Source organism: Parasteatoda tepidariorum, chromosome 2, assembly GCF_982258835.1.
Source record: "Parasteatoda tepidariorum strain Cologne lab strain chromosome 2, Ptep-v5.0, whole genome shotgun sequence".
Taxonomy (NCBI): domain Eukaryota; kingdom Metazoa; phylum Arthropoda; class Arachnida; order Araneae; family Theridiidae; genus Parasteatoda; species Parasteatoda tepidariorum.
In genome coordinates this window covers 36705661-36766151 of record NC_141756.1, presented here as the reverse complement: position 1 = coordinate 36766151, position 60491 = coordinate 36705661, and the positions used below count along the sequence as shown (strand labels likewise).

General features: G+C 27.8%; 2 protein-coding genes across 3 annotated transcripts; one reads left to right on the top strand and one right to left on the bottom strand.

Annotated features, from left to right (window-relative positions):
* The first annotated feature begins 6080 nt into the window (after positions 1–6080).
* Positions 6081–42959, top strand: LOC107436929 (uncharacterized). Its single transcript, XM_071177431.2, has 15 exons — positions 6081–6523; positions 13514–15660; positions 16667–16753; positions 19246–19353; positions 21596–21787; positions 23532–23666; positions 27227–27488; positions 29457–29603; positions 32530–32643; positions 35252–35325; positions 35414–35527; positions 35790–35905; positions 40003–40141; positions 41071–41191; positions 42729–42959. The coding sequence occupies exons 1-15, from the start codon at positions 6424–6426 to the stop codon at positions 42815–42817; spliced, it is 3945 nt and encodes a 1314-aa protein (XP_071033532.2). The 5' UTR covers positions 6081–6423; the 3' UTR covers positions 42818–42959.
* A 7713-nt stretch (positions 42960–50672) lies between these two features.
* LOC107436936 (uncharacterized) lies at positions 50673–60265 on the bottom strand. Of its 2 annotated transcripts, XM_087155844.1 has the most exons (4): positions 60016–60265; positions 58552–58690; positions 52328–52396; positions 50682–51202 (listed from the first exon to the last, which is right to left on the bottom strand). In XM_087155844.1, exons 1-4 carry the CDS (start codon positions 60055–60057, stop codon positions 51057–51059), a joined length of 396 nt encoding a protein of 131 aa, XP_087011970.1. In that variant the 5' UTR covers positions 60058–60265; the 3' UTR covers positions 50682–51056. The 2 variants fall into 2 exon arrangements, with proteins under 2 accessions (XP_087011973.1, XP_087011970.1); XM_087155847.1 differs by lacking the exon at positions 52328–52396 and having other exon boundaries at positions 50673–51202.
* Between the last annotated feature and the right edge of the window lie 226 nt (positions 60266–60491).

Below are 60491 nucleotides of genomic sequence, written 5' to 3'. Positions count from 1 at the left end.
AAACACGAAAAGAGAAGAGGAGCACATCATAAAAAAACATAACAAGTGTTTAGAAAACTAAAATAAGCACCACTGTTTTGCATCCTGAAAAATGCATTCTACACTGAGACTAATAGATATATTTGAAAGCATCTTTTGACTGTGGGTGGTATGAAGGTGTTTAAACCTTCATACCCCCCGCAGAGTTGACCCACAGTTATCTGACTCCTCAAAAAATAGCCATCTCCTTTTACACCATGGGAAAATGACCTTTTCCGTCTTAAAATTGCCTTAATCATTTTTATGACCCTGGGCTCTTTTGTGCTTTTATAAAATGTCATATATTTACAGTACCATCTATATGTCCCTTAAGTTGTCTTAAACTAGAAATTATCTAGATGTTCTAGGAAAACGGATGTAAGCTTTTAAGGGATCCAAGGGGATGACTCTTGTTAACATTTACTTAGGTCATTTTGTCAAGAGATTTTTTCTGAGACAAACGTAAAACGTTGCAGTTAAATTCCAGTTTTTAACTCATTTAATTGCGTCATTTAAATTAACCATTTTTAATTGAGATATAAATTTTCTGTTACCTTTTGTTTTGTTCAATTTTTGAAATTAAAATTTAACTTTAATTAAGAGTTTTTAAAATTATTTGCAACTTCATTTTTTCAAACATAAATCGTGATATCAATAATTCCCATTCTTAATAAAAAATTTCTTTGGAAAACAAGAAAACCAAATGTAAATTTATTTATAAGGAGGTAAGTAGTAAATGTTTGCATTAACTCATTTAATACATTTAAATTTTATATTTATATACTGTTAGAATTCTTTTATAAGAATGGTAACATAAAAATTGCTTTTTTTTATGTTCGTATATAAAATTTAATTTGTATAGTACTTTAATTGATAATTTTAATGTTTATTGTGTGCATGGATTTTGTTCTGATTTTATATTTTTTGAATTATTAAGACCTTTAAATTTTTTAAATTGGAACTTCGAATTTTTAGGGTGTTTAACAACTTTGTTTTCATTAAAAAATGAAATGCAATCTTTATTTTACATAAAAAAAAAATCATATTTAATTTAATAAAAAAGCTATGAACATCAGCTTAGAAATCCGTAGCAATTAAAATTCATTGCCATGACAAACCATTAAAAAGAATTTTTTTTTTAATTAGCAAATATGCTTTGATTTTTTATCATTTTTCTTTCATTAAAAAAAAAAAAAAAACTATTACTCTTTGTCATAATTTTGCCACATATCGTTGGTTCAAAACTAAAACGACACTTCTGCACGTCTGCACGATCTTCTCATGTTATTTGAATGAGAAGTGAGTGCAGAAATGTCCTTTTAGTTTTGAACCATCGATATGATTACAAGGCGTCATGAATACATAGGCCAAATATTCAAGAACGAATACTTTTCAAAATATAGCTATATTTTCTAGGGACCTGTCCATATTGGAGTAAAGCAACTTTGTTTTTTGTTAATCGATGAATATAGAGAAAAAATGTCTGTTTATTTTTTCAATTAGGACTTTTTAAAATGTGGATATATGTGCCGTTAGAAAAAAAAAGTCTATAATTTCCTTCAGTTTCCATAACGCGATCAAAAACTTTTAGATTTGAAATTAAATAATTTTAATTATTATAATGATTTTGTCTTGAAAAGACCTTCCTAACGGTATAGTAACCGGATTCATCTGGTTTATAAAATTGGTATTTTATGATTAGCATTATATTTATAGGAAAAGGAGGCTACTGTGGGCATGGGGGACAAGAGGAGACAACATGAATATTCTTTTTTCCCCCTAGTCATTTCCTCAGTGAGATGCCGTAAATTGGTAACATTTACGTGCAGTGAACCAAAAACGTACCATCCTGAATAACTTTTAATTTAATGATCGGATCTTCACGTTCTAGGACTCCATCTCCATCTTAATAATTCGAGGGTGTGACTTCAAATATGCAAATTAATTAGTGCATGATATTTTATTTTAAGTTACGCAATCAGACACAAATAACATACTTTCCCTGAATAAACATTACTTTTGCTCAACAGATTCGATTTTCTAACCCCCGTAATATAGGTAGCTGTAATCTGGGAAATATGGTCCCGATAGTTGGGTCGGGTGAGCTATCCAAAGTTTGGACCCCCAAATGTTAAGGGAATTGAAAAATTTTTGCTCACTATTAGAAAATTCTTTTATCTAAAGATAATTCCATGCAAAAAATAACTTTTAGTAAATATTTAGTATTTTTTATTTAATAATAGTCTGATGTTGTTGATCATTTACGTTGCACTAGTGCTACACAATAGGCTATTGGCGACGGTCTGGGGAACATCCCTTGAGGTTTGATCCTCTACAGAGGGGTTTGGCACCCCCGCTTCGGTAGCCTGGTGACCTGCACGCGAAGTCGAGCATTATTATGGTAGAACAGTTTAACGAGGACCAATACCGCACACCCTCGGTCCCTACGCAGACTGATCCAAGTGGTCACACACCCGCACACTGACCGCAGCCAGTGAGGCTTGACTTCGGTGATCTACTGGGAACCGTGTCTTAACGATCAGTCCACTACGGGACAATAATAGTCTGAAAACTTTTGAATCGCAAAGCATATATTTTTTTTTTAAATCATTTTAAAGTATCTAATTCCACATGGAAAATACAAAATTAGAGCGAAATTGGTTGATTAGTTCTTGAGAAATTGAGTTTTATAAGTATGACATTTTTAAAATTTAATTTCCCAGGATTAATAGATTTCGCTGAAATTTTGTATTTTGCCATGTGGAAAACTTAAAATGTTTTGTTATCCAATTTATATGCGAACAAATAACTTGTTTTCATAAACATATTCGTTAACATAATACATAAATAGCTAAAATGACGATTAGAGATGGAGTAGTGAAAGTTTTTGAAAGGGCCTCCGCCAAAAATTTTTGCCCCAGTGCCCCGAGAGGTGAAGTTACGGCACTGGCTAGGGCCCAAGGATATGAAGACAAAGTTGCAGGACAAGACCACTTTAATTGTCCACTAATCTTCAGATTTCCTGCTATGTTTTAAAAAACTGTATTTGTGAAAACCTTTAGAGTGTCGGACAGCTGGCCGCCTTAGGCGGCTAGTTTTAAATAAAGCAAGAAAAATGGCATTGATGACACAGAGTGATGTTGCCATTTAAGCTTGCATGACCTTAGATTTCACCATTTCAAAATTCTTTTGTACCAATTTTCCAAACATGAAACACACAACAGGAAAAAATATTTAAATTAATTTTTTTTAAAAAAAGAGTGTGTTTTTAAAAAATATTAAAATTAAATATTTTACTTATTATTACAGTTAAATTTCTTTATTATTAAAATTAAATTTCTTAAAAAGATTTCCAATTATTCATGAAGGCATACCCCACCGAGCTCTCTCTCGCCAATGATCTTAAGAGTTATAGCTTATTGTGTTGATAAGTAACCAGATGTAATCTTCGATACATCTGACATACATCAACATAGCTATCCTATTTGGTACTAGTTAAAAATATCAATAAATAATTTTTTTAGGTCACTCTCTATTCTCTATGAGTGGTTGGTAATGGTTTTCCAAGAAGTTATATTCTCGTGAGATGTCTCTAAATATGAACAGCACGCAAATATCAATAGTATTGCCAAAGCAGACACATTAATTAATTCGTTCATTTGAAACAAAATTTAAATGGTATTTATGTGAGAAATATAAGGAAAAAAAAAAGCTTTTACATCGAGCAGGTCGTCGAGTTACCGAAGCGGGGGTGACATCCCTTCTGCAAAAGATCAAAATTGTGATGGCATTCCTTCGGATCATCCTTAGGAATGCTTCCCAGACCGTCGCCAACCCCCTTTTGTGTAGATAGTGTAACGTAAATAAATTACAACCACAACAACATCAAATAAATTAATTTGTTTATCTTTAATCATTTAATGTAGTCCCCGAAATATAAAAGAATACATTTTTGCTGAAAACATTGAATAGTTTGACAAATTTTATCACAAATTATGTGCTTTGGTTTATTTGTTAGTATTCTCATTTAGCACACCGTTCAAATACGAATTCGAAGACGTAGAATTTCTAATACATTAAGTGCCTACCATGTTTTTATATAGTCAACAATCTTTCTCCTGATCAGTAAAAAATGATTTACTTTATTGTAAAATTGTTTTAATACCCACTTTGACAAAACATTGTGAATTGTTTTACGGCCCACTTTGTGCTTCATGGAGCATAGTCTCTGGCAAACACGTACTTTTAATTTAAATTTTTCATTAACTCAAATTTTTTTCTTTTTGAAATTCATTTATTAAAAAAATAATTACATCATTTAATTGGTCTATTCGTTTGGATTTTATCATGGGGATTGTGGATTGGTTATGACTTTTATATTTCAGATAACTTATTTTTTCAATGAAAAATAAGTAGAAAAAAAACTTTCGCCCTCAAGCGAAGAGGATATTTTCAGACTTTTATTTATTAAGTTTTCATTTAGTTTTATCAGAATCATTGGTAGTTTTTTTCTAGTAGCAGCAAATAAGCAAAATTTCTCTAAGAAAAAGACAGAAGAACTTGAAAAAAACGACCCAGAACATTGATAAAACATTCGGAAATAAAACAACTGTTACCATTTGAAAAACAATTTCTCAATTTTTTTCTTTCCATTATCAACAATCTTGCAACCGATAACTTCCGCTTTCGTGATCGCATACTACTGCTGTGTGTATTAAAGTAAAATACATTTGTTTTGTCTTCAGTTCGTTATAAATTAAAGCGAAGTAATTTAGGTCCATATTACTTACTTCATTCCAATTAATAAATGTGATTTCAGAACGTACAGGTAATAGTTACGGAATAGTATACATCTCTGTATCCATAAATTACGAAAAACAGCAATAAACAGTTATCCGAATTATTTAAAATATTATCGTTTGTGGTGATTATTAATAAATTTTATCATTTTCTTGCTAAGTATTTTTTAATTTTGAATGCTTAATTTCAACCAGAATTACATAAAGTATAACTAGAATTACTAGAAGTAACATGCGCTTATTGATTTTACGTTATTGTAATTCATATACAGATCTTACAATTATAAAATTTTATTGTGATGTCATCTTAAAGTAATGTAAGGATAATCTATGCTTGCATTATTTGAGAATAAAATTTTCAAACGAAGAACATTTCATTTTGGTATTCCCCTGATTTATAAAGCAGGTAAATGTTATGATTTTTATAACAATAATTTACCTGCAAATAGATTTTTCTTCTAATTTGATAATAGTTCTCATCAGAATGATCTTCTATGTCTGATTAAGAACTTTAAGACTAAAAAAAGAAGCAATATGATTTTTCTTTTTTTGATCAATATGAGGATTTTTTGAATACATTTTTTTATTGAAACATCCTTTATTTCATATTTTTGGTTTATAAATAATGATTTTTTTAAATAAAACTTTAAATTCTTTAATAAAAATTTAAAAATTGTCACATTTTTTTTTTTTGCAAAATTAAATGATATGACATTGTGAGTCTGTGTATACTTTTTGCATATTTTAATGTTTGAACTACTATGATTCAGAAAAGTAGGGGATGTAAAGTTTAAATAGACCTTTTAGTAGATCGTTAAATTTAGTAGAGCTATTTCACATATTTAATAAGAAGACAAGATACATTTCTTTCTGTTTATTTATCAATATTTATGGGATGTTCCTTCTTTTAAAAGAAAATGAGATTAAATTTTGTTTTCACATATATAAGAAGGAGACGGAATGTAAATCGTTTATCTTTTTTGAATTTAATAAGCCACAATAAAGAAGGAACATTACCAAGCTACACTGAAGAAATCTCCAGCGCAACTGATGATCCTGTTATGATAGCAGTCATTCGGTCTCAAATAGCAAATGTAGCTAGAATAGCAACGCCTCCTATAGGTTGTTGCGTTCGCGAATAATTTGTTCATTTAGGGAAAAACTTGCCAATAGGTGTTTGGTCGCATTTCCAATTACCTACACGCAAATTCTACGTGTAGCAAAAACAACCCTTCTAGGCGTGAAAAGAAATTTTGAATATCTGATTGGCAACATATTAATACTCTTTGTTTTTATTAATTTTCAAAACAATAATGTTTATATTCAATTGCGTGTCATTTTCCAAAAATTTGGAAATTTTCGTGATATAAATTGAGACATATTGAAAACTACTATTTATTTTAAAGATGTGCTATTCACAAAATTCCAAAAATATAGTGTTTTATGGAAAAGAACAGTGTATATTTGTGTAACAATCATTAACCTCTACGTTTTACAAAATGCTGTTTTTCAAATAATGCATTTGTTCGACCCTTCCATTCATTTATATTTATTCTTGTATTTAATTTATATAACATATGATTAGTATTAAATAAAATTTTCAAAAATGCTTCCACGAAATGGGTTCTTCCAAAATATACAATGTCCTTATAACAAAGCAAATTTATGTCATCGACCTTATTGCCATTATAGACACTCTCCATCAGGTATATTGTTGTTTTATTTGAATGAATATTAAATAAAAGTTATTCAATTAATTATTTATGTTAATCTCCGAACTATACATACTCCAGAATTTTAGTTTTTACATCATATTCGAAATACCAATATTATGACGTGAATACTTGTTATTCTAATATATATGTACCTATTAATATGTTAGTAATCTATTTCAGTGCTCTTCAATATATTTATAATGTCGTATATCTTGGCAAAAAAATGCTCCATTTTAATTTACACATATTTGATTCATAACTACTGTAACTGGAAAAGAATTGCACAGTTAAATACGTTTCATGGATGGGGAACTGATCGACTTTGATCTACATCTTCAAATCAAGAATTAAAAGGATTCCTCTCCAATTTCCTGTAAACTGTTTTCTTACTTCCATTTTGTTTCTGCATCAAAATTTCTAGATTGTTGTAGTACCTAATACATAACTTATATTTATTTAAGTTAGTTGTACATTAGGCTATTTTTGATGGTCTGAGAAACATCTCTGAGGATGATCTAAAGTCATACCATCATAATTTTTATCCTCTTCATAGGGTATGGCTCCCCCACTTAAGTGACCTGACAATCAGCAAGTCTAGCAATTTAAGGTAGTAGAGTTTAACAAAGACCAATACTGTGCATACTCCTGTCCCTTCAAAGACTGATCACAATTGTCATCCACTCACTCATTGACCTTAGCTAGTGATACTTGACTATGGTGATCTATTGGTTGCAAAAAACCCACCTGCCCAATAAAACCCGCCCGTATTTTACTGGGTAAAACCCACTCTGAAAAACCCAGTAAAACCCACCCTAAAGTAGGTTTTACTGGGTTTTTCTAAGATTGATTTCTTTTTTATCCTCTGTTATATTAAAGAGCTATTCTATTGAAATATTTATGTAGTCTAGTCTAAAAAAAATTAACCTATAGTGAAAAAACTAATTACGTTGGAGACTGGAAAGTCACCTTGCTGACTAGATTTGACTGTATGGTCATTGATTATTCAGTGCCATTTATTCGCTTTCTATGCAAATAAAGAAGGTTCCTCAAATATTTTTTAAGATTGAAATACAGTAGGGAACCGATTATCCGGAACAATCGGGACCATCGCTATTCCGGATAACTGATTTTTACAGTTTTTTTAACTCTCTTCAAAAAGCCGTTCTTTTAATTGTTAAACCCAACTAAAAAAAATAAAATATTTGGAAATTATCTTAAAAAGAAGAAAAAATGATGAAGTAATACACTAATGATTATTTCCAAAATGATGGTAAGGTAAACCTCTTTAAAAAAAGAACGAAAAATCCTGAAATCTTATGAGGAAAAAAAAATTTTTTCAAAAAAAATGGCGGGAAAATTTATTGAATTTCGTTCTGGTTTTTTGGTTTTCTGATTTCCGGATAACGGGTTCTGTACTGTATAAATAAAAAGTAATCCAGTGTTAAAATAAGTTTCAAATGTGTGATGTATGTGAGTACATATAACATTTTGTATCGTGATGTCAGAAGAAACTTTTTTCAGACTTTCACATCAATTTATTTCAGGGTTGGCAAGGTTTAGGACAGAATGGATTAATCCACGGTTTAAACCGTCCTGTCCAAAACTGTCTTAAACTGTCCAAAACCCTTTTACTCAAATTATGTCACAATTTTATCTGAACAATATTTAAGAGGCAAAATAAACATAGAACTAATAACATATTGATAATTAAATATACCAGAGAATATTTGTTTTTAAAAGTATAATGTTTTATTAATATTGTTTGACTCTTCAATTTAAACAAAGGGAGATTAATCAGTAATCAAGTTCAATTAGTCCTCTCATTCAATTGTACATAACTACAGTTTGGCCTTGCCATACAGGTTAAAATATTAGGGACTAAGTGCTTGGTTCGTAATAAACAGGTTTATTTATCTATAGTACTATTCAAGAATACTTTTATTTCATTCATGTTCAATTCTTTTAGCATAGTGGTGATACATCACCAGTGTCAGTAACTGAAACTGATGTTATGCTCTTCAAAACTGTTAATACATTTTTCAGTTATTTTGTATTTTCAATTTAAGCTAATATATTTATGTTTAAAAAAAATTATTTTTTAAATAGATGTCTTTTTTTATCATCCTGTGATGCAGAAATTGTAAAAATTTTTTAAAAAAATATTGTGAAAAATAAAAGGTTAATTTTTGAACAAATTTAGTATTTTTTTTAAGAAAAATTATTATTTTTTAATATTGCCATATTTATCCTTATGCAAAAATATTATTTATCAGTATTAAAAGCATATTTATATTTAAAGGATTAGTTATTCACTTTTGTTGTTCAATAAATTGTGGAGCTTCAAAAATTATAAACCTTTTCCTATTATATTATATTATTTTCTTTTAATAAGTTATAGTAAATTGTTTAAAAAATATCAAATATTTATTGATACATGTAATTATCATGTGTACAATGGTTACACCTATAGAATTTTTACTTTTTACCAAAGTTCAAGGTTTTGGACACTTTATGAAAGTTTAACCCAGTTTAGGACAGTTTTACCCAGTTTAAGACAGTAAACCCACGTGTCATGTCCAAAACCAGTTTAGGACGTCCAAAACCCCAACCCTGATTTATTTGTATTAATTATCTATATGAAGTCAATTTATAAAATTAAACTTAATTATTAATATTAAAATAAGGTACTTATCCCTGCCTTCTCTTTTGAAAAGGCCCCATGAAAACATGAAACACCCAGAAAAGCCCAATAAAACCCAGAAAAACCCACCCGGGTTGGGTTTTTCTACAAAACCCCGGGTTTTTTGCAATCCTTATTGGGAACTATGTCTTATGATCAGTCTACTGTGGGACGTAAAATTTTTAGGGCTATCCTTGTTTGCAATTGGTAGTGTTAGCTAAATTGGTAGGGATTTTTGAATGGTATCACCATCTTTAATCAATTCTGGGGCTGAAATAAAGAAAATTATAATTTCTTATATTCCTGTAACAGATTTGTAAATTTTATTTTCTAACATTTGTATTATTTTATTCATTTTTTATGTTATCTTATGGTGTTTTGGTGAGTAGAATGAATGAGTTTAAAATCCGTTTCAGTTGCAACTTCTTCTTTTTCTTCCTTCAAAAAATTAGAGTTAACGTGATGTGCAATAAAAGAGAAATCATACTTGATAGCTCCATCATTCTTAATATAATTGACAATATTTAAGATTTCATCTAAATAATGTATTCAACAACCAAGTAACATTAATGAATGCTATTAGTTTATTGGTTATTATTTTATTCATTTTTATGTTGTCTTTGGTGTTTTGGTGAGTAGAATGAATGAGTTTAAAATCCATTTCGGTTGCAACTTCTTCTTTTTCCTCCTTCAAAGAATTAGAGTTAACGTGATGTGCAATAAAAATGAAATCATACATGATAGCTTCATCATTCTTAATATAATTGACAATATTTAAGATTTCATCTAAATAAAGTATTCAACAACCAAGTAACATTAATGAATGCTCTTAGTTTATTGGTTAATAATCATTCTTAAAAAAATTATGATAGTTTGCTCTTACTGTATGGAAAATGGAGTCAAACATAGCAAGTTGCTACCTTTAATAGCTTAGAGCCTGAACAAGTTTAAATCTGATGCTGTCAAAGCCATGATTGACTGTATTTTGTATCAAAAGTCTAGTAATGAGTTTTATTTTCACCTTTTACATTAAAAAAAAACAACTTAAATTTCATCTTCGAAGAAAGTTCTTATACATGATAACATGATTTCTCCATATCCACTATCCACTTCAAGCATTTTTTTTTCATTGCAATAAAGATCTTCAGTGGCAGAATTTCACTGTAATAATCTTCATTTTTGTATTTGCATTTCATTTTTGCTCGTTATGTAATGTTTCTATGAGTTTTAAAAACATTCATTTTGTTAACTTTATGCTTAACAACTCACTATTTTCATTTTATTATTAATAAACAAGTTCTAGTTGTTTTAATTGTTACCATTTCATTTTCATTGTGTAATTTTTTTGCTAATCTGTGATCATGGAAGAGATTTGCGAATCACCATTGCTATTCAAAATTAATTAAATTAAGGGCTCATTACACTCATTTTTTTAATTGTATTTTCTACTCATATTTTCCTGATTTACAAATTACCCATCTCAATTTTATTCTGCTTTGCAATTTTGAAAGTAAATATCATGATTCATGCGCACAATGTTAAAAATCATGTATTGTGATTCATATTTATGTGATTAAAAATGAAACAATATTCGTGTTTAAGGGATTTTAAAATCACACATCATGATTCGTATTCCCACTAGTCGTATTTACATGATTTAAAGGAAATTGTGATTTGTGTTCATGCTACGTAAAAATTATATCAAGATTCGTATTCACACCATTTAAAAATCAAATGTCACATTCTTATTCACATGATTTAAAAATCAAGCATGTGATTCATATTTATGCAAATTAAATAAAATGAAACATCATGATTCATATTCACTCATTTTAAAAATCACACATCACAATTTGTATTTATGTGATTTGAAATTAAAACAATGTGATTCTTAATGACATAATTTAAAAATCACACACAGTGATTCTTATTATTATGATCTTATAATATCAAACATTGCGACTTATGTTCAATAAATTTAAAGGCTGCTATTATGACTCATGTCCTCTTAACTTTAAATTTCTACATATTGATTTGTATTCATGTGACTTTAAAATCAAACATAGTGAATAATATTTCACGCGTCATGACTCATATATGATTTAAAAATTACTTATCACAATTCATATTTACTCCATTTTAAAATCAAACATCGCAATTTATATTCATGTGATTTAAAAGCCACACATCATGATTCATCATTACGCAATTTAAAAATCAGATATCACACTTATTATTCATGGAATTTATTCTTAAGAGTTGATAATACTATTTCATTAATAAAAAACGAAAGAAGTAAATTTTGTATCTAGCCTACTTACAATTCAAAACATATTTTTAACTTTTATTTTAATGTTCACACAGATAATTCAAATATTTTTTTTTAATTTTTTTATTATTTCCAATGGCAGGCCAATTTAAAAGAACAAAAAGGATAAAATGACAAGAAAAACAAGGCAAAAAGAGATAAATAGAACTAATTCAAATATAATAATTTAAAAATAATAATTTTTAAAAAAAATTATAATTTTTTGATATTATATTTTCCACAATTATCCCTTTATATATTGATGATTATTTTCATAATACCAATTTGCTATTTTTTATAATATTTTGTGATTAAATCATTAAATATTAGTCGAAATGATATTCATTTATTAAAACAATGTAAAGATATTTTTGTTTCGTTTGTAGATCAATCCTTTTTTCCTGGCATTGCTTATTTTAGCAGTGTAATCTCAAACTTTGATTCTAAGCTTATGTATTTTGAACTTTTAAAATGTACATTCTTTCTTGTATATGCAACTAAAAATTAATTAATTGCTATTATTAAATGTCAGGTAGTATAATTTATTTACCAAATATAATCAGATACGTGTAATCAATGTAATAATTTATACCCATTTGTAATCAATTATACCCGTAACTAGAAATGTTTGTTGAGAAGAAGCTATATTTTTACTGAGACAAATAAACTATTTTACTGTAGACGAAGACAAAATGCTATTTCTGCTATGACATCTATTTTTGTCATATCATTCTTGTTATTAATGTTACAAATTTGAACGGTTTAGCTAACTAAAATAATTCTTATTAATTAGAGAGAAGATTTGATATCTTCTGATTTTGAAAAATTTTCTTTCAGCAAATGAAATAATATAATGTAGGGCTGCTCCTCCGGTGAACCTAAGGTCACGTGCGACCTGTCAACTGTTGGTTAATGCATTTTTTTTTTTTGCACTTTCACTCTGTATGCTCTGCAGTTTTTTTTCTTTGATTAGAATTTATATCTCCCCTCTTTCTATATACACTCATGGACAAAAAAAATAACGCACCAAGAAGGAGTCGTCAAAAGGAAACAAAATTTTACTTATGTAGTGACTACTTTGATATAAGTAAATGATTAGAAAATCAAAGAAAAAGGATAATTTATTTCAGAGAAAAAGGCAAGAGAACGGAGGAGTTAATACCCCGTTGGACCTTGGCTGTAACCTTGCCTCTAGTTCGTTCAAACTTATGGGATGCCCAACTCACCGACCCAAATGATCCCAGATATACTTGATTGGAGACAAATCTGGGGATCGGGCAGGCCAAGGAAGGGTAGTAACAGTACGGAGACAGTCTTGTGACACCTTTGCCGTATGAGGCCAAGCATTGTCTTGTTGAAAAATGGCTCCTGGGAGTAAATAAATAAATAAAACTTGTGATTCTTCTTCATTCCTCTCTTTTTTCTTTTTGTCTTTTTTGTAAAAACGTAGTACTTAGAACACTAATGTTTATATAAAAATTATCATATTATATAAAAAATATTATTTGCCCCTAACATGACTAAATACGCATGCGGTCCTTTTTTAATCTGCTTACTGTGCAAGTGCCATATATTGCGCACCCCTTATATAATGGGCAACTAATTACCATTCTATTTTGTGACATAGCAAAGTTAAGTGTTAAGCAAGCTTACAATCAAAATGTAAATATTTGCCTCGACTTCATCAAAATTTAAACAAATACCAATTTTGAATCATGCTTGTTCTTCTCCAAAGCATCTTATGTAACAGAACAGGTTGAACTTCTTTCTTTGATTAGCAGCAAAACTTGAGGCGAATATTTACATATAGTCAAGAGACTCTACACCATTCTAATCTTGTATTACAAGTTAACTTTTCCTTCTCTTTAAGGTTTTAAAAATTACACTCCAAGGCTCATTTGAATTTTACTTTATGTTTAAACTTGTATGATGTAAAGTGTTAAAACATGTGTACTCAAATTTTTTAATTATAGTATTTAATTTTCTTTTTCAGGGCTTGCTGAAGAAAAACAAAGCAGTGTTAGTTCATCCTATTTATATAACAAGGATTTAACTTCTAATTCCAGAAATCAGGAACAAATAGGCAATTGTTCAACGCCTGGTGAAACAGATAATGGTTATGTACCTACACCTGTCATCAAGCCTGCAGGTATTTTGAAAGCCATTACTTATTCTGATAGAGCTTCTTATTCAGTTCCTGAGTATAAGCCTACACCTATATCTAAATTAAGGGAGCTTAATATTCCAACTGGACCAGATTATGACGATTATCCACCAGAGTATCCTTCTGGATCAGTCCGGAAAAAGAAAAACATTGAAGAATATGATCCAACAGAAATTAAATGCATTTCAAAAAAGAGTGTTTCATTTGCAGATGAAACTGAAGGAGGATTACTTACATGTGAATCTGCCTTTAGTTCTGATGATGATTTTGATGATACAGCAAGTGCGCCTAAATTTAGTGATGATGAATGTGAAGAAAATGGTAATTCCGAGCGTTCTCTTCCGCTGCCTTCTCAGCCAAAGCTTGCTTCTACTCCATTACAGAAAGTGGAGTCAGAAGAAAGTGATATAGATGATAAAAAAGTTGATGAGTTTTCTCTGGTTGATAAAATTTTAACTGAAACAAAGAGAAATGAAAAGTTATTGAAATTTCATAAAAAAGACACAACTACTTCTAAGCCTCTACCCCAACCTACTAAACCATCACTTATTCTGAAAGGAAATGACCCGAAAAGGAATGCTGCACAAAAAGAAAAAATTCTAAACAACAATGATATTTATAATATGGATGATAACTCCCAAAGTTCTGTTCCAGATTATTCAGCATTTGATTCTTTAGTACCTCCTATTGAAATCGATTCACTTATTAAAAGCAAATACGATAAAAAAACTTTTGATAGTGAAATTGCTTCATATAATTCTCCAACACAAGGGGAAAGGGAAAAAGATCTCTTAGAAAATTCCAATTCAAAAGACAATTTAGATAAAGATTCAGTATCTGAATCATCTAAACAAAGTTTGAAACCAAAAAGATCTGATTTAAAAATTAAAGGTGAAAGTGTAAAATCTGATAATAAAATTAAAGATAAAAAGAAAGAATTATTAAAGACGCAATCGTCAAATTCTGAAAAGAAACATTCTAAAGGTATTGATGATAAGAAAGAAAAAAGTGCAAAAAAAGATGGTTCTAAGAAAATTCCGGAGAAAACAAAAGATTCTCTGAAAGACTCTAAAAGTTCTAAAAAATCAGATAGTAAAATAAGTGATTCGTCAAAAAGGACTAGTGAATCAAAAAATTCTTCTAATAAAGATAGTCATAAAAATAAAGATTCATTAAAAAAGAGCAAGGAAACTACATTAGACTCTATGAAAAAAGAAAAACATAAGGCAAAAGAATCTGTCAAGAAAAATGAGGAAAGAATTAAACTGAAAATAAGTTTAAATAGTAATAATGGTGAAAAATCATTGTCTAGGGAAAAAACCAAAAATAAAATTAAACAAACAGATTTTGATAAAGACATTTATAACTGTTCTATTTCTAGTTCTAGTGAGGTTGAATTGCAAGATGGAAAAGTTAGTAGTAGTTCTGTTGAGAAAAAGAATAAATCTAGTGCTAGTTTAAAAAATTCAAAGTCATTAAGTGCACCTAATGAATCTAAATCTAAACACAATGAGGATTCAAAATTATCTAAAAAGCCTTTTAAAAGGAAAGATTTTTCAGATAGTGAGTCTGAAAGAACTCTTTCTAAAAATAAACATGCTTCAAAAAAATCAAAATCTAGTTTTACCAATACTGATAGTTCTAATGAAGATACAAGCTGTGATGAGCATGTTATCCATAAAAAGAAACCAAAATTGAATATGAAAAACTCGCAAGGGGAAAGGATTGAAGTTATTACTTTTAGTTCTTCTGAGAATGATTCTGATAGTGCTGTCAATAAATCCCTTAAAAAAAAGACATCAAAACACAGAAACAGTCCGCCACCTAAAAAACAAGTCAGCTCTAAAACCAACAGTGTTGATGATGACATTATTATTTCTTCAGATTCAGATTGTGATCCTAATGAAGAGTGCTGGAAAATTTATAATGAAACATTTAATGAAAATTCTAATGACGCTGCAAATTTTCCAAAAGAGGTAATTTTTATTTGTATTGTTTAAAAATCCTTTTATTGTGATTTTATCTGTTAAAAATAGTTCAAACACAAATTAAAAGCAGCAGTTTCCAAATGGGGTTCCATGGCACCTTAGGGTTCAGTGGTAATTATATTTATTTCTAAACAATAAACCATAATTTTTTTGATATATTAGCTATTTTTATAAAATTATTTAAGTAAAATGCCAGCAAAAATGAAATAGCAAAACTTATTAAAAACTTCATCAGTTCTTGTAGAACTTTTAAATTCAAGAAAAATGAATTATGCTTCTCTAATAACTATTCTCAACATCTATAAGATTTCTTTTTCAAGCACTTTAATTCAGCTTATTTTGTTCATTTGCAGCTAATGTATGCACCAAAAAAAATTCATCATTAGTCTAGATTCTACTCTAGGCCTGCGAATTAAACTATTTGACATTATTATTTTAAGAGTTTTGTTGAAAAAAAGTTCTTTAATCACATTAAATATTATCAAAATAATTAGTAATCTTTCTTTGGTTAGTATGTCAACGGCTACTAATAAATTTTATTTATATATTTAGGGTTGCACCAAAAAGATGCTCAATAATTTAGGTAGCTGTAGAAAATAGGGAACTGTTGCTCTTGAACTCAATTACATCACTTGATTCTAAGTATAGTAAGCTTCTAAAAAGTGATGGCTATAAGCGATGGGATAATTTTAATTAAATCAAAATCTTTTTCCAATAATATTCTTGTGATTTGGTTTAAGAATCGGTTGATATATTTTTACTAGCCAATTAACTGAACATGATTATAATTGTGATTAATTAAATCAATTGCAATAACACAATAACTTAAAAGAATGATTTTCTAATTCATCAATGTTCTCATTCAAAGAACCACTAACCATGACAAATTTATTGATCATAACTCTTAATCAATATTAATTAAGTTTAACTCTGTATAGTAATAATTCCTCCATTCCTTTTCTACTATTTAATGTTGCAACATAAATTTTTTTAGGAATCTGCTAAAGTGACAACTGTTAGAGATGCAATGGACTTAAAGAAGAAACGATTTGCACATGCAGCAGCTACTACAATAAAAAAGGTAATTTCGTTTGAAGTTTTAATTAAAGTTTATGGTGAACTGTCATTGTCATCATAGTTGGCCAGCCTGACCAATCTGGGCCTTACTCCATCATTCCAATTTTAGAGACTTATACATATTTATTTTTTGAGTGTTATACTATTCTAGATTATTATTTTTTTATGACTATCTAGTTATGTAATATATATATTAAAAGAAAGTGTAATACTTAATTTCTGAAGAAATAATTTGATCTTAAAGCATACAATAAAAGAAGGTTAGTTATTATAGTCAAAAGATCTAATTTATGGGGATTAGAAAAACCAAGTAAACTTTTAACAAGAAATTGATTATAATATGGACCCTTTTCCTCCTTAGGTACTCCTGCTGGTACTTACATTAAATGATTTAATCATTCAGTAAGCAGTATTATTTTGTATTTGTACTTCATTTCAATATTTTTTTATTTTATTTCTTTAGATTGTTAAATGTGATTACTTGCAAAGTAATCAGTAGCACATTTTTTCTTTTGGTTCGTAAAAATAATTTCATAATTTGTGAAATTCTCCCTTTTCATTTTTAATGGAATTAATGATTAAAAATCAAAAGAGGGAATTCACTGAAAAATTGACATCAATCAATCCCTGTATTTAGATTTTTAAGTGTGAAAAAAAAAAACAGTTAGGAAAAAAAATTAAATCATCTCTGGATATTGCTGTGATTCTTTAAGCAAGAAGTTTTTTCTATCTGTGACCAAGTTTAATGTGTTAAAATTTATATTTATCTATTATATATAATTCTCTTGCGTGGCTCCCAAATTTTGGCTGTATTTCTTTTCCGCCAGTGGCAACGTTTACTTTGTTTTGAAAACACCAAAGCATTCTGCCTTTTAATGATGTGTTTCTGATCTAATATATATAATTTTCTTACGTGGATCCCAAATTTTGGCTGAAGTACTTTGTACAACTAAATAAGATTCTTTTCACAACAGTTAAATATTTACTTTATTTTCTTCATTCATAGAGAAAACAGAATTCTGTTAGGTTAAAAATCATTTCGCTAAAAAAATAACGAATTCTAAAAGAAATAAAAATAAACTTAAAAAATAAAAATGCTGTTGCCAGCCATAGAAATTTTTGAAAGTTAACTTGGCAACATAAATCAAAATGACATAGAAGCGCAACTAGATCAAAATTATGATACCTGAGCGCTTGACGTAACAAATCTTTCAATTCTAAAAGTGTTGTATCGCCAAATGCCCAAATTAACAATTGTGTTCTTAAAGAAATTCTACAAAAAGTTTTAAATAAACAACCTACTTCTACAACTGCTTCTTGAAGAACTTGGCTCATTGATTAAAAAATTTTTTTAATTTTACAGTACTAACTTTACTTTTACTTTCATTATTGCTATGACCCTCTTTCATTACATTTTACAACATCATGCTAAATTTGAGGACTTTAAGTTGTTTTGTGGTTGAATACTGACATTTAGAAATGTGTACATAAAGAAAATAATATTTAGAGGTTAAGAGTTGCCTCAGAAAAATTTGAATTGTTGACATTGAATTTAACAATGGAAACAATCGTTTTTGTGAAAAATTGAATTGTATTGTTGACATCAAAACTAAAAATATTGTGTTTCAACTTAACAATACTACCTTAATTTATACTTTAGAGTTGCTTCCGAGAAATTTGAATTGTTAGCAATGACTTAAACAAAAAGTTTTACTTTAACTGACAAATACTATATTATAATTTTAACTTTTTCTATGACTATACTCATTTTCTTACTCTTTTCTTTGTTTTCTATACATTTTATTTTTTTGTGATAAAATAAAAAACTTATAGTTGTTCTGCTTCTGAACACTGATGAAAGCACAAAATTATGGGCTTCATCAACAATCAAAAATATATCCATTTATTTTACAAATTCCATATTATTAAGGTGGCGCCCTTCAGAGAATTAAAAATACAAAATTATCTTCATCAAAGCCGATGCTTTACATCCGGCGTTCAGTGGCAGACTACTATTTCATATTGTTTTACAACGCATGGCTTTAGCCCTCTGGTGGGAAAGACTTTAAAACAAAACTTACAGCAGTTACTTTTCTCAACAACTGAAATTTAGAATAGTGTGATTAAGAAAAATATGTGAACTGTTTGCAATTTCAAATTAATATTGAAGTGTACAGGTTTAGAATTTTCTACAGTGAAAAGTTTTCGGAACTTCAGTATTCAAAAAAGTATACAAAAACTAGACGTTAAGAACGTATCCAATGAGCGAGCAAAGCGAGCATTGGATTGCGAAGCAATCCGAAATGAACTGTGAAAGCAGTTCCGGGGGTTGGTGAGCGCCAACGAGCAGGGGGCTAAGCCTCCTTGAATTTATTGCATTATTAAGAAGTTAAGCGCACTGATATTATTTTATTTTTATTTTAATTAAATATAACACTTATAAATATTAAACTTTAGTACATACTTTTTTATAAATATTTTTATTTATTATTGTAGCCAAAATTTTCATCTAACAAAATTAGACCAATCGTTAATCCTGGACAAGCCATGCACAATCGATATGCTCAAATAATGAAAATGCGAGAAGAAAATAATGAATTGAAGGTGAGTCATTTCGTTCTGCTGTTCACTTGCTTTTGCACTTCTTTAATATTAATATGTTACCTATATTAAGAATTCAAATTATTCTATAAGTCATGGTTTTACTATGATTGTTCATTAAAGACTCTGTGCCTTGTTTAATAGGAGTAAAATGAGCACACTTCATAGTAATGTTTTGTGACTTTGTTAAATGAATCCAGTTCAATGAAATAATGATTGAACAAAATTTAAATTATTAACTATGATATTGTTTAAGGGTTTCTAGATGGAATTTTATTTTATTATCATTTTAATTCTATTTGTGAGATTTAAGTATGTAGAAGCCTGCAAGTATTCATTAGATTTCTGGTTTCATTTCACAATGTATCTGGTATCAATTTCTTTATTCTGTGCCAATTTTACTTTAATTTGTAATCAATTTATTTTAAAGATTCAAATTGATTATCATTTTGATAAATTTTATTTTAGATGTATATTTTATAAAACTTATTTTATTGAATATTTATATTTGATAGAACTTATTTTATTGAATATTTATATTGGATAGAACTTATTTTATTGATATTAGTTTTCGATAGAACTTAAATTTATATTTGATATATTGTATTTCGAATTACTCTTGATAAAACATTCAATAAAACTTAATACTTATATTCAATATTTTGTTATATTTGATAAAACATTTAAAAAAAACATGTTTTAAATTTCTTTTTTTTTTTGTCACCACAGAAAAACGGTTAAATGATTTTAGAAACATGAATACAAAATTTTAGATTAACTACTAACTATTTTTCATAAAGTGTGTGAATCTAGTAAAAATGTATGCAAATTTTCCAGTTAAAATTGTTTTTTTTTTTTTCAATTGTAAAATAAAAGATTTCTCCAGCTATTCTTAGGTTTTTTTTCCTCTCATAAGTTGTAAAATTATGGGAGGAATTGGAAAAAATTGGAAAATTAAAAAAGTTACTAAAATCAAGAAATGAACACATTTATCATCCATTAATTTTTCAAATTTATACTCCAAAATGTCTCTTTCTACTCTTTTAATATTTTCTGCAAAATTTTGTAATTTTTATTCGTGTATATATTTTTTATCTCACCAGAGAGAAGAAAAAATCTGAAATTACAGTGTGAAAACTTACATAATTTGATTTTGCACTTTTTTTTGTAATAGTTGGGTCGAAAACAGTTCTTATCTTCTGCCCTACTCTGTTTTGCGTATCGACATTTTTGACCATGTTTACATTCTTGGATTTTGTTGTAAAAGCTTTTATTCTGTAAACAATATTTTCATTAGTCACTGTTTGTGCTTTATTAGTATAATAATTTCTTGGCTTTATACAAAAGCTGTTTGAGCTATTTCAACTCCCCAACTTTTTTAGAATAACTGTTTGAATTAGCTGCATTGTTGGTTTCTGTGAACTGAGCATACTGATATAATATTTTAAGCTGAAAAAATAAGTTTGTTGCCTTTTGGAAAGGTATCTAAAAATTCATTTTATTAAATTAATTCTAAAAAAATGAATATTAATAATGATGAAGTATTATAGATTTATCCTTGATATGTTTTTTAACCTTTTAAAAAATTTTAAAGTTTTAAAAAGTATGATTGACCTGTAACTGCAAATTTAAATCCTTAATAAATGAATACATTTAATGAAATTAAATACTTAACTTTTTGGTTATGGCTGGTACAACAATTGAATAAAAATAAGAGTGTTTAGCATGCTAACACCACATTTAAAGGATTAATAAACAATAAGAAGGATAAATTTATGATTAAGAGAATGTGTTTAAGGAAATGGAGAAGATAATTACTTTGAAATTCAGCTTAAAACTATGCATTAAAAAGCAAAAAAATTAGAAAATAATAATAAATAAATAAAAAAAAATAAAATGACTAAAAAATTTTTTAAATCTGTAACATGGTGGGTTGCCTAAAAATTATTTTTCCTTTTTATTCAGAAGCTTAAAAATCTTCATTTCATGTATTTCAAAAGGAAAAAAGTATTGTTCTAGTAAATATGAATTTGAATGATGCATATTAAAATGCCAGATATGTTTTTAAAGAGGCAAAATTAAAAAATAAAAGAACAAACTTTTACCTAGTTAAAGTAAAAATTCTTTATGAGAAATTTTGTATGCATGAAATTTCATAAATTTTGATAAGGCTACAAAACTGGATTGATTAAAAATGATTGCGTAAATAAAAATATAACTCACTAATGGTAATTCATATTTTCAGATTCAAGCTCAGCCTTTAATTTCTGGTGGTAAAACTGGCATAAGAATAGCAGTAGCTCCCAATAGTAGCCTTCTTGCAGCAATAAATGAAAAGAAAAAACATAGTCAAGGTTTAACTGATTTTTCACCTCTTCCTTCAACTGTATCCAAAACTTTGAAGCCCTCGAAACGAATTGCTCATGTTCCTGATATGGTGAGATTTCAACTCTCTTTTTTAATTTTCAAGTAAAATTAATATTTTTAGTAAATTATCTTTTTCATATCTTTTTTTTTTTCTTTTAAAATAATTGAAATTATAGATATTGAATCTGTTGAAAATATTGATATCATATCCGAAACTTAATATACGAAGTACAATTTTGCCACAATCAATGAATTAATGCTTTTTTTTGATTAGAGAAATAATTTTCCCTGGAGTATTCTACATGAGAAGTTTGTTTGGTAAAGAAATGTTTCTACAAGTGTGATTTACTAGCATGACTGTTAAAAGTTGTTATAGATATAAATTTGAAAAAATATTCACTCCAGTTGCTTTTTTGCTTTTTTAATAATTCAAATTTTTCTTAATTAAATAAAAAAAAATATTACTACTTATAATTTTTACACTCTAAATTATTAAAAAAAAGAAATGTACAGTAATTTTTTATTCTTCTAAAATTTTCAGTTTATATTTTATTTGAACTCCCTTCTAAAATCAACTGAATTTTTAATGAATTAAGTTAGAGAATATATTAATCTATCTTTAAAGAAGTAAATTTTTATTACTATTCAAAATTATGAGTTAACATAAAAAAAAACATTTTAAATTCAAGTTAATTTAATATAAATCATACGTGAAAAGAAAAACTACAAACCATTTATGGTTTAATAGTGTAATAAAATGATTGTATTTTGTTGATTTTAAAATCCGCTAAGTTTCCTGTGTGTAGAATATATGGTATATTATGCAACAGTTATCATTAAATTTATATTATTTTGTAAAATCTACTGGATTTTCTCCTATCCATGTTGGCAGCTATGGTTATATTAATTAAACAGTTTTATACACTTTTAAATTAATGGAATAACTGAAAATTAAAAAATGTATAAGTCTTAAACAGTCTATAAGCAAACAAGTATTTTCAGAGATTAAGATTTTATTTTAGAATTATTCTTTATTTTTCAAAAGTCAAATTAAAAAACATTATTTGGAATTTTCAAAAATCATCACTTCTCTTTTGCTTATATATCCCCAGATTGGCAAACGAGTATTAATGACTTGAAACTTGTAAATTGAATAAGTTTAGTTATTAAAAATGCCTTTTCTTTTTCTCCTCTCAATAATATTTTAAACTTGTTTTTTAAATCTGAGATGAAAAATAATCTGCAAATGTTTTAATCTGCAGTGCCCGCTGCCCTCCTGGCGAACTTCTACTCTTCTCTTATTGTTGCAATTTAATAAGATGGATAGAAAGCATATTTGTAGATTCATTGTTGAAATGAGAATAGTAGTCTACAAAATCAAATTCAAGTCTTAATATAATTTTAAAAAGTTAAGGATAGGTCCATGCTAGTAATATGAATAGAATTGGTGAAGTATATTTGAGGATGAAAATACTTTCAAACTTAAGTAATAAAATTCTTTCAAGCTTAAGAAGTCTCATTAAAGATTAATACAATGTAGTGCAAGCAGAAAATATTTCAAAGAGTTTAAAATTGAAAAATAAACTTTTTTTGTTGTTGTTATTCCATGAATTGGATTTATCGATTATTATATTTTAATACTATTTTACGAATGTTAAAGTAAAATGTAGTATTTATATTGTTAATTAAAATATTTCAGTAAAGTAATATTTATTAGCTCGCAAAAATTGATGAGTAATTTGCATAATATATCTCCTTATTTGATTGAATCTTTGTGTAAAATATTTTGCACTGAGTAAATATTCTTTTCCTAGGTTGCTAAGCCTAGACCAATTATTCCAGCAGATTATGGCAGTAAAGTTCCTACAAATATTAGGCAAAAGTTTTTAAATACTTTCATTGATGAATTTTTGAAGTTTACTTCTAATGAAGAAGATGCTTATGAAGAAGTTTGTATATTTTATCTATTTTCATTCCATAAAGTTATTTATTTATACTCTTGGGAAAAAATGCTCTTTTTTTTCTGTCGTATAAAAACCAAAACAGGATATTGAGTCAAATATAATTGGTGAGATGATTTTAAAATGTTTTGTTTTGGATGTACTCAGAAGATCATTTATGGGCGTATTAAGTTAATAACTGAAGTAATTTTAAATAGCATTTTCAAGCTTATTTTTCTATCATTTTGTTCCATTTATCTTACTATATACGAGATAGAGTCAAAAAGTTTCCAGAATAGATCAATTACAAATTATTAAAAAATAGAACTGTAATTTTACTTTATTAATCTTCAAAGTACTTTCCTCTTGGAATTAATTTTTTGAGAGTCCTTCATTTGCTTTGTTGCATTTTTGATCACCTCATAGGAATCCATATAACTGTGTCCTTTCAATTCCATTTTCAGTTGTGGAAATAGGTAAAATCCACAGGGACTAGGTCTGGAGAATAAGGAGGGTCGTCCAGAGTGGTAACTCTGTGTCTGGCAAGGTACTTTTTCACAATCAGAGCCCAATGTGGTAGAGCATTGTTTTATAAAACAAATTGTTTGCTGCCCGCTCTGCAGGTTTTTTTTCTTCTAATTGCATCTCATTGTCATTTAAGAATCTCCAAGTAAGACACTTTATTGACACTTAGGTCTTCAGAATAAATTCATAGTGAATGACGCCCTCGTATTCGAAAAGAAACCTCCAACGTCACTTTCCCTCGGATTTTGTCCTAGCTAGCTAAATTCATCCTTCTTGGGGATGTTTTTGCTTTACATCCACTTGATTGAACGCTTTGTCTGAAGGCGGTAAAGAAAGCATCATGTTCCATCACCTTTTGTGATTTTCTTCAGAAAGCTGTCTTCAAATCCTTGCACATTCACTTCTTTTTGTTCAGGTGATAACATTTTTGGAAACATGTTGCAAGTTCAAATCATCATAAAGAATGCTGTGAACACTGGCATGAAATTCCTAGTTCAGAAGTTTTATTATCAATAGATATTCGTCTATCTGTAGCACAATTTCTCGAACGTGCGCAATATTTTCATTTGCCGTAGAAGACGAATGGCGCACAAGCATCGAATGGATCTTCGATCTTTGTGCGACCTTCATAGAGATGCTTGTGCCACTCATACACTTCCTAGACCGATTATTCCAGCAGATTATGGCAGTAAAGTTCCTACAAATATTAGGCAAAAGTTTCTAAGTATTTTCATTGATGAATTTTTGAAGTTTACCTCTAATGAAGAAGTTTGTATATTTTATCTATTATACGAGCCTTTTTTTGATGGCATCGTTTCCGTATACTTTTTTTAGCAACTTGAGAATCTCAGAGGGAGATTTCTTGAACAAAATGCAGAATTAGATGTTTGCACGCTGCTCTAAAGATGACATTTCAAAGTTTGGCAAATGGAAAATTCTGTTTGTCGGAAATTATCTGCAGCTAATGTTGGCTGTACCAGAGAAAAATTCCAAATGGCTGTAGGTTTTTTATGTGCTGCCTACCTCTGAAAAAAGTATTTCTCCTCCAGCAAACACCTGCATGAATGTAGGCGACCATTCTGAGAATTTAGACTCTATCTCGTATTTTAAATATCTTTTTTTATTGTATACTTTATGAAAACTTTGTGCCAATATATTCATGGAATAAAACTGTTTTCATCTTATCATTGGAATAGTAAGATATATATACAGTGAAACCTCCGATAAGCGGACATTCATGGGACCAAAAATTTTGTCCGTTTATGAGAGTTGTCCGTTTATGGGAAGGGTACCCTAATAACGAAATTTAACACCGTAAATTGTTTTTAGAATATTCTCAAAGATGTAGAAATAATTAAATAATGTCTACAAGGATACTGTAAATATCTACTAGAATATTTATTTAAGCAATAAGAAGGATAAAAAAGAATATATAAAGAGGTTTGATATAAATACATAATTCTGGATGTAGCTACAGATAAATAAATATAATTTTCCTATTAGCATAGATACTCAAGTTAGACATATGATACCAAATAGGAGCGTACTGTCCTCAGTCCGTTTCAATTATTAGGGTCACATCCCATTGCACCTACTTATCATTTGATAGGGAACATGGTTAATACCTTCTTGGAAAATAAACCTCCCATGATTCACAGAAAAAAAAGTAATGCATACCTGTAAGTCATGAGGACCTATGGAGATGATTATTCACAATTGATCAGCTATCAAGTGTCTGAATAAATGTTTCATTTATATAAACACCTCAAAGATTATACTTCTGTTCTCTTTTTTTTACCCCAGTTGTGTTAAATACAGTCTTCAAATTGATAAGAAAATTAAAGAAATTTTCAATGGGGAAGAAGCATTGAGAGAAGTCATTTCAACTTGAGGGGTCTCATTACCTGTGTGGTCCAGATGAAAAGATCAAAAGATGCCGATGTCAGAATTATTTCAGGAGTGCAGTACCATTTTCTCTCCTTTCTTTACAAAGATAAGGCAAGGTGACAGGAGAAAGATTGATTTTTCGGTGGTGAAATAGCTTAACAATATTTTTAGTTATGGATAAGGCAAAAAGTTTTATTTACATGCTTTCGAAATGGTGAAAAGTTGCATTTTTTTTTAGCTTGCAATTTATTTAGAAAAAGTAGTGTCCGGTTTGTAGAGATAAAAAACAATGTTTCAGGATCAAAATGACTGTCCGCGTCCGGTTACGGGAGTGTCCGCTTTGCGGAGAATGTACGTAATGGTTTATTCATAGAAGATTCCCGGGGAATTAAAAATATGTCCGTATTGAGAGGCGTCCGTTTTGCAGGAGTGTCCATAACAGGAGGTTTCACTGTATATTATTTTAATTATTGTATTACAATAATATATAATATACATTATTTTTTATTATTGTAATTACCGTAATTTTTTAAAATTTAAATTTGTTTTGGATTAGAAAAACTAAGTATCACAGAAGATTCAACAGACATAAGAAAAAAACTGAAAGTTTAAAAACTAAGAAGTTTTAAGATTTAATTGTTGATTTATTATTAATTCCTATTTTGTAAAATTTATGTTAATGCGTGAAATGATTGTTAAAAACATTTTCTAACTGAATAAAAAGTTTTAAGTGAAAAGTCAAGAGTTTTTCTTTAATTTGAATAAGCTCCAAATTCTTTTAACTGATTCATTAGCAAAGGAGCTTCCTTATTAAGAAAGCAGCTTCCTCGCATTCTAAATTAGTGCCGACTTTTTTAAGCATACTATTATATATTTTTTGTTTCTTTCAGTAATTAGGTTTAGAATGAGAAAAGCACACAATATTAATTCTAAAAAGTTTGTTTTAATAATTTAAGTCTGTTATTATCTAGCATTTATTAAACATTGCTTAAATAGTAAAGGTAGTGATTAAGTGTAATTAAAAAGTGTAAAAATGTTATTTTTATAGTAGTCTATTGACTATTTGTTTAAAAATTTTAATATGTATTTTTAAATAAAAAATTGTTTTTATACCACAGCTGGCTTCATAAATATTTACTTTTAATTATTGATTTCAGGCATTGGAAGAAGAAAAAAAAGCTTTTCAGCGAAGTTCAAGCAAAGCTATTTATATGAATGTAGCTTCTAATACTTTAGCTAGGTTACGCCATAGAACTGCTGAATCTTCAGAAACAAAAAAGAGTGATAACGTGTCCTCAACTACAACCAAAAGTAATAAAAAATCTGTGTCCCATCAAACAGTTCTTAATGGTCCCATGGCACAAAGGACTAGTTTCAGCATTGAAAAGAAAAAACCACCACCTGTTCCTGATCTTAAAGGTTCTTTCCCATTTTTATTTATTTCATTTTAATAAAACTCATGATTTTGGTTTACATTAGATTATGTCAATGCAACTGTCAATTCTTTTGCAGTGTTTATATATATATATATATTTAGGTTGTGATCTATTCATACTTTGTATTCATAATGTATAGCTATATAGAAAAGTATTATGAAAATTAGTATTTTTGTATTTATAATATAGTAGGTCCTAGTTATACCAATCGCCCATTTACAAAGATTATGGTTTTAATGAGGAAAATTAGTCTTTTGTTTAATACAATATTATAAATGTATTAACATTTATATTTTTGGAAGCAATTTCTTTCTGATTTAAAAAAAAAAAAAAGAAATAATTTTGAAAGCACGGTTTAGACAACTTTAGTTGCAAGTAAAATGGGTGAATTTCAAAAGAGGATAGTGTTTTGAAAAAAATAAAATGACTCTGATTGCAACAAAAGAACATTTATCAATTTAAAATGCCAATAACTTCACCAATGTTGCTGAGGATGTTGAGTATACTCTGTAGAGGGAAAATGGTGAAAGCATGTGAAAAAGCAAGTGGACTCGTTATGGTTTTGAAAGATAACTACGAAACCATGAAGTTTTTTGAAGCTGTAGAAAATTCAGTACATGAATTTTCTTCATGATGAAAAAAAAATTTTTTGATAAAAATGATAAAAAATTTTTTTGAAATGAACAATCAGTTTTAGGAGGATTTTCACTTCTCAATAAATAATATCAATTCAATTTGCATAAACTTAATTATTTTTTTTTTTAAAATTCTAACTTTGAATTTGGATTTTGTGAGTGAACGCCAACCAGATTTTACAAGCACTTTTCTGTTTCGTGAGTACTCCATTAAATACAGGTGTCATTGTATGTACCAATAGTAATTTAATCTCTTTTGATAGTTACATTGGGTAACTAACCCTTTGGTTGTACAGCAACTTAGTTATCCTTCTGGAGGATCCTTACCCAGTAGGATGCTTATAACCTATTAAATCTATGATGATGATTATTATGATTATCTATAATCGTATAATCATATATAGATAATCTATTATTATGATTATCTATAATTGGAAGCTATAGCAATCAATAAAATTTCATAAATTGTGATATCTAATTTGTAAATAACCTCACCAGAAATTATATCGTAAATTATATGAATTCAATATTTAATTCATGAATTGTGCGAATTCAAATTAGTATGTGTAATTTGTAAGTTTCCTGAATGAGTAAGAATCATGATGTGATATTTGTAAACCATGGAAATATAAATTGTAGTGAATGGCAACCATTTTATCTCGCAGTTTATAAGAATCCACTTCGCATTAAAGTTACAGAAAAGTAAAATTTTCAAGTTCTGTATCCTTCGTTATATATGTTGACCTCTGATATATTGTAGTTTTTTTTTTATTCCTAAGAAATATAAAATAGTATGTGTCCACCATTAGAGAGGATTAAAGGCCAAATTATGATAAAATTCCATTAGTTGAAATAGGGATTTTTTTAGATGCTTTTTCTATAGAGGAAGATGTGGTAGATGAGGGGAAAAAGCTTCACTCTAATGGCTTTTTCAACACAATGACATCAGCATGTCAAAATAGTCTCTTCATAGGTCAATCTTCCTTTTTATGGAATATGAATTGTATTGAGAGGTTTCTGTTCCATCTTGCCTTATGGTAGTTTTTCCATTTTTAATAAATTTTCTATATTTAATAACTTCTATTTTTTTTCACTGTTCTTTATTTTTAATTATTTTTTATACTTTTCAAAAATATATAAGTTAAGTTTGTTTTTCTGATATACTTTTAGTCTCAGCTGTGTTTATCTATGAAGATCTTATTGTATTTGTTATTTATAAACATAATTAGGTGATTCACTTAATTTTATTTGTATATTAATACATAGTTATTCTTCTTCATTTGGATCGATATGTTAGTTACATGACTGTTTTACAGGCACAGCATTGTATGAATATCTTTTATCGTTTGCCCTGACAGAAGATCAATTAAGAGAAAATGGGTTCCCTATGGCACATCCTACAGAAACTGGAAGAGCTGTAATTGATGGCATTTATGCAAATAAATCTCGATATTGCAATGACCGTAAGTATAAGTTGCTGTTATTGTTGTATTTCATTTTTAAAATAATTTTATGCTTATTATTTTTTTCGAACTTTTCCTCTCTTCCTTCAATGTTGGCTTAAACTATTTTTAATGGATATTGTTATTCTCATTTTTATTATTTTACCCGTGCAAATCAGGGTTCGTGATTTTTTTGATTTTTTAAAAAAAAATCAAAAGAATCAGATTTTTTTGACTTAAATCGGATTTTTTTGATTTAAATCAGATTTTTTTTGATTTAAATCAGATTTTTTTGATTTTTATTCAAATACACTGTAAGAACTTTAATTTATGATTAAAAAAATTATAAATGCTTAATCAAATTAACTTAATATTAAAACTATATTGTAACAATGTTTTAGAAGCTCTAACTAAAATAATTTTTCATTATAATTCATGGCTTTGAATGCATAGCAACCATTTTGAAACAAATGCATGATTAAAATTTAAAGACTAGATGAAATAGAGAATTTAAAGAATACTTCAGGGGTCTGTCTGGGTTTTTCTGAGAGGTACCTATTTTGTGATAATAAAAAATTATATTAAAAAATCAACACAAATATAGTAAAAATATGGATTTATCGTTTCTTACGAGACACAAAAATAAAATTTTAAGAGAAAGTATTTTGTGTGATTATTCTATCATTTTTCCTAAAGTTGAATTTGTAAAGGTACCGTTAAACGGTAGTAAATTTGGCTTGGACAGACCTCTGTATTTTAACTATTAAAACAAAGTTTCAGTTAGCAAACCATAACTTTAATTTAAAATTGTGATTTCTTTTTTTTTTTCTCTTGATTTTTAAAATGACAAAATAAATGTAGCAGACTGTGTTTATAAATGTAGTCATTCATCAAAAATTAAATAAATATTTAATCTACATATTTTTATATTAAAATATTCATTTTTAATTCTATATCAAAATAGATAAGTTAAGCTAAAAAAAAATTAGAAAATCCATGTACTCATTGGAATTTTTTTTCACAAAATTTCGTTGTAGAAAATCAGATAATGTCAAAGATACTGTAAACATATTATGAGAAAAAAATACCAGTTAATAACCCTACTGCATCAAATAGACTTTGAAAGTGTTTGAAAGGGAAGAATGACACTATATTAGGAAAAAAAACATCTGAAATTATCTGCCCTTTTTTTTTCTTTTTCTGTTTTTGGCATATTAGGGTAATTTCTTTTTAATATAACCTCAAGCTTCAGAAATATACATTTTCCACCAATAAAATATGATGTAGATTTTAATTCACGCTTTTTCATTCAAAAGGTAAAATTTTAATTAACATTATTTGCATTATTTTTTGAAAAAAATTCATGTTTATTAATTACTTTCTACAGCTATGCAAGTCTATATTAAGACAGCATTAAATGTTTACTTTAATCTGTACTTTCAATCTCAAGAATCAAAAAATTTTTAGAAATGTAATTTCAAATGTGTTGGAATTTAACACACACCAAGAAAGTAATTTCGTTAACTAAAATTAATTAATGCAGCAATTTATTTAAATTAAATTTTAATACTAAGAAGAAAAAATAATAAAAGTATCAAAAATTTAAAACACTGTTTTTTGACTTTTAAAATCAATATATATAGATAAAAAAAATTAATTGATTTGAATCAATGATTTTTTTAAAAAAATCATTTGATTTAAATCATGATTTAAATCAAGCTGATTTAAATCAACGAACCCTGGTGCAAATGCATGAATATATCAACAAAAATACTGAAATATTTTAATACTAAATCAAAATAAAGTAGAATTTTCTGTGTTTGATTAAAATTATTTAATAATTTATTTAATGCCAGTAAAAGTTGATCATCATATAATTTTATCAGGTTAATTGTCCTAAGTGGAGCTTTAATTTTCTCTTGTTATTCAGTAATCTAGTGTCATCTAGACATTTTAATTTTCCTTAACTTTTCTTCCTAAATAATTTATAAATGTTAATTATTAAATATAAATAAATAATGCATGTCATGTCAGAATGTTGATGAGCAATTATGTAACAAATAAAACAAAAGCCTTTAATTCCTAGCATTTGAGTGTTACATATATTTTTACTTGATTTGAGACAAACCCTTGCCAATTTTTACAATATTTTTTTGGTACAAATATTACAAACAAGACTAAATATTACACATTTATTTGTAACAACTAGTAAAAAGCAACATATATTTTAAAGAATTAGAATTTTTGGAAATCAATTTATTAAACCCTAATATTCATGGAAAACATGTGATTTTTAAGTTGAACAATCTCGTGTATTTTATGTTTCAATAAAAGAAAAAAACTTATAATATCCAATAAAATTTTATTTATAAAAGTTAATTATGATTTGCAACAACAGAAATTAGATTTTTAGCATAAAAAGTATGATTGAATTACAGTTCACTATGTTTATAAGATTTATGTACCTTTTTTGCTTTAGCAGGAGAGAAGTCATTAAGGTTTTTCAAAAATTTTAGATGATATATATAATGTCATATAAGTATAAAACTTTTAATTGTTTATTTGGCTCAAAATAGTAATATAAAACTGAGTATAAAAAATCACTTTCTGTGCTCTTTTTTTATGTACTGTTTCAAAACACTAAAAAATCTTAAAATTTTTTTGAATAAATTTTTACAATTAAATAATGTTATAAATTTTAGTTTACTTAGAAAAACCTTGCCATAAAAAAACAAAACAAGAAAAAACATTAAAGCAACTAATATCGTTGCCCTCTATGCGATGCCATTTGTCATCTGAACAGTGTTTTGAATATGAGTAATTAAAGCAATTAATTATAAAAATGTTTAATTAATCAATATAATTGCAATTTTTAGATAGTAAATTCATAATTTTTTTATTTTGAATATTTTTTCTTATCTTTATTTTTTTTTTAATCTCTTCTTAGAGTTTAAAAGAACTTGCATTAGATGCCAAAAAGTTTACTATGTTAATGTTGATGGTGATTATGTACGAGATGAAGAATGTGATTTTCATTGGGGTCGTCTGTGGAAGAGAAGAAGTATGAATTTACATACAAATTTTATAATAACTTATTAGATATTTATGGTGACTGATTTAACTTTTTTTTTTAATATATTGGTAATATCTTTTTTACTAACATATATATATATATATATATATATATATATATATATATATATATATATATATATATATATATATATATATATATATATATATATATATATATATATATATATATATATATATTATGTGTGTGTGTAAAAATTGATTGTACAATGAAAATTCATGTTATGAATTCTTTTCTATTTTTAATAAAAAATAATAATTGTAAAAAATATTTCAATAATAGTGAGACGTTTATTGCATTATTTATATTGTGAAATATTATTTAATTTTTGCTGCAGGAAACAATTATTATTGTTTGTAGTTAAATTAATATACCAGTCAAAAAGTTTGCCAATAGCAGAAAAAAATTAACTGTTACATCTATTACAACTTTTTACATCTATTCAAATATCTGTTATATATGGCAAATTTAAGTTAGTTTCAGACCAAAATCCTTCAAGGTAAATTGCTCTGATTTTTACGTTTAACAAAATTTATTTTAATTTCATGCTTAAAATGAATTTTGTTATTTTTCCTATTTCTATTCATATTTTTCTTTTGTTATGCAAGTTTGAATAAGTTTAAATAAGAAAACTTTTATTAATGCAGTTTTGCTCTAATTTTTGAAATTGTTACAATATTCTCAGGTTAAATTTTTTAAAAATATCTATGTCTATTCAAATTTATCACATATAATACAGATTTGCTTTACTTTCTGAAAATTATTTTTTATGAACTAATGGCAAAGTAGTAATGAACAAAGTAGTTTTGCTCCATTACCTGACTTGAGAGTGTTCAAAAGTGCAAAAATTTTATTTCTTAGGAAATTAAAATTAGATTGTGTATATGTTGCATAATTTTGATTACTAACAGAGATAATTAATATCAAACTTCATTAAAAATAATTCATTTAATTTTATTGCAATACACATATCTAAAAAAAGGTTCTTATAAGAATTATATTTAATTGAATGCAATGCTTCATTCCAAAAGAACTGTGTGCAGTTATACTGTGCCGAATTTAGGGTAAAAAATATTTCAATTATGCACATTTCAAAGTAATAAAACCAATTATACCGACCGAGATGCCCAGGCATGTAAAAGCTTCAATCAGACAAGCATTTTTTACACTTTCAAGTCTGACCAGGCATATGGGTCACTAATTTTAAGTACCAGTTTTGTTTCTAAAACTTTGTTAAAAATCGACAAGATGATTAAATAAGCAGGCCCAAAGGAAGAATAAAAATGAAAATGATTATGTTTGATAAGACATAAATTTATTAAATTTAATTATATAAATAAGAATATATTAAGCAAAGTTGACCTATGCTTCTTTTTTCTCTAATCATATTTCATTTTATTAAAAGAAAAAAAGTTTACTCCAAGTGCTGTATATGAAAACATTATTAATATAAAAGTTAATAATATAATTAGAAGTAACATGAGGAAGGACATGCACTTTGCTAATAATATTTAATAATTTTGATAATAATGCATCTTAGTTAAAAAAATAATGGTATGGAGAGTCTCTCTACCCATAAACTTGACCAAAGCTGCTTCTTTGGATAGAGAACACTATTAGTTCATCTTATAAAAGAAGGTGCCATGCTGAATTGGTTATTCAAATAAGTTTGTCTTGAATATAAACTTTTGATAAATAATGAAAATTAATGCAATTTTAACTATGTATGTAACTATCAGCAGCATATTTTAGCAAGGCATAATGAAGCTATACAAAAAGTTTTAAGGATTACTGCCCGCTGGAGCAGTTTATTATATTTCATACTTTCATCAAGTAATCTCTCATAACAAGTAAAATATGTTTGCATTCTTTTTGTTACATATAGTAAAACCTCCCAACATATGATGCAAGGATGTTCATAGATGTTAAGAGACCAAATACTGAACTGATATTTAATCATACAAAAATGTCAAAACCCATTTATGCAGTAATATAATTTATTTTACATCTGGATTTGTTATCTGTCATACCTGGAGGAATGTGACTATTGTAAGTTTCAAGTATACTTAAGTTGCGGGAGTCATTTCTGATAATGAGGGTGATGTAAGTAACCTCTCTTTGTTGAGAAGTTTTACTGGAAACTGGATAATAGCCCATGTTCAGAAAGGAGTTCAGTGATTAATAAACTTTTTCTAAGTAATTATTTTTGTCGGTGGAAAATAAAAAATGGTAGGAGATGACAAAATAAGGAAACATTCTTTTTCTTTCGGGCATTTGAATGCAGAAATATAATGTAAAATGTTAAAATAAGATTTAGATTTTTTAAAAACCTTGTCTCACAAGGTTTATTTCTGTACAGATTGTTATTGTTATACTGATGCGAGATTAACATCAAACTATATACTCACCCAATTATTCCACAAAATTTTATTTATGTGGCAAAGAGTAATTTTAAGCAGGTTATTAACTGTACTTCAATTTCTTCGGTTTATAAAATTGCAAAGTAATAATTACAAAGTTACAAATAACCTTAATGCCTTGCATATTTTTATTTTAACGAGAAATTCTTTTCTAGTTGCTGGTGCTTTTGAGAGTCGTTATAATTGTTGTCAAGGAGATGCTGAATCTGATGGTTGCTGTGTTAACCTTGTAAGTGTTTCATATCATTCAAACTTTTATTTTGAGAGAGGTAATTATGGAAAAAATTAAATTAAATGTAAATGGTGTATCTTTTTAGGGCCATGTATTTGAAGGCTCAGAAAATCATGTGCTGAGTGGTTATGTAAAAACCTTGCCTAAAACTCCTCCTCCAGATAAATATTATGGAATCTACGCATTGGATTGTGAAATGGTTTGTATTTACTTTTGAAATTTTTAATTTTAGCATTTTTAATTATTAATAAAAAAGGGAGCTCAAATGTTTCAGTGCTATGTAGACTTTTAGTCTTTTATTAAAACTAATACTTTTTACTTGTTTGACAAATTAAATTATTTAAAATATTAAAATAATATAATTTTCTTTGTGTTTATTTAATTTATTTTTCTTTTGTTTCTTACATTAATACTTTGCTTTACAAACTATGAGACTGCAGCTCAAAACATTTCTTTTTTAGTGTTACACAACAGCTGGGATGGAATTGACTAGAGTAACTGTTGTGGGACCTGATATGAAACCAGTTTATGAGACTTTTGTCAAACCTCTGAATCAAGTTCTTGATTACAATACAAGGTATGAACTTTAAAAACTCAGCTAATGATTATTATTTCAAAATATTTGTAGAGTTATTTACTTAATCACTACAATATGCATTTAAAAGGCTATGCAACTTGTGATCTTTGAAATATGCGTAAGATTTAAAACCAAATTATTATCTTATTTATTCCTTTTTTTGAAATCAATTAAAATCATTAATCTGCAATCTTTTTATACCACAATCTTAAATTGAGTGCAGAAAAAAATCTATTTTTAGAGATTCCCTCTACATCTGCCTAAGACATTAGCAAAGAATTCAAAAACCGTTATATGGCTGCTGATGTTTTGGATTCATTAAAATTCGTTATTATTTCTCACCCTTCCGTTTCCTCCAACACATTTGAATACCTAAGGCTAAGAAAAAGAGCCTAGTCATTAAATTTAATCAATTAATAGCCATTGCATGGATTTCTTAACTTTCCTTGGTGAAAACTATGATAACCTACACATGTCACTCGCATTTCTGATTTCTTGGTGGACGGAGGTGTTCTGCATGACTTAACCTTGCAGCCGGACCATTTTCTAAATTTATTAATTTATATGTACATAAAATTGAATAATATTTTTAATTTGGAGCTCCATATGATTCCATATTTTCTGAAGTAAAATGATTTTTATCATTTATCATAATTTGATTCTTCACTTTATTTGTTTATCTTCACACTATGTACAATAGAATTATTAGACGAATGGATAACAATAATTTCCTACGATGATTCATCAACTAGTGTTAATCATCTTCAAGAAATCAAATTATTTCTGTATAGCAGTGTTTCCCAAAGTGTGGTACGCGTACCCCCAGGGGTACGGGAACAGTTTAGCGGGGGTACGCGTTCCTATGCGAAATATCTTGCAACAAACAAAAATTTCAAAAAAGTTTATTTAAAAACAAAGCTAGCCATGAAAATTTGCGATTACCTATTTTCCTATTGGTTATTTTTTGCAGAGTTAACAGTTAATAATTAGTGGTGTGATTTTTAGTTGTGATTTTTAACTTATGTGCAATTTTTTTATAGTAAAAAATAGATTCATTTTTTATTAGTGGTACACAGCGTTGCGAAAAATTTAGAAAGGGTACACAAAAGTCATAAGTTTGGGAAACACTGCTGTATAGCAACATTTTCTTAAGACAATTGCAAAAATTTCATTTTTGCAAGGAATACTATTATTTTCTTCTCAGTAATTCTGAACTTTTTTTCTTTCTGGGAGTGTATTACTTGTTAAAATTTACTCATAAAATGTCACTCATAACACTAGTTTTTTTTAAAAAAATATATTTCATTTTGTTTTTATGATTAACTGGGTAAATTTCAATGTTTCTTATATTTTGTTTTAAATATTAAAATTTTTTTTCTCCATTTATTTGTTTGTTTCATTCAGTTTTGCTATAAAAAATATGTAAGTACTTATAGGTTTTCTCTTATGCAATACTAATATGAGCAGTCATATATTAGCATCATTTCTTTTAACCCCCTAAGCCTTGGTTCTGACTTTCTCTGAATTTTCATATGTAGGTTTTCTATATCAAAAAACTAGTTTTCCTATGTTATTCAATAGAAAAATAGTGCTTATGAGGAATATTTTAGTACAATTTTACTCAGGTGCTTCACTTGGGAGGATTAAATCTATTAAAAAAAACTGACTATGTACTGAGTATTTCTTTCATTTGCTTTCCAATGTTGTCTTATAAGTGGTATAAGCTAAATGATGAAACTTTTTTGACCATCTATTTTGTTATATATTATTCTGTAACAAAGTTAAAATTATTTTTTTTTTTTTTGTCTTTAAATATCTTTTATATCCATTTGCTTTATGGATTACTGGAAGTTAAGAAGAATCTAGATTGTAATTGTCTATTAAGTTTAAATTCTCTATGTGGTATTTAAATGGTCGATTACTAGAATTTATTGTATGATACAAAATTAAGTTGACCTATCTGCATATTTTAACTGTTGAATTAATTTTGTTAGTGATTTATATTATTATTTTTTTAATGCTTATAGGTTTTTATGCTAATGTATAACAGTTTCTAGTAAATATATTTTGATAGACTGCAGGAATTTCAAATGTCTGTATCATTTGTAGGTTGTTTGGTATCTTTGTTAGAGTCCCCACTTAAACTCTAAAAAGAAATCTAAAATGTGGGGAAAGTAGAATTCAACAATGTCAACCTTCATCTAAGAAAAGGTACCCCATCATAGAATCAAGTTAACATGTCTTATATACTAGTGAATTATGATTTTGTAGTGGTATATACGCTACAGTACTCCCCTACCAGAATTATATCTGCGATAGAATTCGGTAATCGGATACCACTAGTTGATTCGTTGCTGTTTTTGTGAGGACCGGAGAGCTGTATTAAGACCACCGTACTTTTTGAGTGCTGAATGTGAGAGGTTCATTAACTTCACTGTCGTAGTCGCTCCTGTGTTGCTATTAGCAGTCGAGTGCATACAAGCCGACGTTGTGCGTGATCGAGACGAGACTTGGTAGCAACAGTGCGAGGAGGTGGATAATGTCGCAGTCACAAGTAGCAAGTCAACTGTTCAATGTGGACCATCCATCGAAGTAGGCGTTTTCAGATAGAAGTGGGCGTTACTGCCAAGGTAGGCGTGTTCATATCGCGTCCGAAGGTCACCAATGTGGGGAACCTATAAAAATGGCACAATGCACAGCTCTGAAAAAGAGAAACATTAACCAGGAAGTAACTACTCACTGCGGTACCAGGTAGGTCAGCCACGTTCAATAAAAATAGTAATCCTTAATTCCACATATTCTTTGATTCAGAAGGGTGTCACTATTACTACGTCTGGGTCACCACTTGTGGGTTGTTTGGTATCTTTGTTAGAGTCCCCACTTACACTCTAAAAAGAAATCTAACTCTAGAAAAGCCTTCCACATGAAAATGTTCCCGAGAACAGATTATAGGTTTCTTCATAAATAACACTAAGTTTAAATAAATAACTATCTTTATTAACATTTAGGAAACTTGTAAATTTAACTAAAACATTCTAACATACATAAGACTTAACCATTTTAACATTGAATCAGCATAGAAAAAAACTGTGAAAAGGTAACCGGCGAGAACATGCCGGACTGCTAGAACCGACGGGGAGAGAGAGCAAGCTGTGGGGAGGCGGCCAAGTTATATCCAAAACATACTGTGCGCGTTTTGCTGATTTCTCCCTTCACGCATATCTCCATTCAGGTATGAGGTTTACGTCAATTATCGGCTGCAAGTGACGTAGTCCAACGTCAGAGATTCGTAGTTCGGACTTTGCATTTCAGACCGCAACGCCACACATTATTTTATGAAAATAATGCTACAGACTTACTCTTCTCAGACTTATATCTACTTAACTACATATTTAAATTTTATTGAATTATTGGAGTAGATATGAATTGTTACAGAAATCTGTTGGTTATTTCGGTAAGAAAAATAAATTTGACCTTTCAGCATATTTTAGTATTGAATTGATATTGGCTGGGACATATGCAAAGTTATTAAAAAAATTTTAATAGGCTTTTGGAAATAGGAAGAGCTCAAGTAATTGTATTTTGAAAAACTACTGGAATTTCTTTATTTTATCCTCAATGTATTTAAAAATTTGTATATGTGTTGTAAAATGTATAGGTAAGAGAAATGTATGGGAGATATTGTATAAAAATTAAATTTTCACTTATCTCCTTAATTTAGAATTGAGTTAATGGAATGAATGGTCTATAAAGAAGCACAGTCTCAATTAAGGAACTCTTTAGGGTTTTTTTAAAACTTATTTATTATTATTTCTTTTTTAACTCGGAAGGTTTTATTTATGCTAATGATATTTGCTAGAAGAATACTGTTTGAAAGATAGCATTCATTTTTTTATAGCTTAAAGATATATGAGGAAAATAAAAATAGTGTGTAAAAAAATTTATCAAAATATTTTTATCAATAAAAAATAATCTACCAGGACAATTTCTTTATATATCATTACAATTTTGGATCTTGCATCTTAAAAATATTTTATTTTCTTCATATTTTTGTAGTTTTCACAAGTGCGAAGTTAATCATCTGTTTTTCATTATAGGTTCAGTGGTATTACCGAAGACAATTTGAAAAATGTTCGAACAACTCTAAGAGATGTACAAGCAGTTTTATTATGTATTTTTAACAGTAGGACTATTTTAATTGGTCACAGTCTTGAAAGTGATTTTAAAGCACTAAAGGTGGGTGTCTGTTTCTGTTAACTTTAATAATAATAAATACTGTACGGCTTTGAAGAGAACTCCACTAGACTAAAAGTCTGGAGCTGTGAGCTGCTATGGTAACCAGAGAGATCACATTTCTAATGGGAGAGCATTAGGGCAATGAAGGAGTTGATTGGTCATAAAGCAAAAATTCTTACATTGATCTTTGCCAAGATTAAGAAAAAATTATTCACCTCATACGCCTATCTGAAGTGACTTACCATCAAAACTGTAGTATCAGCCACCACGCGAGACTGGATGTCTAGAGAAGTTCTTCCGAAAGAAGCACAATAACTTGACTTATTTATGTTTTATTACTTTAATTAGCTTTTAAATTTCTGTATTTCAAATAAATTTTTGGAACGTTTAAAATAAAAACAAATTAATGACATAGTGTTATTTATGTGAAAGAATCAATTACCAAATACTATGTGTTGATTTTTAGCATCTCTCTCTCTCTCTCTCTCTCTATATATATATATATATATATATATAGATACCACCCCCTTTTTTTCATATGTCTATAATTTTTCTTTGTTTTATTCTTCATTTTGAACTTATATATATATATATATATATATATATATATATATATATATATATATATATATATATATATATATATATATATATATATATATATATATATATATATATATATATATATATATATATATATATATCATTTACCTGTTTTATTTCTAAAGGTATATAAAAGAAAAGTGGTGCTATCATTACTTATCAATTCAAAATGAACTTACTATTTGTTCTAAATTACAAGAACTCTAAAATTTTTGTTTAACTTATAAATGTTTACTTTCTTTATGAATTACTATTTTATATTTTTAAGGGTTGACTATTGAAATCAAACATGTTAAATAATTTTTGTAATATTCTCTCTTTTGAAGTTGATTCATCCTACTGTTGTTGATACATCAGTTGTATTTCCTCATAAAATGGGATTGCCATATAAAAGAGCTTTGAAAACCTTGATGGGAGAAAAATTGAATAAAATTATTCAAAATGATGGTAAGTAAAAGTTCAGATCCTTTAGTAGAAATATATCTTCGTACTGCTCAGAATGTTATAATTATTTTTAACCCACTGACGATTCTGCACGTAAAAAGTTGCATTTTAACCTGCTGTCTTCTCCACATAGCAAAACTGGTTTTTCCATTTTTATAGATAGGAAAATAGTGTATAAGGGAGAAACATTCTGATTTTGCCCATTTGCTAAACCGCCAGTGGGTTAAAGCTTTTGTTGATAATTTATTTTTGTAAATGAATATGTTAGATATTTTATACATTCAGTGTTGAAATGCTGAATAATTTCAAGGAAATCATGACATAAGCTAGTGCTGCCAAAATATGAAATTAAGTATTCAAGCCCTGTTTACATTTATTGTTTTTATCTGTATAATTTTCAATATATATTATCATTCATGGATTTTTCATGTTATAGTGATATATATTTTATTGCTGTTATATTTTCAAGCTCTTTTCTTCCAATTCTTATTCTTAACAAAAATCAACCATTCCATATTAAAATTATTTTAATTTTAGTTGAACCATTTCCATAATTAAATTCTAAGACCTCTTGTTTTATCTTCTAAGACCTCCACAATTAATGTTCTCATTTTTACATCTACTTTTCTACTATCTTTAAAATGTTTCAATCACATTTCTTGATTTGATTATTATTTCAACTTTCGTTTTCCATGTTTGAAAAATGCCAAGTATTCTGTTTAAAAATTTCTATGTTAATACTGCCAAAAAATTTCTATCCAAGATTACATAACGATTTTATTACACGCATTTTAACATTCATTATTTATACTTATAGTAATATCGCAATAATGTTTCTGTTATGTTTTCTGTAATAGGGATTTTTTAAAAATTTTTTTTATAGCTAATGTGATGTTCATCATACATTTTCCCCCTCTACCTCTTTTATTTTACCAATTACTCAATTAATCACGTTTACTTTGTGAACTTCCATTTTAATCCCTTAATTTGATCTCTCTATGTAAGCTATTTGATATCTTCCAGTTTTATGCTTTGAATGCTTCCAGAATTTTTAAGATGTCAAGAAACGAAAATGTCCGTCATGAAAGTTTCCAAATATATTCTATCTGAAATGTCCTTAAGTTCCCCTATAAATAGAAGAGTGATTTTTCTTTGAAATAGAAAAAGAGATATAATTATGAAAATAGATTACTATTTAGATGTACCACTTGTTAACTTCTAATTATTTATGAAACTATAACAAGATGTTACTTGATGATGCTTTTTTTTTCAAGGTGCGACTCCTATTCAATATCATTTTTACGCTCATGTGGAAAAAAATGAAGAATATTAAATGAATATACATTTTTCTATGTTTTGTGATCTCTACACCTAATTAATATTAAAAAAAATCTAGATAATTTTTTTTTATTTAACCTCTAATAGCTACCTACCTAATTGTATCTCCAATCCTATTATATACTCGGATTATTTTGTCCTGTGCATTCTATTAAGGATAATTTATCCTTTTTATTAATTATTTTTTTAATTACATTAATAGTTGGTGGTCATGACAGTCAAGAAGATGCTGTAGCTTGCATGGAGCTTATGCTATTTAAAGTAAAAGAAGATTTGAAAAACAATAGGTGATAAATAATGTACGATAGGTTATATTTTCTATTCATATGTTTTTCTCAGGAAAAAATTATTCTTTATTCATTACAAAAAAAATTGAACTCATTTTGTATAATATGGACATTTTTAAATTATGTTACATTTTAGAATTAGTAATTGTCAAATTATGAGTATTATTATTTGTTAAATGATAAGCGTTTTGACAACAATAAATTGAAAAGAAATAATTCAGCATAAGCACTTTCGAGATCTTCAATTGTTGTGTTTATGCTTAATGTTTTGCTCAGTTTTAATTTTATTTTTCTGTATTTGTTCTACTTTCATTGTATGTTTCCTTTGTGTTTCTATTATTATTACTTATTAAAAAGTGCAAACAACTTATTCATTAAACAAAATTTCACAGTCTAATTTCAACAGATTGTCTTTAGATTAATTTAGTAAATAATTATTACTGTAATTTAAAATTTTGATTTTATGTGATTATTTTTATTTTCTAAAGTTTTTTTTTTTTTGTTAACTTATTCTTTAGCAAAATATAAACAGTAAGATGTTCTGGTGTTATTAAATTCTGCAAAATTTGTTTGAAACCTCTCCTTCTCTGAATACTATTCAAAATTATAAAAACTTATTTTAAATAAATTTCAGAGATGTATAAATGATCGATTTTTGATTACATTGGAATGGTCAATTATGTAATGCCGTTACATGTACTTGCCAAAAAACGCACACTTTAATAAAACCAATTTAAATTACCACTCTCCTTTTTTTCACACTGGTTTCACTGTGATTCTAATTCTTAATTTTTATTTCTACATGTTCAGTCATCTGATATTGTTTGAATTCAAAGATTTTTTTTTTCTTCTGAAATTTGTATGGGCTTATTTAAACATATCTTAATTTGCATGAACTTAAATTATCATTTGTTAAATCGGTATTGATGCTTGTTGAGTTTAGTTTTATTTAATATAATTGTACAATTTGTATTGTTAAAAAATTAATTTTCTTTGTTTTGATACCTTTATGTTTCAGAATGGTATATAATTTTAATATTAGCTTTTATTATAATAAAATAACATCGCTTCTAAATATTTAATTTTTATTTGTTAATTACTTTTTTATTGCCTGCGATAAATAGTAGAATTGGCGAATTTGATGTTGATCAGCAAAACATCAGAAATAGCTCTGAAGTTTATTTGTTAAGCATATTCTTAATGTGAACTTTCTATTTAACCATGTAAAAAAATAAATAAAAAAAATTAAAGTAGTTTTGCTAATTAGCACATTTAAGTTGCTTATTATCTATCAACTAAACTATACAACTAATCTATCACGTACTTCAAAACATAATAATGTTGTTTAATTTTTATGTTGAGTAAGTTCTGAGCTTTCATTTGTATGAAACTGAAAGATTAATATTTTGTCCCAGCTAAGCTAAAAATGTCTTATTTAAAATTATTCAATTAAAATAACGGCTAATCTATCTCTTACCTACCAAAGCTGAAAGTATTCAATGCTGAAAAGTTCCTTATAGAATTATTTGCGTCTAAGTCACACTGAAACTTTTATATGCTGCTATTTTTGTTCTATTATTTAGGGATTTATACATGATTTAATGTTTAACTAACTTTTTTTGTTTGTTTTGATTTTAATAAAATTATTCATAATTTTTTAAAAAAAATCCTTATAATTTAATTAGTGAGAGTTGCTTATCTAGACGAAACCAGCAGAACATTTGCTAAACATTAGAATAACTCTGATTTTGTATTTAAATAATGTTGCGGATGTGTAATTTTCAAGTCGACATGTCCTTAATATAAAATGTAAAAATTAATTGCAGTTTTAATGTTTAAATTTCATCAATTGATGGATGTAATTTTTTATTTATTTTATTTCTGTTTTCAACTTATTTTTGAAAATAAAATATTTTCAATCTCTGTATGTTACTGTAGAAAGTTTCAGTAGGATTATCTCTAATGTTATGTGTGTTAGAGAATTATTTCATTTATCAAATTTTTCTAGATAAATGTTTCCATTATCTGTGATAATTCTTCCACATCATATAATTTCTACAAATTAATTCGGCTCACTTCCAATACTTTGCTCAAAAGAACTCATCTAATCTCTTATGGGTTTTTATATATGGCTAATTGTTATTGAAAATGAACTGCTAATCAATTTGACTCAATCTTACTGCATCAATAATCGACACAAAAATACTTTTATCAATAATATATCCTCTTGCTTCTATATAAAATAGATTCTTTGTGACCTTCAATTGTTTTTTAGTTTTGACAATGCATACATTTGTCATTAGTAACCTTCTTAAATACAAAGTTATTAATTCCCCGATATTTTGTATGGTTATTTTAATATTGCTTTAGATGTGTTAGTGGTTTTGTATGTAATTAAAAAAAAAGATTTGTAAAATATTGCTCTATTTATATTAAATTTGGAAAAACTATAGGTTTTAAAATTAATGCATACTTAGCAAAATTCTTGTATTATAATTGACCGATTTAACTTTCGCTATCCCCTTACTTAAAAAAGACATCTTTACTTGAAGTCGCTGAATTGTGAGTGCACAAAAGTGATGGAAATATTTAGTTATCACAAATAAATACTTTGACTAATTATCTATCTATACTTTAAGAATTAAGAGGGTGACAGAATAAGTTATGCAACATTTATAGTAATGTGTATAAAAGTACCATGTAAAAAAGCATTAACAAATAATATGCTGGTTAGATGTAGAGTATTGCTTGATAAGTCCAAGTAAGACTCAAAAATCTCCGCTACTCTCTAAAAAAAGAATGAAGGATTTCAACCAGAAAAGTATGATTTTATAAATTTATTATCCCCTTTGAAAATAAACATACTATAATTCTATAATTGGAAATCTATTCTTGTAAACATAATAAATGATACAGTATATTTGGCAATTTTCTTACTTTTTTTTTTCTGCTTTTTTTTCTTCTTTTGATTATCAATAATGTAAAGTGTTCATCAATCTTCAGTTCGTTCATCAATCAATCAAGCCCACAATCGCCTGGAAGTCCTTAAACCCTTTAAGAGAATTCAAGATGTTTCATGTTTTGTGCACAAAGAATTAAGAGTTTTTAAATAAATTTTGAAACTCTTTATACTTATATAACATTCTTGTTTTTCAAACACAAAAATGACTAACACTGTACCAATAATAATTCTTAATCATGTTATAACAATAATTCTTAATTACAATTTAATAAGTATTTGATTTTTAAATGATCACCAAAAGTTTTTTTTTAAATAATAAATTTAATATAGAATATCAACTCAAGATTTTAATATTGACTCAAGATTAAAAATAAATTGAGTGTGAGATCAATAATCAAGTGATCACTTTCAAATATAATATTGTAAACGATAGTTCCAATATCACAATGACAATTATTTTAAGTGTTTTTCTCCAATGGCATTTATTTGGTATAGTTTTTTTAACATTACAGGATTTTCTTTATGTTGCTTTTGTCTAACAAATATAAGTTTGAAATTAAAGATATTCGTTAAATTTATTAAGTTTTTGAAATGTTTGAATTTGGCCTTTCATGTGTTGTCTTCCTGCTGAAGAACCAGTTTTCTTACTTGCTATTCAAGTACAGAGTTGGACAGAGAAAATTCTAAATAAACTTGCCTTAATGCAAAAATGTCAATCAGTTAACTTTAAGTTGCTGAAAATTCATCTAATGGAGTTCTGACTTGCCAGTTTATGGAAGTCCAAAGGAGACCGTAGAACTTAAACATCTTTGAAAGATTGCAAAAGTTAAATTTTAATAATGATTGAAATTTTCCTTAAGACATGCTGATTTGTTTGTCATAAGTAAAGAAAATATAATTACTTTTTTATTAGTAGTATTTGAGTCAAATGACTAATTACAAAGTAACAGTAATTAATTAAGTTTAATTGTCTGGAGTTAACTGTAATTGAATAATACAAACATTTTTAAGTGTGATCTGTTTTTGATCAGCTCTTCCTTTGAAAATTGAAAATATTCTGCTTTATACTTATTGATTGTGATATTTATTCAACATTAAGTGTTTTGATGGTGTAATATTTTTGCCTTGTATATATTAACAAAAAGAGATTGAAATTTGTTACATTGAAATACTGTTTGGTTATTCATACTATTGTGATCAGTATAGATATGTTATCTATAAATGCATCTGTTCAGAACAGTTAGTTATTATTTTTAATTTATAAATTTTGTTATATGTATTAACTAAAGTCTTAGGTTGTACTTGTTTATATCAAAGAAAGATGTTTGATGGAAAAAATTGCATTTCATAACTGTTGCGTAACAGTTTTTTTTTTTTTTTAATTGTACATCAGAATACTTAGAAAGTTTCATCAAGGTTTTCATTAAAGTGTTTCAATGTACCATTTTTCAATTTCAACAAGTCCAGCAATAGTGATTGTTACCTTTGTATATTTGAATTAATAATGTGTGTTAGTGTTTTTAAATAAAATGTGAAACGCATAACTCTGACCTGTAAAATTATTTTTCCCAGCATACTTTGTATGTAGTCTGAGAGAGTTGTATATTGATCAAATAAAAATTTGAAATGTCTGACTTTTTTCGCATTATTTAATTTGTTCATTATTCTGAAATATTATTTCATCCTAATGCATAGTTGCCAACTGCTCTGATTAAATCGTATTTGTTCCGATTTTTAGCCTTGTTCCGAAAATAGGATTTTAGGTCAAAGTGTTCTGATTTTTTCTCTCCTTATACTGATTCTCTTGAAACTAGAGGTGGGGCATGTGATTTTTTCTGTGAATATCATAGAATTCCGCGTATATGAAGACCGTTGGTCCGCCGACTTCTGCGAATCAAAAGCTTATAATCCAACGAAATTTTTAAACTTTTACTAAATCCCGTTAAGGCGAGACGTTTGCATTTGCCAGTTTGATTCAAGTTCCGCAGATTTTCTCCATTTTAAATATTTGGAACTGCTCCAGAATCTGCTAATATCGCGATTCTAATTCATGCGATTTTAATATCAGTTATTTTAATATAAATTCGCATTTATCTGATTTGAAAGTTCTGCATTGCTATTCGTATTCATGCACTATAAAGATCGTACACCACGTTTCCTATTCGCTCAATTTAAAAATCTAATATTACGATTTGTATTTACACGTTTTTAAAACCCAAAATCACGATTCGTTTTTACTCGAGTTAAAAATCCAATATCGCGATTCGTATTCACGCGGTTGTAATATCAAACATCGATTTTCGTATTTATACGTGATTTAAAAACTGCGCATTGCGATTCGTATTCACGCGATCTAAAATTTCTGACTCGTGATTCATATTTACGCGAATTTAAACTTCAAAATCACAGTTTTTAATTTCCACGTTTTTAAAATCCAATATCCCTATTCATGTGCACGTGATTTTAAAATCAAATACCGCGATTCATATTTACGTGATTTTAAAATCCAATAACCGTGATTCATAGTCACGTGATTTTTAAATCCAATATCGCGATTCTTGTAAGAAGTAAGTTTTTTTCATGAACTGGTTACTATAAATGTGTGATTCTTCATTAGTAGGTTATTTAATTAAAAATGTTAGTTCAAAAAATTATGTTTCATATGAAACATGCATGGTTTATAAATTGATATCACGTTTTTGAATTTAAAATATTTTGGAATTTTTACTTAGTGTCACTATTACCCCGTATTGGCTTATCATGCTTTGTGTTCCTATTTTTAACAAGTTGGTAGCAACGCTAACGAACACTGATCTCTATTCTGTGCTCTTAACAAAATATGAATGTTTCTAGCAAAAAAAAAATATTTTTTTTTTAATGATTGCTAAATGGTTACTAAATAAAATACAAGGAAGAAAAATGGAGTTTAATATTGAAAGAATGGGTGAGTTCTTTAACACAGTGCCAGTGGAACATGCTTCAGGTCTCTTTAACTTTCAAGTTTGTTAGACTGCAGACTTTTTGAATGATATAAAAAAAGTTTGGAAAAAAAATTGTTTTTTAGCATTTAAAATAATTCCGTAAGAAAAACAAGTTACTATAGTACATATTAAAACGGTTAATAAATAATATTCGTTCCCTTTTATGAAACTCTTAAGTTTATCCTTTCTGCACTGATCAAACTGGTCTATCTGAATTTTAACAACTATTTTCAATGCACATTCCGTATGAATTGTTATTACAATGAAAAAGTTACTATAAAAAATATAGTAGCAGTGTTATTAAATATTTTCCAGTACAAATGAAAAATATCTATTTTTTTTTTTTAATTGAAATATACTTTAACTAAAAAGCATTTGCTCCCATAATAAAGAAGTAGAAATATTTCCACTTTCTGTTTAAATAAATTTGCGGACGACAACAGTTTTGACAATTCGATGTTCGACTCGATGGCTTCGTCACCTAATTCATCATATATCTTTTTTAACATTAATTGTAGCTTCAAGGATTTTTTGGCATTAGATATATTTAGCAATATCAAGTAGCATGCCTCTTTTTTTTTTTTTTTTTTTTCCTTTTCTCTTTTTTTACGAACGAAAGTTCTGCGCAAGCTTTGCAGATATAATGTCCAGCGATTAGGGGAAAAAAATAAAACTAATTTCTGAAGAAAAAGAAACTCATTAAACTGTTTAGTTTTTAAGTCGAAGAAATTTTAAATTCCTGAAAAAAAAATGGAATTTTTCCATGGTGCAATCGAAATAAGATAAAACATATCTATCATACGTTAATAAATGTTCAGTAATTCGAATAAATGTTCACTCTTTAATACAATTATTTCTGCCCTCTTTAATCCATTTTTGTAACAATGAAAATTTTCTTTCTCTGGAACAAAAAATACATTTAGTCAAATATATCATTTTTATTTTTACACGTTCATTAAAAAAGAGAATTTTTGTATTATGCGTTAGTGAATGTGTACAGTAAAAATAATCGAAAAAACTAAATAGTCTTCAACTTCACTGTAGTAGTCATTACATAGTTAATAGTCTTAATTTATTTTATGATAGAAATGTTCCTTAATACAATTTTTTTAAATGTTGATCTTAAGTTATATGTTTTCTTCGCTTAAGTTTATGTGATTGATTGGTTGTTTGATTGTTTATATTTTTCATTATTTTGCTAACTAGTAAATTTAAGAAGATATTTTGAATAAAGTAATTCTGGAAATTATATAGTATAAAATTTCAGGGAGATTTCCGTCAGAATTTTGCCAGAAACACTATGTAAATTTAGAAAGATATTTTGAATAGAGTAAATCTGGAAATTTTAGCATAAAAGTCAGGGAGATTTCCGTCAAAATTTTGCCAGAAGCCGTATGTGAAAATCCAAGATTGTACTTATAGTAACTACGTTGTGCAGAACATGAGAACATATATGTGGTATATTGCATAAAAATGTCAAAGCTAAAAAAGTATCCAATTTTTTTTTTACATAGATAAAATGTTTTTTAGCATTTCATTATAATAGTATTGAATTTTATAACTGTATCAATTGAAGAGTTAATTTTCAAATATTATCTTTGTAATTAGAGTAATTTCTTTTATTTTTTGAGTGCTTATAATACATTTTATTTTGTTCAAACTAAGTACACTTAATAATCCCAAAAAACTGAAATGGTAAGATATTACTTAATTAAAAACTTTATTCGCTTCTAAAACATACAAAAAGCAAATAACAATCGCAAAAAATTGGCACCCATTTTTTAAACTTGCCATTTCACGTCTAGCAAGTCTTGAAAATGGGCGCCTATTTTTGATGCTCTTGAAACATGTTGGCTGTTATTTGCTATCTATATATTTTGAAGCGAATAAAGTTTTTAAACAGGTAAATACATTTATATTAAGGTTGTGGCGAATTTGACTGACATGGTTGTTCAATGTATCAAGTTTTTTGATAAACGTTGCCATTTTTAAAATTTAGTTTTCCCCCTCATTTGCATTTAATAAGTATGTCAAAAATAACATATTTTTAAAATGTAGTGCTCTTTCACAGAAATATTTATTATATAAAAAATTTTACAACTTTTCTATATATGAAAGTAAATACAATGCAGAATTCATATATAAAAGAATAATATGCACTTATCCAAAAATGAATTTACAAGTAAGACACATTCAAAAAATATTTGCCTTGCAAACATTCCGTTTTCAGGAATAGAAAAAAAAATATGGATATGTTTTCCGTGAATAAAGCAATTTTTCCATCATAAATATTTGAACATTTATTCCATAATTCCTCGTCTTCCGAAGCATTTACATAAATCGGCAAGAACTTGTACACCATTAACAAGCGTATAAACTGCAAGGCATGCTAAAAATACTAAAACAAAAGTGATGCTCACTGCTAACCATAAGTCTGATTGCAAACCTAAAATGGGCCAGAGAGAAAATAATCTATTACATAATTGCTATAACGTATGACGAAATATTGTAAACAAATTAATATTGAATTTAATACTTATATTTTTTATTTTATAACCAGCGTTGAACAGCAGAGTGCAGACCCAATTCTGCGTTTATGACTATCAATGTTCAACTCTGTAGCCTTTTAATTTTGATCTAAATTCAAAAGACATAACTCCTGGATCAAGATTTGGGAGAAGCTAATCTTCGTGGAAGATTTTTTCAGTGAAACTAACGCGCATTTGCTTTACATGTAGTGGAAAACCACCTCCCGCTCGACAGCAAGGGGACTCTAACCCATGATGCGTCTACGACTGGGGATATTTTGCATCAGCACTGTGAACGTTGATCACTGGGATTCGAGCCTGGGTGACCTCATTGAGATGTGAGGGCTCTATCCTCTGAGCCACTACGGCAAGGCAATTAATAGTTATGATATACAGCACCGATATCTTTCTGCGTCAAAGGTAAAATCTTGTAAACGCGGTTCACTTCGAAGCAAAAACTTTTGAATTTTGTTATTTAGAGCAAAGAGAAAGTGTTATTCATCATTAAAATTTCTTTAATTTACCACATCAATTATTGATAAAATTTTAAATATGAAAAGAAATTTTCTTTTTCAAACTACTTTTTTGAATTTTATATTTTAGTACAAATATAATTCCGATAATCTAACAGATTTTTTACGAACTAATAAAATGCTTTTTAAAGCTGAAAAATACCAAAATATATTTTTGCTTGTAATTAGAGTGTCAGAAAAAAATATATATAAAAGAGATACTGTGTCAAAAGATTATTAAGCATCCCCAGTTTTTTTTTCTTTTGAAACTTAATTACGTTTTTTTTAAAAAAATTTATAACTAATATCAGTAATTTTATTTTCCTGTAATTTTACAGAGTGGAAGAATTTTTTACATTATTCCATTTCTTGAGTTTAAAAACAAATAAAATTTAAATTACGAAATCGAGGACCCCCGTATTATTTAAGCATGCAATTTAAAAACACAATTACGTACTGTATATTTTCGAAATACAAGTCCAATTTTTGCTTTCTCCAAGTTGATTAAGTAGAACATAATTGGTAACTTACTTTTTGTAAAAATTCCATAATATTTTTTAATGTTCTTGGAAACAGTTCCAAAGAAACCATCACTGCTATCTGTAAATATTTAAAATTTAAAAATATATACCTACAATTTTTATACAACATTTTTAATATGATTTTTTTTCAAAAAAAAAAAATATCATTAAAGAACTTATGTTTTTTTCCCTCTTTTTTTCTGATGAATAAACATAGACCGGAAGGATTAATGGGTTAAAGATGATTTAGAAATTTTAAGGCAGAAACGCGATATTTTTTTTATATATATTTTAAGTAGTTTTTCCACTTTTATAACTAATCACATATTCGCCTAGCCAAATTATTTGAAGCATTGTATTTTCTTAAACATTACATGTTCTGCACGAGTTTATATGAGTTTTTGTTTAAACATACATGTAATGAGTTTTAATTCAGGAGTTTTTCTATATACACCTATGTACTTCCTATTTGTATTTATTTTTAACGTATTGCATTACAATGCTAAGCAATGGATATACGAACGACAAGTGCATACCAGTTTCAGTCTAGCTCTTGCTTGCGTTAGTTGCGGATGTGTTTTTGGGGCTTTTTGCTGTGTTTATTTGTTTCCGAGTTTTATACTACGCAGTTATGTGCTCATTTTGTGTGCAGTGTTTAAATAATCAATTGGAAACTTTTTATAATGGGTAAAAAAGGCGATCTTTCACCATGTAAAAAAGCTGAAGCAAAGGCCCTCGTGAATGCTAAAATATTTTCAAACCGTAAAACATAACGAAGATGGAAGGTTTCTGAGGTTAGCGTACGACCCATTAAAGAGAAAATTGAGTTGGGAGACGAATTGAGCCCGAAACGAAAGAAAATGTGGAACAGAATCTTATAGTGCGTCGAATATTTTGGCCAGGGACTGTATATTAAACTTAGAGTTATTCAGATGTGTGATAGATGAAAATTTCAACTTTTTGTCCAAATAATCGTCTACTGATTTAGGATGCATAAATAAAAAAGAAGTGCATAAGCATATATTTTTCTTAGAATTAGCACAGAAAAATTACTGTTGGAATTTTGAAACTTTCAACAAAAGGAAATAATTGATAATAAAGCTAAATAATAGTTTTGAAAATTTCATTTGTCAAGTAACGTAAGAGCAAAAAATAGCTTAATTATTTTTCCGCACCCTGAAGCAAAATACGTAGTTCTTTTAATTATTCACGTATTATTGACGTAGTTCTTTTATTGTTCTTCTTAATTATTCACTTTGAAAAGACAGGCGATTAACTAACACTGTTCAGTTTATTACGAAAGTAGTATACCAAACATTTTTTGTTTTAGGTGTGACAAAAATTAGTTAGTTTTTTCGTCAGAAAAATTACTTTTTCGTTCTTTTTTAATTTATTTGACGAATGTAGTATATTATAGATTTCATTTAATTTTTTTTTCTTCTATTTAATTTTCATTCTTTTTAATTACTTTCCTCCTTTTAATAACAGTTTTACATTCCATAAACAATTGCAAATGTTGCTGTCATCAGACACAGAACTCTATTTAAAATTTGAGCACTCCAGCTAGTCAGATGGACAATTCATTCGATATGGAGATAAATATTACGTGTATAGCAGCCAGGAAACGATTGAAACTTGTATTGTTAGTTGTCGCAGAGTTCCAATTGATATTTACTCATTCTAGCTAATCGGGAAATGATCGAATATTAATTAACGGTAGTTCTATCTGACAATAAGATGGCATGAAAATTTGCTCATAGCAGCCAGGAAAGGAATAAAACTTAAATTATTATTCATCACAGAACTTCAGTTAAAATTTGAATTCTCTAGCTCGTTGGAAATCGTGCAATGTCACGCATTGACTTGACGAAATCATGATATTGATGCATTTAAGACTAAACTCTGAAAATCAGCAAATATGTCTTTAATGCTTGAAACTATAGATGTATTGATTTCTTTAATCTACATACATTTCTTTAATTTGCATAATAATATGAATTTTATAATGTCCAATGATGGAAAAAAATTGTAGCTTTTGGATAATCATCCCAATCCATATTATGGATGGATGGCTTTGCTCAGTATCTCAAGTACAGTTAATATGGAGCTAAAAGAATTAGCCAAAACTACACTAACTCTTCAAGTGAACCAATAAAAAAAAATTACATTTTCAATGTTAAAACAACTACATAAAATACAATATTATGAATTGTCAATGTTATTATTATAACTTGTTATGACTAACATTTCAACATTATAAAATAATAAATTAAATATAAAATAGAGAGAGAGAAAATACAAAGGAAAACATTAATATAGCATAATAATTAGTTAACAATGTACGCAGTAAACAACGTTAAACGTACATTTGACAGTAAATTTTTAATTATAAACTTACTATATTTTCAGTTATTATCACTTTTACTTATTGTATTTTCATGAAATATACAAACAATACACAATTTTACAATACACAATTATAATATACAATTAAACATACAATTTTGAAAAATACAATTAATAGCATCCAATGATAATAGCAGCGAACTAGTAATTGTAAACTTAAAATTAGTAATTTGAAAAAATAAATCAAATTTTAAAAAATAATTTATTTAAAATTCTCCGCTTTTAATTTCGATTTCCAATATCATTTTTTCCCCATAAATTGTTTGCAGTAACTTATATCAATATTAAGGAGTTGAGCAATAAAAACTTCACTTATCTGTAATATTAGCTTTAAATATTTAAAGTTACGACTAAACGAAATTGCTCATACCTGTTTAAAATTATAAAGATTGCTAGATCAGTCAAGAAGCAAAATTTAGACTTAAGAAACACGATAAATATGTCTGTTATATCAAAAATGCGGTGTATCATTTATTGCCGAGGATTGTTTAAGTTTTGAGATTTCAATAATGACAAAATTCTTTACACCCCTGTCATATATGCTTGTCTTGACGCTCTGTAATATTGTTTTATTCAAATAAATGTCGATTCTCTTGTAAACGATATGAGTTCCTCGCCACTTATCTTTAGCGCTTTGAAATGCATTTTGCTCTGATTTGCTTTTCTGAACCACTGCGGTTTTTCTAGTTGTGTTTTTCATCTTAATACTCCATTTTCCGTTTGCCATTTTACTTTTTTGCTTCAATTCACTTTTTTGTTCTCATTCACGTCTGGCGAGTTTTGAAAATGGGAGCCAATTTTCAAGCGCTCAAACCGTGTCGACTTCCATTATCATCTTATTCTATAATTTTTAGATCATCAAGTATTTCTTGTCACTTCAGTTTCTTATTTATTCAATGTTGTTATTGTGGGGAGAGTTGATATCGTCAATGTCTACCTTCATCTATGAAAAGGTACCTCACCATAGAATCGGGTTAACACGTCTTATATACTAAATTGGAATTATATTTTTGTAGTGGTAGATACACTACAGTACTTCCCCACCAGAATTATATCTGTGATAGAATTCGATGAATGGATACCTCTAGTTGATTCATTGTTGTTTTGTGAGAAACCGGGAGAGCTGTATTAAGATCACCAGACTTTTTTAGTACAGATCGTGAGAGCTGTATTAAGTTCACTGCGGTTTATGTGTTGCCTTTAGCAGTCGAGTGTATACATTGTACGTTGTGTGTGATCGAGACTGAGAAGCAACAGCGTGAAGAGGACAATGTCGCAGTTACAAGTAGCAAGTCAACTGTTCAATCTGGACCATCCATTGAAGTAGACGTGTTCAAATCGTAGTGGGTGTTTCTGCTAAGGTAGGCGTGTTCACATCACGTCCGAAGGTCATCAATGTGAGGAGAGTTGTTAACGACAATGTCAACCTTCATCTATGAAAAGGTACTCCTCCATAGAATCGAGTTCACATGTTTTATATACTAGTGAATTGGAATTATATTTTTGTAGTGGTAGATACACTACAGTTATATTATGCGTCGACTGGACAACGAAAAATATACATATGTAGGGCAGTTAAAAGGATTTTTTTGTTCCTCACTAGAATAATTCAAAAGAAAGAAGAAAAAAAAAAGCTACAAAATGTCTAGGCCATCAATTAGTATTAACTAATATTAGTTGATGGCGTTCATTCAAACATTTTGTATTGATCGCAGATATTTATTCTTATATTTCAGTATTTTATTTTAAACGTTAGACATAGAGCGCAAATGCTAATGATGAAAATACATCATCAAAAAAAGGTTTACGTGATAGAAAAGTTTAATTTTGTTTCAGTGTATCTTTCTTTGGCTATCCCTTAATTTTGTATGCAAATAATTTGATGAACTTTTCATAACAAATTGATAAATTTATACAATTTATGATCATGAAATTATGAATTTATGTAAAAAACGATTCGTTTTGCGTACTGATTTAGGAAAAATTGCTTGTCTCTGAATGTTTAAAATAAAACTTAGGTAAGTAATTAAAGGAATGGATAATTCTAAGAACAATTTTTAAAAATAACAAAGGTTTTTATAACATATTATTTTCTTGTTTTTTTTGCAAAGAAATAAAATATAACTCTAACTGTTTTGCTTTAATTATTTTTAATTTTGTGTGAATTCGGACTCAGTGGCAATTTTTTCGGAAACGGGGCTTAATCCGCTTTGTCCTGACTTATCTAGTTTATTACGAATTTGCTCAACAGTATAAGTTAAGAATTCGGTATAGTTTTAGAAACTTTTTTTTACCAATATTATTAATTATTGAAATTTCATATTACTCAAATGCCATACTATTATAGGGCTCTAAATCTCTATTTGACAACTCGCTATTGGCGACCTAATATCTTGGGATACAGATAGAGCAACAGAGTTTAACTCTAGAAATTCTAGTCTAAGAATTATAGAGTTAGACACTTGATCAAGTGATCGAAGCATGGTCAAAGTTTAAAATTCATTCTGTTATGAAGTTTTCCTATTCTGAGATTCTTCAAATTCTTAGATTTTGACTACTAAATTAAAATTAAAATTTGAGAGTTTGAAACGAAACAATTAACTGCCAGTAAATCCTTTTCGTAGAGTAATTGAAAATTTATAAATTGGTAAAATAAAATAATTGCTTATGAAATAAAGGAAAAAAACTTAGTAAAAGCAGGATTAGATTGCTAAATATATAAAAAAAAAAATCATACCTTATCAGAATATCGTAAGCAATATGCTGAGGAACACTTTGTAAAAATAATTCTTGTTCGAATAATAAAAATAATTACAAACGTGTACAGTTCTTTTTTAAGGAAAAGGCGAGTTTCGAATAGATTCCTAAAGTAGAAAGTCGATGAAATTGTAACTCCATCTCTAAAGAAATGAAATTCTTTTAAGGAACTGGCACAAACTTAAAAGTTGTATTCCTTAGAGTAATTTAAATGCATGTAGTTTTAATGCTTCTTAAGAGAAGATAATTTAAATAAACATTAACTCCAATAGCGAATAATTTAAAAGTAAAATAAAAATTATTTGGAGTAAAAGGAATTGCATTTCTGATGTTTTGTGTTACGAACAAAATCTTCAGTTTAGAAACATTTATTAATAAGGATTCTTTAGCAATGTAATTTTCTTTTTCATCCTTAAATTATTCAGAAAAGAACAATTCTCTGGAACAACTAACGTGAAATGTTTACTGCTATAAAACTATTGTAAAAAGAATTTGGTTAGTAATTTTTAAATTCTATATTGGATATTTCAAAATAATGCGGCTAAAATATCATACTCAGACATAACAGGTATACAAAAAGAATAAAAAACCATATTGGGACATGACGTCGCTAATGCTAATTGGGGTTACTAGAGGGCGTTTTTCTATGAAAACTAGAGTACCAGTTGAATGACCACCATGATCACCAGCTTTGTGCCCAACTGATTTTTCCTAAAGAGATTTAGGAAGCATTGTTACAGCAGTAAGATGCATTCGAGATGCTTTTGGCATATTTAAAAAGATATGGCATTCCATGCAGTGTAATGCTTGTCTCCAATAATCTGGCAAAAACTTGGAATATCTCTTCCAGTTAATATTGGCTCTAAATGTGTAATATATATGTGGCAATACACAATGAATAAAACGATGCAGAGCTTTTCGAAATTACATATTTTCAGTTGAGGGCGCGGAAAATGTCCAGGTTTGGTACGATACGTTTGGTACGATGATCATACGATAAATCAGCATAGCCGGAAGATTGAACTTTTAATAGAAAAGATTTTAACGGTAATGTAAGGACATTTTAATTACCTGTCTCATTCTTAGCTTCTTCTATATTCATAGAGAATTCTGCTAATCCTTCGTAGTCTGACGTATATTTTGATACTTCAGGTAGTGCATTGATAACTATACCATTTATGCAGTAGAATACTATAAACCAACTAAAAATCTGTAAACAAAATTAATGTATTTTTTTAAAAATATGTCTATTTTAATTAACATATTTTAGTTATTAACTGTTTACTCTGTAAAAAATAGTCAATAGAAAAATACGCAATCGTAAATTTTCATGGCTAGCTTTGTTTTTTTTAAAAAAAATTGAATTTTTCATTTGCTGCAAGATATTTCGCATAAGAACGCGTACCCCCGCTTAATTGTTCCAGTACCCCTGGGGGTACGCGTACCACACTTCGGGAAACACTGGCCTACGCCACCATTTTTATTATTTTTTTATTATCTTATTTATTTTTGAACACTAAAAATTAAATAAAAGGAAAAAAATAAAATAAGATAAAAAAAATACAAAAAATTGACTAAATTTCCTTTTGCCCGGCTTACAGGAGAGTAATAATTTAAGATATCAATAAAAACGATTAAATCTTCAATAAGATTATTTGGTTCAAGATTTTAATAAAAGATAATCATGAAAAACATTATTTGATTCAAGATAATAGTCAAAGATAATGACCAAAGAGATTGATTCGAAAATATATCAAAGATTGATGCATTTAGCAAATGAAAGGTTTAACTAGTTGAAAACATGTTTTTGGCAGTATCTGACAAGTTTAGTTTGAAAGTAAAAATCAAAGCTTTTAAATCTTTAGAAAGCAAAAAATAATATTTAGCATAGAGAAAACAAAGATGCATATTTTGTGCTTATTTGACATTCCTAATATTCAAATAGGGTTTTTGTTTCGTTTGACCTTTCCTAACTGACGCTAAACACGAAAACTAGATGTGTTAACTTTGAGTTAGCTTTTAGTACTGAGAATGTTTGTTTACGCTTCGACTTAAAAATCTTTTACTTTGAACTTTAAACTTTTATAGTTTAACTATTTCGTGGTTTGAATATTGAATATTTTGCTTTTCATTTTCATACGTTAAGTATGATTTTCAATAGATTGACAACCAGTGAGATTTAAACTTCGTACCATGATTCTAATAGATATTTTGGCGATGTTTCTCATGCGAAAATGATGAATTTGATTTCATTTACGTAATTAGGCATATGAAGAAAAATAATCGCTAAGCTAAATTGGTTGTGAGGCACTGATTCGTAATACGAGTTTTAATTTCTTTCAACGTAACAAGCATTTCTTTCTTTCTAACTTTTTCATTTTTTTATTTTATGTTTTTTAAAAACAAGATTGAAAAGAATTGAAACATGTCTCGATTTTCTTGTCTAATCAAGTATCCTGCATAGCCCAACAAATGTTCCAAATATCATAAATTTCTTAATTTTGTAAAATAAAATAATATTTAAAATTGACAAACTTTGAGAAGATGATACCAAGAATTTTTCTTGAATAAACTCATAGCTATTAAAGCTAATTCTGTCCTTTATGAATAGTATTCCGACATTTATTTATTTACAGAAACATCTTAAAACAAGTTTAGTTGTTTACTTTTGCATAAAAGTTGACTTATTATACAGCAAGTTCACTTTAAGTTTTTAAAGTTAGTAAATATTTTAAGATCATTGGGTATACAAACAATTCAAAGAACAAGCTGTTAACTAATGCAATTTTTAGAACTTGTAATTGGATGCCTGTAAGTGACGGCATCGTAGATAACTCCTAAATCGTGGCATTTGTCGATTCAGAAGCCAATCAGGTTCAACACACGCGCGGGACGTCGCTTACAGGTATCCAATTATATCTGATTTAAGTCACATGGTTAGACATAATCACTTCATTTCTTCTTAAGCTGCATGTACCCAATTAAGATACTAACGATAGTCTGCTTCAAAA

Excerpts from the sequence above, each read along its gene's own strand:
- LOC107436929 (XM_071177431.2), top strand. The coding sequence starts at position 6,424 with ATGCTTCCACGAAATGGGTTCTTCCAAAATATACAATGTCCTTATAAC. Across the intron at positions 15,661-16,666 it reads CTGCAAATTTTCCAAAAGAG|GAATCTGCTAAAGTGACAAC; the intron begins GTAATTTTTATT and ends AAATTTTTTTAG. Across the intron at positions 32,644-35,251 it reads TCGTCTGTGGAAGAGAAGAA|TTGCTGGTGCTTTTGAGAGT; the intron begins GTATGAATTTAC and ends ATTCTTTTCTAG.
- LOC107436936 (XM_087155844.1), bottom strand. The coding sequence starts at position 60,057 with ATGAGTTTATTCAAGAAAAATTCTTGGTATCATCTTCTCAAA. Across the intron at positions 58,691-60,015 it reads CTTGGTATCATCTTCTCAAA|ATTTTTAGTTGGTTTATAGT; the intron begins GTTTGTCAATTT and ends TTTTGTTTACAG. Across the intron at positions 52,397-58,551 it reads AGAAGCTAAGAATGAGACAG|ATAGCAGTGATGGTTTCTTT; the intron begins GTAATTAAAATG and ends AAATATTTACAG.